Raw genomic sequence first — 72,089 nt, forward strand, 5'->3', positions numbered from 1 at the left:
CGGTACTCCGTGGAGTCTCACAATTTCTTTGATGTAGATTCTTGTCAGGCGCTCCATCTTGTATGATTCTTTTATTGGCAGGAAATGGGCGGATTTCGTTAGTCTATCAACTATTACCCAAATTGTGTCCAAACGGTCCAGCGACTTGGGTAGTTTGGTCACGAAATCCATGGTAATCCATTCGTATTTCCACTTGGGAATTACTCGCTGCTGTAGTAAACCAGAGGGCTTCTGATATTCAACCTTTACGTTAGCACAAGTGAGGCACTTGCTCATGTAAGTGGCAATCTCTGCCTTCATATTTGGCCACCAATAATGTTGCTTAACATCCAAGTACATCTTGTCTGAACCCGGATGGATGGAGTATCGCGTCTTGTGAGCCTCGCTCATGACTACCTCTCTGAATCCCCCAAGTTTAGGGACCCATATGCGGTTCATGAAGTAGTATGCTCCATCTTCCTTCACCTCCAAGTTCTTCTCCGTTCCACGCAGCGCTTCACTTGTTTTGTTTTCCGCCTTCATGGCATCTGACTGAGCCGTTCTGATTTGTGAGGTCAGGTGGGATTGGATGTCACAACCGGAAATTTTGTGTCATGTAATCTATACATTCAAGCTAATGAACATGATTGACACCTACTATTATAACATCAAAAACTTCAATCAAATACATCATACAAGTACTACAAATAGTCATCAAACAATTGGAGACCCTAGAAGTCCTTGTTTAAGTCCATTTTGGACTAGGACTCCCTTATTGGATCCAAATGGACCAATAAGCTTCCAATTAGACTATCATGGGCTTAGAACCCTAATTGGGCTCTAATTGGACCCACACTAATTTATTTCAACATTTTGGGCCATGTTGGGCCTAGAATGAAATAAATTAATAACTATGAACCATAATTAACATAATTTGGCCCTAACAAGTCATAAAAAAATCACCTTTATATTTATTTGGACCAAAAATCACTCAACTTAACCATGAAAATTGGGCTTAAGCATTTAAGGCCCAAACATTTCCTTTTCCCCCACCATTCTCGGCCCAAGCTCAAATAAAAAGGAGGAGTTGACTTTTTGCATGACACATCATCTTTGTATGGAGGATATCTAAGCATTACCCTTCAAACGTCCATGCATTCTCATTCTTCCATGCAAACATCACCTCAAGGTCTTTTCTTCTCTCTCTCCCTCCCCCTTCTTGTTTTGGCCGAGAGTAACCCACACACACACACCTCACAAACTCTCTCTAAATTACTCAAGAAATCATCCCCTCTCTCCACTCAAAAGTCTTGAAAATTTGGCTTGAAGTCTAAGAATCATCCTAAAGAAATTCACCATCTAAGGTAAGTTAATGTTTAACTTATGATCTAACTCCCTCTACTTCCTTAAAATCTCTTCTAAATTCATTCACTCTTGTGATCTTGCATCCTAGAGGTCGAAATCTTCATCAAAGGGTGCTAAGGCCAAAAATCACTTCATTTTTCTTCCATCTTCTCTCCAAAACCAAAACCACACCCAAGGTGAGCTTCATACCCCCTATTTTCTGTTTTTATGAGTTTTGTGGGGGGGGGGGAATACAAGTGAAAGTGTAGATCTATATGTGTTTTGTATGCTTTGTATGATTTCCATGCTTATATATGTGCTTTTGTGTGTTATAATGTTGGATTTAGCCATAAAACCCCTCAAAACTGAGATATACCTTATGTTAAATGACTTTAGCATCTAATATATTTCTACATACAAAGTGGTTCTAGAAAAATAGCTAAGTGGTTTAGTAACAATTTCTTTGGGCTAAAAACACAATTTTTGGACCTAAAATGTGAAAAATACAAAATTAAGGGCCCAAATTGACATATCACGAATTCTGATGGATGAGGTGTGTCAAAACAGTTTCAATAAAACAATTTCTGGAAATATACTCATTTAGAGGATTAAAAACATAAATTTCAAGCTTAATGGGCTAAAAATGACATTTTCAGCCCAATGAGGCCCATTATGCGAAATTTTCTGTTTTGGAGGGCCAAAACTGTGTTTTTCCGTAGAACAGTGGACTATAAGTGTTCCAAGTCCTTTTCAAAGGTTTAAAATGCTTTTTAAATTTAAAAAGGACCAAAGTTGCAAAAATTTTACAATTTGGGCCAAAATTGTCAAAATTGCGAAAAAGAAGGGTTATAACCGAGAAAACTGAAATTTCAGGGACTTAAACTGTTTTCTATGAAAAATATGCTGAAAAATATTAATTTCAATAATTTTTGGTGTTAAAATGTCAAGAAAATTGATTTAAGGACCAAACCGGAAAGTATTTAAATAAAGGGTTGAAAAAGTAAATTTTACAAACAATGAGGGGCTGAAAACAGAAAACTTTCAAGGCTAATTCAATACATGCAATTTGATCAAATGATGGCACCGCAACTATCGACGAAATACAATACATTACAATACCAAAAGTCGTTGTTAAACGAATTGGTTCGGTCTCGAACCAATAAAAATCCGAAACTACTAACACGACGACACTACGACACTACGATTCATACTAATAACGTTTGGGAATTCAATATACATGCGAGTGTGCACAGACGTCTACGCACCATCTTTGGGCCCCAAAAGTGTAAAATCTTGTTTGTTGAGCCTAGCTAGCCCAATGACCTGATCTTAAGGCCCGAAGACCTCTATCTTACGAAGTGTTGGGTTTTACCGATCTGACACAACGTAAATGGACTTTCAATGGCTTGTATACTATTGGTCCCCAAGGGTCCTTTGGTATTGCTAGTAGAGTCTACCTTTTTATGCGAGGCGGGTCTGGGACCCCTCGTACCTTTTTATCCCCAACCGGTTAATGGAGTCATCGAGGTCTTCGTGTCCTCTTTCTCTTCGGATGTGGGACTACACGTAGTCAGGGCGGTTGGATAACGTGATTAGTACGGACGACGCCTACGGGATCGTTAGTATAGCTATAGACTAGTCGTTTGTGTAACGCGTGTTTGTGGCAAATAATCATGCTCAAAAATAATCCAACGTCGCCTGGTATTGATAACTTCACGCGTTGCAATGGTTTCAATGTAAATTTATGGAATTCAAAGAATTAGGAAAACATCGGGTTTTCCTAGGGTTTTTTTTTTCAATACATACAGATTCGAAATACATACAACTTTAATGAACAATTTTTACAAGTATAGAAACAAACAAGCATACCTATGGATCTTCACACCTTTTTGACTATGCTATTTTCAGAAAATATCGGATTTTCTGGTGGTTTTCAAACAATACAAAACATTGGATTTCAAACACTACTTATGAACTCACCAACATTTCATATGTTGACGTTTTTCAAAATACTTGTATTCTCAGGGAACCAGTGAATCAAAGGAATCATATTCAGTGATGGCTTGCAGTTTATTTATGTACGAATCGAACAATTTATTTTGGGAATGTAACGTGTAAACAATGTATTTCATGTAAACTTTACTGGTTGTACTATATTAATGCATGGTGACGAATGTTGTTGCGTTTCATATATATATACAATGTTATGGTATTCAATTGAGTCACGACAGCCCCCGAACGTTTCCGCCGCCTGGTTTGGGGGTGTGACAGGTTGGTATCAGAGCTTTGTTTATAGTGAACTAGCATGTCGAGCCACACATTGAATCCACTGGGGAGAGGTTGGTATCAGAGCTTTGTTTATAGTGAACTAGCATGTCGAGCCACACATTGATATGAAACTATAAACCAAAAAGAGGGACTAACGTAACTCTGAACAAAACAAGTAAATAAAACACACTTGTTTGCATTAGGAATAAGGACCTGACGCCGAATCAAACACAATAACGCTGGTATCTCGGTTAATTCGGGACTGTTCTTAGTGATACCAAGGAGTGAATGTAGCCTGATCAACTACATTCCCTCCAAAGTAAAACTAACACACGTCTTGATGAGATCGGGATAGCTAGGGAACCTAAAACTATACCCTTTGTCACCAAAAAGAGAACGTTTGCTTAGTCTGTACAATAGTCATAGCACCTAGGAATAATGTTAGCATATTTACGTACTCGCGCAGACAGCATGGCTGGTTTTCATCACCCTGGAGACCCCTATTTCCCTAATCAGGGAAACAACGGGTGGCTAGAGGAGGAGGAGCCTGAGGAAGAGCAGCAGGGTATCCAGTTTCATCAGGTCTTAGTAGCTCACGGGATACTTGGGGATGAGCCGGGAGAGGATCCAGGGGAAGCACACGACGTCGGACCCGACGAATATGTAGACACTGACTACGAATTTAGAGAGATCGACGACGACGACGAGGAAGGTCAGGTCGGGGATCAGGACCCCGTCCCGCCATGCGAGAACGAGGCACAGCCAGATCACCCCGCTCCACCAGTGAACCCCCCAGGAGAGAACCGTTCCCTCGAAGCTGAGATCGCCGCACTGCGGCAACAGCTGTATGCTATGGAAGCTCGGGCAGTGCGAGCAGAGCATGAGAGGGACGAGGTTATTGGAGACATGGCAGAGATGGCGCAACTACTGGCGCAACATTTCGGCATATGACCTCGGCACCACCCCCAGACGCCGCTCATCGCGATTAGGGATAGATTTATCATAGTAGGTCATTAGGAACTATGTTATGTACTTCGGCTCTATGTTTAAGTGACTACACTACTCATGGAGCCGTTATGCTGTCGGATTAGTGTCACTTATGTATGCTCTTACGAGCAATTTTTCTTGTATTAAATGCAGATAATATTAATAAACTTTTATGTGTTTTGCTATGATATTACAAGTTGTTATGTGTTGAGAAGTTATGATTGTATGCCTGATGGTAGTAATGTTTAGGTTCGTACCATACATCTAGTTAGTAGGATCACAACCTCACAGAAACCACATACACTCAACATCTTTCCGTTTCATGACAGAAAGATGCCTCGCCGTGCTACTCGCGGAAATCCCGAACCAACTTCGCCCGAAGTCGACACCACTGCTTTCCAGGCAGCCGTGTCTGCTGCGGTCACAGCAGCTATGGCACAACTTCACCGAGGGAACAACGGAGGAGGCAACGAGCAAGGATCCGGAAGTTCGAACAATGGGACGAACCAAGGACCCACTAAAACATGCACCTACAAGGACTTCGCAAACGCTAAACCCCGGACTTTCAACGACACTGGAGGGGTGATCACTCTGAAGCGACGGATCGAGAAGGTAGAGTCGGTGTTCGAGATATGCGATTGCCCCGAGCAGATGAAGGTGAAGTTCGCGGCCTGCACTTTTGTGGACCAAGCACTCACTTGGTGGAACGGCCACGTGGAAGCTATGACGCTCCCTGTCGCCAACTCTATCCCATGGGCAGAAATGAAAGAAATGTTAATGGCTGAGTACTGCCCCCGAGGCGAAATACAAAAGATGGAGCAGGAACTATGGAACCTCACTGTGCAGAATGCGAACATCGATGCCTACATATCGAGATTTAGCGAATTATCTCTGTTGTGCCCGGGTATGATCACATTAGAAGGAAAGAAGGTTGAACGATTCATCTGGGGACTGACATCCCCCATTTAAGGGAATGTGATAGCTGCGAACCCTGAAACGTTTGACAGTGCGAAGAGATTGGCAAAGAGGTTATATGATCATAACAACGAAAAGGGCGAGAAGCCAGTAGAGACTGAGAAGAAAAAGGAGGGTGATGGCAGGAGAGGGAAGAACCACAAGAGGAAGGGGCGTCAGGGTCCCGAGACCTCTAAAAAGCAGCAAACAGTGGCAGTTAACGCTGTCACCGCATCGGTTCCAGCCACACCACATGCTCCAGCCTCAGCTGCTACAAATGCTTCAAGACCCTACTCCGGTAATCTTCCCAAATGCAATAAATGCGGCCTCCATCATCACGGCGAATGCAGGGAACTCCATTGCACCAGTTGCAACCGAAGGGGACACACTGCAAGGTTCTGCAGGACATACCCTCCTCAGAACCAGAGTCAGGGAAACAATCAGAACAACAACAACAACAACTACCGCAATAACAACAACACCAATGCCGGCGGCAATAATGCAGGGCCTAGCCACACCTGCTTTGGGTGTGGAAGGACGGGGCATTTCCGCCGAGATTGCCCTAACAACAACTCAGGAAACAGAGGAGCAGGAAGAATACTGACTATGGGTCAGAGTGATGCAGTTCAGGACCCCGCAGTTGTGACCGGTACGTTCCTCCTAAACCACACTTATGCATGCATCTTATTTGATACCGGAGCGGAGCGAAGTTTCGTAAGTGAGAAGTTTAAACATTTACTAAAACAACAACCCCAGAAGCTAAATGAAACCTATACGGTGGAAATGGCCAATGGGAAAACCGAATCCACTGGGGAGATCTACATCGGATGTACCCTAACCCTCAACCAACACGTTTTTCGAATAGACCTAATGCCAGTATCAATTAGGAGTTTCGATGTGATTATCGGCATGGATTGGTTAAGCCCCCACCATGCTGAGATTATGTGCCACGAGAAGGCCGTTCGCCTTCGTCTCCCGAATCACGAAACCCTAGTAATTTACGGAGACAAACCCAGTACGAATCTTCGTCTCATCTCGTGCATCAAAGCACAAAAACATCTGCGAAAGAACAATTTGGCGTTCTTGGCTCACATAGTGGACAAGACCAAAGAAGAAACTAACATCCAAGACATTCCGTTAGCGTGTGAATTTCCGGACGTGTTTGCTGAAGATCTTCCAGGAGTACCCCCAGAGAGACAGGTTGAGTTCCGAATCGACCTCGTTCCAGGAGCAAATCCTCTCGCTAAATCACCATATCGGTTGGCTCCTGCTAAAATGCAGGAATTGTCCAGCCAACTCAGTGAGCTTCTGGACAAGGGATTTGTCCGACCTAGCTACTCGCCATGGGGAGCTCCGGTGCTCTTTGTCAAAAGAAGGACGGATCTTTCAGAATGTGCATTGATTACAGAGAGTTAAATAAACTCACTGTTAAAAACCGCTACCCACTCCCACGAATCGATGATCTATTCGACCAGCTCCAAGGAGCTAGTTATTTTTCTAAAATAGATCTACGGTCCGGATACCACCAACTCAAAGTCCGAGAAGAGGATATTCCTAAAACCGCTTTCCGAACCCGCTACGGACATTATGAATTCGTCGTAATGCCCTTCGGTCTAACAAATGCACCTGCCGCATTTATGGACCTAATGAATCGAATCTGTCGACCGTTCCTTGACAACTTCGTCATTGTGTTTATCGATGACATCCTCGTCTATTCCCGAAACAAAGAGGAGCATGGCCAACATCTCCGACAAATTCTAGACACTCTGCGATCGGAAAAGCTTTACGCCAAACTCTACAAGTGCGAGTTCTGGCTCCGGAGTGTGAATTTCCTAGGCCACGTGGTTAGCCAAGACGGAATTCATGTGGATCCCTCTAAAGTCAAAGCTGTGGAAGGATGGGCAAGTCCGACTACGCCCACAGAAATTCGTCAGTTCTTAGGCCTAGCAGGCTACTATAGGAGATTCATCCAAAACTTCTCTAAGATCGCCAAGCCGCTTACCTTGCTTACGCAAAAGGGCGTACCATTCAAGTGGACAGACCGACAAGAGATTGCGTTTCAAACCTTGAAGCAAGCCCTCTGTAGCGCTCCTGTACTATCTCTACCTGAAGGAACGGAAGATTTTGTAGTCTACTGTGACGCGTCGAATCAGGGCTTAGGTTGCGTCCTCATGCAACGTAGAAGAGTGATAGCATATGCGTCCCGCCAACTAAAGATGCACGAAGTAAATTACACGACCCATGATCTAGAACTGGGAGCTGTGGTCTTCGCTCTAAAAATTTGGAGGCACTACCTGTACGGTACAAAGTGCACCATCTTCACGGACCAAAAGAGCCTCCAGCACATCTTGAATTAGAAGGAGCTGAACATGAGACAACGGAGATGGGTGGAATTGCTAAACGACTACGAATGCGAGATCAAGTACCACCCAGGCAAGGCCAACGTGGTAGGTGATGCATTAAGTCGGAAGGAGTACTCAAATCGCCGTACAAAAACACACTCGATAACCATTCAATCTCATCTGGCCACTCAAATTGCATCAGTCCAGTCGGAGGCTATGAAAGCGGAAAATAGAACTAGCGAGGCATTGCGTGGGATGGAAAAGAACCTAGAAACAAGAGAGAATGGGGTATACTACTTCATGAACCGTATTTGGGTCCCAAAAATCGGAGGATTTAGGGAGGCCGTTATGAAGGAAGCCCACAAGACACGATACTCCATTCATCCCGGTTCGGACAGGATGTATTTGGACATTAAACAACACTATTGGTGGCCTAACAAGAAGGCGGAAATCACGACCTATGTTAGTAAGTGCCTTACGTGCGCCAAAGTAAAAGTGGAATACCAGAAACCTTCAGGATTGTTACAGCAACCGGCAATCCCTGAGTGGAAATGGGAGGGGATTTCTATGGATTTCGTGACCAAGCTGCCCAAGACGTCGGACGGACTGGACACCATATGGGTAATAATCGACCGACTGACAAAATCTGCCCATTTCCTGCCAATCAAAGAATCCTACAAGATGGAGAGACTGACACGTTTGTACCTACGAGAAATCGTAAGACTCCATGGAGTGCCAAAATCCATCATCTCGGATAGGGACAGTAGGTTCACATCGCGCTTTTGGCAATCACTCCACAAGGCAATGGGAACTCATCTCGATATGAGCACCGCATATCACCCACAAACGGACGGTCAAAGTGAACGAACCATTCAAATGCTTGAAGAGATGCTTCGTGCATGTGTGATAGACTTTGGAAAGTCTTGGGATACCCACCTACCGTTGATCGAGTTTTCATATAACAATAGTTACCATTCGAGCATCAAGGTGGCTCCTTTCGAAGCACTGTACGGGCGTAAATGTAGATCACCGTTATGTTGGGCTGAAGTAGGTGACACCCAGCTAGCAAAAACGCATACGTCGGACAGGGCACTAACGGTACCGGAGATCATTCGCGAAACCACATAAAAGATCGTCCAGATCAGAGCTCGATTACAAGCATCGCGTGACCGACAAAAGAGCTACGCCGATAAACGGCGAAAGCCCTTAGAATTCCAGGTCGGTGATCGAGTACTGTTGAAAGTCTCACCCTGGAAAGGGGTTATACGTTTCGGAAAACGGGGAAAGCTGAACCCGCGATACATTGGACCTTTCGAAATCGTCGACCGAATAGGTCCGGTAGCCTACAGACTACAACTACCCGCGGAGCTAAACGGTGTACATCCCGTGTTTCATGTCTCTAATATGAAGAAGTGCCTATCAGATGAAACCCTTGTCATTCCTCTTGACGAAATCAAAATCAATGAGAATCTCCTGTTCGTCGAAGAACCAATCGAAATCATGGACAGGGAGGTGAAGTGTACTAAGCAGAGTCGCATCCCGATCGTGAAGGTACGGTGGAACGCAAAGCGTGGGCCAGAATTCACTTGGGAACGCGAAGATCAAATGAAGCAGTAGTACCCTCACCTACTCTAGCATTCTCAAATCTAGCTTTCAAACAGAATTTCGGGACGAAATTCCCTCTAACGGGGGGATGATGTCACAACCGGAAATTTTGTGTCATGTAATCTATACATTCAAGCTAATGAACATGATTGACACCTACTATTATAACATCAAAACATCAATCAAATACATCATACAAGTACTACAAATAGTCATCAAACAATTGGAGACCCTAGAAGTCCTTGTTTAAGTCCATTTTGGACTAGGACTCCCTTATTGGATCCAAATGGACCAATAAGCTTCCAATTAGACTATCATGGGCTTAGAACCCTAATTGGGCTCTAATTGGACCCACACTAATTTATTTCAACATTTTGGGCCATGTTGGGCCTAGAATGAAATAAATTAATAACTATGAACCATAATTAACCTAATTTGGCCCTAACAAGTCATAAAAAAATCACCTTTATATTTATTTGGACCAAAAATCACTCAACTTAACCATGAAAATTGGGCTTAAGCATTTAAGGCCCAAACATTTCCTTTTCCCCCACCATTCTCGGCCCAAGCTCAAATAAAAAGGAGGAGTTGACTTTTTGCATGACACATCATCTTTGTATGGAGGATATCTAAGCATTACCCTTCAAACATCCATGCATTCTCATTCTTCCATGCAAACATCACCTCAAGGTCTTTTCTTCTCTCTCTCCCTCCCCCTTCTTGTTTTGGCCGAGAGTAACCCACACACACACACCTCACAAACTCTCTCTAAATTACTCAAGAAATCATCCCCTCTCTCCACTCAAAAGTCTTGAAAATTTGGCTTGAAGTCTAAGAATCATCCAAAAGAAATTCACCATCTAAGGTAAGTTAATGTTTAACTTATGATCTAACTCCCTCTACTTCATTAAAATCTCTTCTAAATTCATTCACTCTTGTGATCTTGCATCCTAGAGGTCGAAATCTTCATCAAAGGGTGCTAAGGCCAAAAATCACTTCATTTTTCTTCCATCTTCTCTCCAAAACCGAAACCACACCCAAGGTGAGCTTCATACCCCCTATTTTCTGTTTTTATGAGTTTTGTGGGGGGCGGGGGGGAATACAAGTGAAAGTGTAGATCTATATGTGTTTTGTATGCTTTGTATGATTTCCATGCTTATATGTGTGCTTTTGTGTGTTATAATGTTGGATTTAGCCATAAAACCCCTCAAAACCGAGATATACCTTATGTTAAATGACTTTAGCATCTAATATATTTCTACATACAAAGTGGTTCTAGAAAAATAGCTAAGTGGTTTAGTAACAATTTCTTTGGGCTAAAAACACAATTTTTGGACCTAAAATGTGAAAAATACAAAATTAAGGGCCCAAATTGACATATCACGAATTCTGATGGATGAGGTGTGTCAAAACAGTTTCAATAAAACAATTTCTGGAAATATACTCATTTAGAGGATTAAAAACATAAATTTCAAGCTTAATGGGCTAAAAATGACATTTTCGGCCCAATGAGGCCCATTATGCGAAATTTTCTGTTTTGGAGGGCCAAAACTGTGTTTTTCTGTAAAACAGTGGACTATAAGTGTTCCAAGTCCTTTTCAAAGGTTTAAAATGCTTTTTAAATTTAAAAAGGACCAAAGTTGCAAAATTTTTACAATTTGGGCCAAAATTGTCAAAATTGCGAAAAAGAAGGGTTATAACCGAGAAAACTGAAATTTCAGGGACTTAAACTGTTTTCTATGAAAAATATGCTGAAAAATATTAATTTCAATAATTCTTGGTGTTAAAATGTCAAGAAAATTGATTTAAGGACCAAACCGGAAAGTATTTAAATAAAGGGTTGAAAAAGTAAATTTTACAAACAATGAGGGGCTGAAAATAGAAAACTTTCAAGGCTAATTCAATACATGCAATTTGATCAAATGATGGCACCGTGACTATCGACGAAATACAATACATTACAATACCAAAAGTCGTTAAACGAATTGGTTCGGTCTCGAACCAATAAAAATCCGAAACTACTAACACGACGACACTACGACACTATGACACTACGACACTACGATTCATACTAATAACGTTTGGGAATTCAATATACATGCGAGTGTGCACAGACGTCTACGCACCATCTTTGGGCCCCAAAAGTGTAAAATCTTGTTTGTTGAGCCTAGCTAGCCCAATGACCTGATCTTAAGGCCCGAAGACCTCTATCTTACGAAGTATTGGGTTTTACCGATCTGACACAACGTAAATGGACTTTCAATGGCTTGTATACTACTGGTCCCTAAGGGTCCTTTGGTATTGCTAGTAGAGTCTACCTTTTTATGCGAGGCGGGTCTGGGACCCCTCGTACCTTTTTATCCCCAACCGGTTAATGGAGTCATCGAGGTCTTCGTGTCTTCTTTCTCTTCGGATGTGGGACTACACGTAGTCAGGGCGGTTGGATAACGTGATTAGTACGGACGACGCCTACGGGATCGTTAGTATAGCTATAGACTAGTCGTTTGTGTAACGCGTGTTTGTGGCAAATAATCATGCTCAAAAATAATCCAACGTCGCCTGGTATTGATAACTTCACGCGTTGCAATGGTTTCAATGTAAATTTATGGAATTCAAAGAATTAGGAAAACATCGGGTTTTCCTAGGGTTTTTTTTTTCAATACATACAGATTCGAAATACATACAACTTTAATGAACAATTTTTACAAGTATAGAAACAAACAAGCATACCTATGGATCTTCACACCTTTTTGACTATGCTATTTTCAGAAAATATCGGATTTTCTGGTGGTTTTCAAACAATACAAAACATTGGATTTCAAACACTACTTATGAACTCACCAACATTTCATATGTTGACGTTTTTCAAAATACTTGTATTCTCAGGGAACCAGTGAATCAAAGGAATCATATTCAGTGATGGCTTGCAGTTTATTTATGTACGAATCGAACAATTTATTTTGGGAATGTAACGTGTAAACAATGTATTTCATGTAAACTTTACTGGTTGTACTATATTAATGCATGGTGACGAATGTTGTTACGTTTCATATATATACAATGTTATGGTATTCAATTGAGTCACGACAGCCCCCGAACGTTTCCGCCGCCTGGTTTGGGGGTGTGACATTGGATGGTTATCGAGAGAGTTTTCACACGAGGATTTGAGTATTCTTTCCGACTCAAGGCATCGGCTACTACATTAGCCTTGCCTGGATGATACTTGATTTCGCACTCGTAGTCGTCTAGCAATTCGACCCATCTTTGTTGCCTCATGTTTAGCTCCTTTTGATTCAAGATGTGCTGAAGACTCTTGTGGTGAGTGAAGGTAATGCACTTGGTACCGTACAAGTAGTGTCTCCAAATCTTCAGGGCGAAGACCACTGCTCCCAGTTCCATATCGTGGGTCGTATAATCCATTTCGGGTGTCTTTAGCTGTCGGGACACGTAAGCTATCACCTTTCCACGCTGCATGAGTACACAGCCTAAACCCTGATTTGACGCATCGCAGTAGACTATAAAGTCTTCTGTTCCTTCGGGTAGTGATAGCACCGGCGCACTGCAGAGTGCTTGCTTCAGAGATCGAAACGCGGCTTCCTGCTTGTCCGTCCATACGAAGGGTACACCTTTTTGTGTAAGCGAGGTAAGTGGCTTGGCGGTCTTAGAGAAGTTCTGGATGAATCTTCTATAATAGCCTGCGAGACCCAGAAATTGGCGAATTTCTATGGGTGTTGTTGGGATTGCCCATCCTTCGATGGCTTTGACCTTAGAAGGATCCTCATGTATTCCTTCCTGACTAACAACATGACCCAAAAAGTTCACGCTTCGGAGCCAAAAACTCGCACTTGGAGAGTTTTGCGTACAACTTTTCGGTTCGCACAGTTTCTAGGATTTGTCGAAGATGTTGGCCGTGTTCTTCTTCGCTTCGGGAATATACTAGGATATCATCGATGAAAACGATTACGAAATTATCAAGAAAAGGTCGGCAGATTCGATTCATTAGGTTCATGAATGCGGCAGGAGCATTCGTTAGACCGAAGGGCATTACGACGAATTCATAATGTCCTTAACGAGTTCGGAAGGCGGTTTTTGGAATATCCTCCTCTCGGACCTTGAGTTCGTGCGATCTATCTTTGAAAAGTAACTAGCTCCTTAAATCTGGTCGAATAGGTCGTCGATTCGTGGAAGTGGATATCGGTTTTTGACAGTAAGTTTGTTAAGTTCTCTATAGTCGATACACATCCTGAATGTACCGTCTTTCTTCTTGACAAAGAGAACTGGAGCTCCCCAAGGTGAGAAACTGGGTCGGATGAATCCTTTATCCATAAGCTCACTGAGTTGACTGGACAACTCTTGCATCTCCGCAGGAGCCAATCTGTAGGGCGATTTGGCGATAGGGTAGCTCCTGGTACAAGGTCGATTCGAAACTCGACTTGTCTTTCTGGGGGTATCCCCGGAAGATCATCAGGAAAGACGTTTGGGAATTCACGAGCTACTGGAATGTCTTGAATTTTGACCTCTTTCTTGGATTTGTCTACTATGTGATCTAGGAACGTCAAGTCCTTCTTTCGTAGGTGCTTCTGCGCCTTAATGCACGAGATAAGACGAAGGTTCGTACTGGGTTTGTCTCTGTAAATAACTAGGGTTTCGGGGTTTGGGAGATGAAGGCGAACGGCCTTCTCGTGACACATAATTTCAGCATGGTGGGGGCTTAACGAATTCATGCCAATAATCACATCAAAACTCCTAATGGAAACAAGCATTAAGTTAATTTGAAAGAAGTGGTGATTTAAGGTTAGGGTACATCCTATATAGATTTCCCCAGTGGATTCTGTCTTCCCATTAGCCATTTCCACCGTAAAGGTTTCATTAAGCTTCTGGGGTTGTTGATTTAACAGGTGTTTGAATTTATTGCTCACAAAACTCCTTTCTGCCCCTTGTCCATTGACTCCTCCATTGTTCCCTTGGTGAATCTGCGCCATAGCTGCGGTGAGCGCAGCAGACACAGCTGAGTCAACCTCTGGAGGGGTTGGTCTAGGGTTACCGCGAGTTGGTCATCGAGGCATCTTTCTGTCATGGAACGGAAAGATGTTGAGTGCCTATGGTTTCGTGAGATGGTGATCCTATAGTCTAGGTGTGTGGCACGAACTTAAGCAATTTCACAGTTTAGCATATAATCATGGATACATATAACACATAGCAGATTACAACATCACAGTGGAACACATAAAACCTTTTATTAATATTATCCGCATTTTTTCGATACATGAAAATTTTGTTCGAAAGAGCAATACATTGTTGGATTAGCGTCTAAGTCCATAACTATTTTGGTATGTACTTGACCCGATGGTGCATGGTCCTTTTGGGTTGCCTTCACCAAAGCAACTTGATAGGATGAATTATGGAGAGAGAAGATTAATTATGATTTATTAATATATTATGAGAATAATATATTAAAGGAGAAATCATATTGTTTAATTAATATTAGTCAAGAATTAATTGATAATTAATTTTGTGGCTAAAAGATATTAATTAAACTTAAGGGACTGGAACTGTAATTATAAGATAATTGCATTTGGGCTATGGATTACCTTGGGATAATAGGTTGGACGAATTCTATGGGGAAACCCATTAGAAATCGTCCAAGGGATATTCTAAAAGAGTCCATGGGCTGCTTAGGGCTTAAGCAGTCAAATTAGGGTTTCCTAATTGAAAACCCTAATAGCCTACATGTATATATATAGTACCCTTAAGCCCCAAAAACGTGGCTAAGCGTTCCACTAGGGTTTTTGGACGTTTTGGGCAGCCTCCTTTCTCCTTATTCTTCATCCTCTTGCTCTTGGTGTTTGTGAGCCATTAGAGGAGTGACAATTGTGACTCTAAGCTTTCTAAAGTCATTACAAGGAGGATTTGGGATTGTTATTACTACATAACAATCAAAGGTAATTCTCTAAACCCTAATTTCAATTTATAATATGTTAGATCTAAGATTGTAAGTCTTGGATACATTGCATGTACAATAGAGAAACCTAGATCCAAGCATTAGGGTTTGCATGAGCACATAGGATGTTCTTATGGCCAAAATCCATCAGTGGTATCAGAGCCTTGATTGGTTTTTGTTGTATGTGATGCTATGTTGAATTATTAACTGAAAATCGAATTCTGGCCTTCTGTTCGAACTGACTCGGTGAGTCACTACATGGACTTGGCAAGTCTGCCCTACTCGGCGAGTTCCAATGTGTGACTCGGCGAGTCGGAGCGTCAGACAGAGGGAATTTCGGATTTTATTGCTGTTTTGCTTAAGGATAATTACCATATTCGTTTTAAACTTATAAAATATGATTTTTAATATTTCTAAAAGATTATCCTTTCCAAAACACAAGATAATTACCAATTGATTAGATAATAACTTCCTTATATGATTAAAGATTGATTATTTGTATTAATTGGGTAACTTATCTTGCAAGAAATTAAAATTAGATCAAATATAGATAATGACAAAATTAATTATTTAATTCTATTATTTGTTATTTGATCCTTGTGTTGTGAAAAAGTTTCAATTGTGCCCATGTAAGTTTTATGGTTTAAATTTGGACTTAAAGGTTTTGTTTTGAAATTTAAATAGTTAAAACCCTAATGTTTTGAAATGTTTCAAAACTTGCCCTCAAGTTTTTGAATTTAAAAGTTGATTAAAAGTTTAATTTAGAAATGTTAAATTCTAAAACCCTAGTATTGTTTTGAAAAGTTCAAATCACACCCTTATGGTTTTATTAGTTAATTAAAGTGTATAATTAAGAGAGATTTAATAAATCCATAAAGTTTTGGTTTACAATTTAATTAAATTAAAAGTATAATTATTAAATTTGACCAACTAGTATTTTAAAAGTGTAAAATACACCCTATACTATATATAACATTAAACGTCTAATATATATGTATGAGTAAAGGTCAGTCTTACCGTTAGTAGGCCTCATTCACGAAGCTGGTCTATAAGGGGTGTTTAAGGAAATTGCCTATAAAATGACGATTGAATGGGTATCCACTCTTACCCACCGCGTGGAGGGTCGTTAGCCGAATGGGTAGGATAGGACAGAAACCTTCCATTATAAGTATAATGAAGTACAAAAGTAACTAAATGCTTTTACAAATTCCCAATCTTAGTTACTTTAGGCAAAAGTGAATTGATGCAATTCCATGAAATTACACTTTGTGCCCTTGCGAAGACGTTAGTGGAGCGTGTGTGGTTAACCGGCACACTAAATGGTTCTAAGCAAAGGTAGCAAAGGGTGACTCAATATTTGTCATAGTTCGGTGGAGTGTGTGTGGTTAACCGGCACATCGAATAGGTGACTGTAACATGTGGGGGCACCATGTAAGTTTGCATGGTTATTTACACCTGCTTTGTGATCCTCGGTATCCCAGTCACAAACTAGAGGGGCATATCGAGATTTAAGCATGCCATTGAAATGTTCAATGAATCTCAAAAGATCTATGAATTTTCAATAGATTTAAAACTTAATCTGTTTTTCGTTTTTCATGGTGGAAATTAGTGAATCGTCATTCACTTACCTTCAAATATTCTGCAACTAGATTACGACATCCATTTTCTAGGTTGTAGAGTATTGTGTTGGGTCCTAGCCTTAATATCTCATTTGGGTGATTTATTAAGGACTCAATCAATCAACTAACTTGAATTTAATTTTTCTCCCGTTTTGTAGATGTCAAAGTATGACAACTATGGTCTTCCCAAATCCCGTGGAACAAGCTTTTCACATGAAGATGATATTTCATGATTCGATCGAGGAACACGAGATCATGCTTCACTTCCTCCACCTCCTCCTATTGTTCTCCCTAACCCACGAGTTCATAAGATTGAAAAATTCAAACTCACTCAATCCCTTTTGGCAAGAAAAACATGTAGAAGGAAAGTCAGTGTGTGCACACGTCCTAGAGATGAAGTCACACATTGATATGTTAAGAATGTTGGGATCTGTTGTCTGTGAGGAGCTGGCTGTTGACTGGGTTCTTCAGTCACTTCCTGACTCATATAGTGAGTTTGTAAGAGAGTACTATATGATGAACCATGACGTAACCCTCATCGATCTCACCTATATGCTTATTGCTGCTGAATCAACAATGATTTGGCGCACTGGAAAAGCAAAGTTGATTGGTGGATCTGCCTTCCAGACCTCTATGGATATAAGCAATGGCAACGAAAGGCATGCCATGATCGAAATGTTTGATCATAAGAGAAAGGCAAAGTCAGAAGTAGTTCCGTGTGCTGTTCCAAAAGAGTCAATTTGCTTTTATTGCCAAGAGAAGGGGCATTGGAGACGAAGCTGCCCTATTTACCTAAGAGATCTAAGAGATTGGAGAGTCAAAACGTATGGCTCTACTTTAGGTAAAATCCATTGAATAACTCTTTTAAGTTCTTATTCTAGATTCTTAATACATGATGTGATAAGATTACAATTGATGTTTTGTAGGATCGAAGAAAGGAAAGGAAGCTTAAGGGAAAAAGTGAGCAGAATCTAATTATGAAGAAATGGATTTCGATCGCATTGCTTGAAGATTGGATTCTTGAGCTACTACTTAGAGTTAGAATAGATTGCTAAGAAATATTTATTAACACAATTTTTCAATGAATTACATTGTAAGGACAAAATTTTTCCACAATAAAATAAAATTTGATTTTATATTATTTATTTATCCTTGCAATGGCATGTATGAAAAATTGATGTTTGAATGTTTCTATTATTAGCAATAATGGATTTGATTCTTAATTATGATATTTGTTGAAATGTTGAGAATTTACCAAATAGGGAGAGTTTCTCAGCACCCAAGTATCAAGTGAATAGAAACTTGGAAGTACTTGACCCGATGGTGCATGGTCCTTTTGTGTTGTCTTCACCAAAGCAACTTGATAGGATGAATTATGGAGAGAGAAGATTAATTATGATTTATTAATATATTATGAGAATAATATATTAAAGGAGAAATCATATTGTTTAATTAACATTAGTCAAGAATTAATTGATAATTAATTTTGTGGCTAAAAGAGATTAATTAAACTTAAGGGACTGGAACTGTAATTATAAGATAATTGCATTTGGGCTATGGATTACATTGGGATAATAGGTTGGACGAATTCTATGGGCAAACCCATTAGAAATCGTCCAAAGGATATTCTAAAAGAGTCCATGGGCTGCTTAGGGCTTAAGCAGTCAAATTAGGGTTTCCTAGTTGAAAACCCTAATAGCCTACATGTATATATAGTACCCTTAAGCCCCAAAAACGTGGCTAAGAGTTCCACTAGGGTTTCTAGACGTTTTGGGTAGCCTCCTCTCTCCTTATTCTTCATACTCTTGCTCTTGGTATTTGTGAGCCATTAGAGGAGTGACAATTGTGACTCTAAGCTTTCTAAAGTCATTACAAGGAGGATTTGGGATTGTTATTACTACATAACAATCAAAGGTAATTCTCTAAACCCTAATTTCAGTTTATACTATGTTAGATCTAAGATTGTAAGTCTTGGATACATTGTATGTACAATAGAGAAACCTAGATCAAAGCATTAGGGTTTGCATGCGCACATAGGATGTTCTTAAGGCCAAAACCCATCATACATAAGTAGTGCAAGTTCGGCAGCATAACGACTCTATGAGTAGTGTAATCACTTAAACATAGATTCGAGGGTACATAGCATAGATCCTAGTGACATAGTACTAAAGACGGGTATGACTAGTCCTAGTCGTGGTGGGATGTGCCAGGGGGTGGTGCTGAGGAAGTGGATGCTCCCTGAAGACGAGCCACCTGTCGTTTAGCATCTCGGAGTCGAGCCTCCCACCTCACCTGTCTAATGTTGAGCTCTCGGATAAGTTCTCGCGTTTCCTGCTCTACGCGCTCGACCTTAGCCCGCATCTGATGCATCTGATCGGCGGTGCTCTGAGCTAGGTCGCCAGTGTTCCGCAATCGTCTCACCATGACTGGGAGAGCACGATCGGCCGGTCCTCTATCCCTTAGATCAAAGAATTCGCGTGACATGCCGAACGGGGGTCGCTGCCCCTGCTGCCTGCTCAACCTCCAAAGGTCAATACCCCAGGGGGTGTAGGACCAGTGGGGCCTACCTGATAAGTGGGCACCCTAATCAGATAAGGCGGGTTGATGACTTCGGACTCTGCGTCTAAATCACCATCTTCGTCTTTGTTGGGTTCTTCCTCGAGATCTCCCTCGGCTTCCTCCTCCTCGTGGTCCACCACTGGCTCGGCAAGTTCGCCTTCGGCTTCCGCCTCAGGTTCCCCCTCGGATTCCTCCTCGGGGTCTTCCTCGGGTTCCTCTTCAGGCTCCTCCTCGGGGTCCTCTTCAGGTTCCTCCTCTGATTCTTCCAGCCATCCGTTATTCCCCTGACTAGGGAAATAAGGATCTCCAGGGTGATGGAAACCAGCCATGTTGTCTGTGAGGGTGTATAAACATGCTAATATCATTCCTAAGATGCTTCTATTACTGTATAGATTAAGTGGCTGTTCTCTTTTTGGTGCTAAAGGGGTATGCTTTTAGGTTCCCTAGTTATCACGATTTCCTCAGGACATGTGATAGTTGTACCTTGGAGGAATGTAGTTGATCAGGCTACATCCACTCCTTAATACGACAATGAATAGTCCTGGTTTAACCGAGATGCTATTATTATCTTGTTTGGTTCGGTTTTATGTTCTGTTTCCTAATTCACACAAGCAAAGATGTTTTATAGTTGTGTTTTTATTTGTTTTGTTTTGTTCAGAGTTGAGTTAGTCCCTTTTTGGTTTATAGTTGCATATCAATGTGTGGCTAGATATGCTAGTTCACTATAAACAATGCTCTGATACCAACCTGTCACACCCCCGAACCAGACTGCAAAAACGTCCGAGGGCTTGCATGACTTTAATTGAATACCATCACAATGAATATACATGAATCATAGCATAAACGTCACCATGCATCAATATATTACAACTGAATTTGTTCACATCAAGTACATTGTTGTAATATTACACATCCATAACCTAAATAGTTTGAGTGCATTTAACAACATGATATCTAACACTACTTCTTATAAATCTTCCGCTTACCTGTTACCTGAGAATACAAGTTATTTTGGAAAAACGTCAACATATGAAATGTTGGTGAGTTCATAAGAAATGTTGTGATAAAATGGTTTGCGCAGTTTTGTAAAAACCCAGAAAATCCGATATATTCTAAAAAGACTTTTGTTTATCAAAGCGTGAGATCCATAAGCTGATGCATGAATGATTTTAAAAACATATATATATATATATATATATATATATATATATATATATATATATATATATATATATATATATATAGGGTTAGGATTAAATGTGAAAGCTATATATAGTGTGAATGTATAACTAAGTATAGACCATTGGATTAGAAAAATCTAATGGCTAAGAATGGTTGTGGAATTAATTAGTGTTTAAGAATTTATTTAATTAATTTACTCATAAAATCATTAAAAGGAAACTGTGTCATTATGTAGCAATTTAAATTAGGATGGATCATTAATGCGGAAATATTTAATGCTTTAATAATTGTCCAGATAAATGCATTTGTTATAGATAACCGTATAAGTTTTTTTTCTGTTAGAAAGTAGGATACATAGTACTATATGCTTTAAGAATGTGCTAATTATAATACACTATCTATTCTTCAAGAATTTGTTAATTAATTATTCAAACACTCATTTGCGTAACACAAAATAAATATTTTCAAAAGCTAATAGATAATAACAAATTCTTTAAGAATGTAATAACAAATAATCTTTATAAACATATTCTACAAGAATATGATTGCATTTACAAAATCACGTATTAATCTTTTAAAACCTATATACTCCATTCTTGTACATATTCTAGAAGAATATGATATTCTAGAAGAATATGATTGCATATACAGATTCACGTATTCTTCTTTTAAAATTATCAACATACTACATATTCTTGAAGAATGTGACAGGTCTTCCTTAAAAACGAAAACGCAACAATATGATATCAAATATCAAAAAAATCACCTCTTCCTTAAAATTGATTTATAAATTAGGGAAGATCAACGTTAATGTTTCTCGAAATCGATTTACATATTGGAGAAAATAGATGATGATGAAAGATAAGACCATAAATAGGTAACGTGTTCATAGCTAAATTTAAGGAATAAATAAATCTAATTAATTGATGTTTACATTATTTTACTATAATCTCTCTATCAAACGATTGGTCTAGAATCTGTCATACGTTCACACAATATATAAGGTTTATATATGAACCTAACTATATATATATATATATATATATATATATATATATATATATATATATATATATATATATATATTATATATATATATATATATACATATAGATATATACAAAGGGTATTTGTAATATTGGTATAAAGTTTCGAACGAGTAATATTAAATTCCCCGGAAAACCCGATGTTTTCTGATGTTGACATGTATTCGTAATTACTGATTTTGTTATAGTCTTAACGAATGAGTATTGATTAATCCATATTGTATATCGTCCTAATTATTGTCTACTTTGATTTCCCGCAAGCCTTGACAAATGAAGAGAAAAGGGAGTATTATGTCCCACTATTATCGTAAGAACCTTAGGCTCTCGTGGATGCGAAAGACAATATGGTCCAACTCGCACTTCATTACTGTGACCTTAGTAGCTTTTCTAACGGGACACTTTGGCCCACTAGCACATAAAACTATTGAAAGTCCTTTTATAAAATATTGGGTCATTGAAGGCCCAATAACATATAAGCGTTATCCCTTTGGGCCCAAAGATCATGTCGGTGGGCTTGCAAGGCCCAACAAGCATAATTTGAAACTCATAAGCCCAATGTTTGTAGATTTACTCATTATAGTCATCACGTATCTATTGAAGTGTTTTGATTTAACGTTTGTTGTTTTGTATTGATTCGAGACCGAATCAATTCGTTTATAACGATATTTGGTATTGAAGGTGTATTTGTTTTTCGTTTTGTTGCTAGCCGGATATCTTGTATTTTGTCTTAATGAATGAATTAATTTGTTTTAGGAGTATGACTTTGACCCTTTTCACTACCTTTCTTTTATAAAAATAACACTTTTGGTCCTTTATATAAAAGAATTTTATTTTTAGTCCTTAAAAACATTTTCTTGACACTTTTGTATCATAAAATTGTTGAAAAGACATTTTTAACCCAAATTATATTTAGTAAACAACTTTAGCCCTTCCAGAATGGTATTTCACGGTTAGAAACCCAAATTTTGCAACTTTTACAGTTTTGGCCCAAAATACAAAAAGTTTACATTTTGATCCTTTTTGGAGTTTGAAAGCATTTTTGACCATAGAAATAGTTTTATTTCACTTCATGTCCCCTGTTTTACAGAATATTACATTTCATCCCCTTAAAAACTTCAATTTTCGCAATTTTGGGCTTGTTGGGCCGAAAAGCCCATATTTAGCCCAATAACTCAAATTTTTGCATTTTATGTCCTTTGAAAATTTTAATATTCAGAAAAGGGATTATAAAAACTGTTTTTACTCATTTGACCCTCAAGAAACCGTGACTTGGCAGTTTTTACCCCAAGTTTTGTATTTTTAACATTTTAAGCCCTAAATTGAGTTTTATGTTAAAGTATGTTCCTTATAACCTTATAAGCTATTTTTCTTGACTTGATTAGTGTAAAATAACTTAGATTATGTTTGTTTCCTTTCTCATGTCATAGATCTCGAATTATCACTCTTTTGGTTACATATTTATCTCAAAAACACATAACATCACACACATACATGCATAAAATCATACATAGCATACACATACACATAGATCTACACATTTTCTTGTATTCTTCCCCATAAAACATATGGAAACTGAAAATAGAGGGGTATGAAACTCACCTTGAGTTGTAGTTTTGGTTTTGAAGAAGACTAGAAGAAGTTTGATGCTAATTTTAGATCCTATCAAGTCTTCCTGGTAGATCTTGAGTTTTGTGACGTCTAAGGTGCAAGATCACAAAATAAAGTGGATTTAGAATAGATTTTTGGATGAAATGATGTATCTAGATCATGGATTTAACATCAACTTACCTTAGATGATGTGTTTGTGGAAAAATCTCCTTGAAAGTCTCTTAGATCTCGAAAATATGGAGAGGAGTGGAGAGTGTTTTCTTGAGAGAATTTTGAGTGAAGTGTGTGTGTGTGTGTGTGTGTTTGGGTTCGGCCGAGAGCAAGAAAGAGAGGAGAGAAGAGAGAGTGAATGATGGGATTATTGCATGGAGGCATGAGAAAAATGCATGGTTATCCCATGAACAATTGTGAGGTGGTATCAAAAGTCAACTCCTCTTCTTGGGTTAGGCTTGGGCTGAGAATGGAGAGGGAAGAAAAGAAAATTTGGGACTTGAATGCTTAAATCTATTTTATGGTTAAGTTAGGTGATTTTTGGCCCTATAAATATCAAAGAATGATTTTTATGACCTATTAGGGCTAATATAAATTTGTTTTGGTCTAATAAGGCCCATTAAAGTTAATCTAGTTTATTTTGGGCTCTTAAGGCCCAAAAATGTTAAGATTTGTGTATATGGGTCCAATTAGGGCCCATTAAAGAATCCTAGTCCACAATGAACTCAAATTGGAATTTCAAGGGTTCCCAATTCTTTGTGGACCATTTGTAGGGCTAGAATGAAGTATTTGGTGAAGTTTTGTTGTTATAGAATAAGCATCATGCACGCTTTCATGTTATTGATTCATAGTTGTTATAAGTGTTGTGATTACAAGGCACCAAAATTTTTAGTTGTGACATCATCCCCCCGTTAGAGGGAATTTCGTCTCGAAATTCTTTTGAAAGCTAGATTTGAGAATGTGAGAATAGATGAGGGTGCTTCTGCATCATTTGTTCATCACGTTCCCATGTGAATTCTGGTCCGCACCTTGCATTCCATCGAACTTTGACGATCGGAATGCGACTCTGCATGGTACGCTTTACCTCTCGGTCCATGATTTCAACCGGCTCTTCGATGATGTTGCACCTGGTTCCCGGTACGTACTTCTTTTAATTTTAAATTCTTAATTCTTGCATTTTGCCTTGGACTTGGCGAGTTGAAGGACCAACTCGCCGACTAGGAGCGAGATGGGACACGGGGTCTGAGCCATGGACTCGGCGAGTCGGTCTCCTGACTCGGCGAGTAGGCCCTGTTTGGGCAAAAACCCAAACCCGAGCATTATCACCCTATTTAAGCACATTAAATCGGCCCCATGTCCATAACACTTCCAGAGAGCTGTAGTGAGAGTCCATAGTCCCCCATTTTGTGCTTGTGAGTGAGTCCTTGCTTGGTGAAGGGAATTGGTGCTTAGAAAGAGAAGAGTTTGAGGAGTGCAAGAGAGGGAGTAGATCCGAAATCTACTTTGGGAGAAGCTTTCACTCAGGTAGTATAGTCTCTACCTTGATCTATAATAGTTCTTTAGAGCCCATTTTGTCCCAATTTAGTAGTAAAGTCGCTACCTTGATCTATAATAGTTCTTTAGAGCCCATTTTCGGCTGCATAACGGGTCTATCAGTAGTGTAATCACTTAAACATAGAGTCGAGGGTACATAACATAGATCCTAGAGGCATAGTACTAAAGGCGGGTATGACTAGTCCTAGTCGTGGTGGGATGTGCCAGGGGATGGTGCTGAGGAAGTGGATGCACCCTGAAGACGAGCCACCTGTCGTTCCGCATCTTGGAGTCGACCCTCCCACCTCACCTGTCTCATGTGGAGCTCTCGGATAACCTCTCGTGTTTCCTGCTCTGCACGCTCGACCCTAGCCCGCATCTGATGCATCTGATCGACGGTGCTCTGAGCTAGGTCGCCAGTGTTCCGCAATCATCTCACCATGACTGGATAGTACGATCGGCCGGTCCTCCATCCCTTAGATCAAAGAATTCGCATGACATGCCGAATGGGGGTCGCTGCCCCTGCTTCCTGCTCCACCTCCAAAGGTCGATACCCCAGGGGGGGTGTAGGACTAGTGGGGCCTACCCGCTAAGCGGGTACCCTAATCGGATAAGGGGGGTTTATGACTTCGGACTCTGCGTCTAAATCACCATCTTTGTCTTTGTTGGGTTCTTCCTCGAGATCTCCCTCGGCTTCCTCCTCCTCGTGGTCCACCACTGGCTCGGCAAGTTCGCCTTCGGCTTCCGCCTTAGGTTCCCCCTCAGATTCCTCCTCGGGGTCTTCCTCGGGTTCCTCTTCAGGCTCCTCCTCGGGGTCCTCTTCAGGTTCCTCCTCTAATTCTTCCAGCCATCCGTTATTCCCCTGACTAGGGAAATAAGGATCTCCGGGGTGATGGAAACGAGCCATAGTGTCTGCGAGGGTGTATAAACATGCTAATATCATTCTTAAGATGCTTCTATTACTGTATAAATTAAGTGGCTGTTCTCTTTTTGGTGCTAAAGGGGTATGCTTTTAGGTTCCCTATTCATTACGATTTCCTTAGGACATGTGATAGTTGTACCTTGGAGGAATGTAGTTGATCAGGCTAAATCAACTCCTTGATATGACTATGCACAACCCTGGCTTAACCGAGATGCTAGCATTATCTTGTTTGGTTCGCTTTTATGTTCTGTTTCCTAATTCACACAAGCAAAGATGTTTTATAGTTGTGTTTTTATTTGTTTTGTTTTGTTCAGAGTTGAGTTAGTCCCTTTTTGGTTTATAGTTGCATATCAATGTGTGGCTAGATATGCTAGTTCACTATAAACAATGCTCTGATACCAACCTGTCACACCCCCGAACCAGACTGCAAAAACGTCCGAGGGCTTGCATGACTTTAATTGAATACCATCACAATGAATATACATGAATCATAGCATAAACGTCACCATGCATCAATATATTACAACTGAATTTGTTCACATCAAGTACATTGTTTTAATATTACACATCCATAACCTAAATAGTTTGAGTGCATTTAACAACATGACATCTAACATTACTTCTTATAAATCTTCCGCTTACTTGTTACCTGAGAATACATGTTATTTTGGAAAAACGTCAACATATGAAATGTTGGTGAGTTCATAAGAAATGTTTTGATAAAATGGTTTGTGTAGTTTTGTAAAAACCTAGAAAATCCGATATTTTCTAAAAAGACTTTTGTTTATCAAAGCGTGAGATCCATAAGTTGATGCATGAATGACTTTAAAAACATATATATATATATATATATATATATATATATATATATATATATATATATATATATATATATATATATATATATATATATATATATATATATACACGAAGGGTATTTTGTAATATTGTTATAAAGTTTCGAACGAGTAGTATTAAATTCCCCGGAAAACCCGATGTTTTCCGATGTTGACATGTATTCGTAATTACTGATTTTTGTATTGTCTTAACGAATGAGTATTGATTAATCCATATTGTATATCATCCTAATTATTGTCTACTTTGATTTCCCGTAAGCCTTGACAAATGAAGAGAAGGGGAGTATCACTACTAGAAAAACAGCCTTTTACGACGCTCATTGCGCGTCGTAAAAGGCTCAGACGACGCGCAAATGCACGTCAAGGAAGGCCCTGTCATAAAGAGAGACGACACTCATTTATGACGCTCATTTACGACGCACAATTACGACGTGCGTTTACGACATGCAATGCCTATCAAAGAAGGCCCTGTCATAAAGAAAGACGACACGCATTCGTGTGTCGTAATCTTACGACGCACGTGTTAATGACACGCAATGCGCATCAAGAAAGCCCCTGCCAAGAAAGGCCATGTCATAAATAAAGATGACACACATTTTTGCGTATCATAATTTTAAATGTTTAAAAAAAATATTATTTATAGATTTACTAATTTTTCATATTAAATAATACATTAAAAATCTCATAATACAAACTAAAATACCATAAATAACAAAGATAATTCATTTCATTAATACGTCGAATACAAATAATTATTCCAATAGTGAGTAAATGTTATAAAAAAATTGAACTCATTTATATACAATTGCATTATCTAGCTTACTATGTGCCAACAACTTCTATCTTTTTCCTTCTCTACATAAACTTCATCAGCAACATCCTAAAAAACTTCTTTCTTTTTCATCAGCAGCATCCTCAAAAACTTCTATCTTTTTCCTTCTCTGCATAAACTTCTATCTCACACTCAGTGTAGTTTTAAACATCAGGTTTAAAAAATCAAGTGTGTCAATCTCTTTTGCAGCACATCAGATGTGCTTTTTCCTTGAAATTATGCTGCTACTTGAGATACTATAGAAAGGAAATGTGATTTGGATAAGAGAGAGAGAGAGAGAGAGAGAGAGAGAGATAGATAGAGAGAGAAACAAGATATGAATAAAAAAGTTACTTACACAGAAATGTTAACCAACATTATAATTTATACGAATGCAATTCTCTTGAAACAGGGGTCTGCATCCAAACTCACAACAATAGCACGTCGAACCCTAGCCTGTGACATTATAGAAATATGATAAATTTCAGTAAAATGAGCAAATTATAACAAGTTATACGAGGGCATATACCTAGAAACTTGTCGACGTTGAACTCCTTGGTCAATCCAGAAAGAACCCCCGAAAGATCCCTTTATCACTTGAGGCATTTAATAATAGAAGTTGTAATTGTATACATTGAAAGATGAAGGACATGTTTGTAATTACTGAGACTTAATTAGTTTGAATCTCTTTCCTCTTATATATAAAATATCTATAACGAGTCTAATTGCACCTGATGAAAAGCCAAGGGAAAAAGAGTCTTTAAAGCAAAGAATTCATGAGAGGTCCTAAGTAGTAGGGGAAAAAGGTTCTTTAATCCAATTACTTCATGCCATCTTTATGGAACCCACTCATGCAGCTTCGAATTCAGATGAGGTGCTAACTAAACTATGTTCAGTAACCCACTCATGCACATCAACCTGAAAATAGTATTGAAAAAAATATATTAAGCTAAAAATAACAGGGAATTTATGAATAATAGCAACACAGTTTTCCTTTTTTACCAATGTGAGTATGCAGACTTTAGTTTTTACCAATATGGTTAGAATCAATATGCATTAGCCATATTGGTAAAGAGGAAAAGTATGTTGCTATTTCCCACAATTTGCAAAAGAGAATGCAGTGGAAAACCATTAGAATTACCTCTGAAGCTCCAGATGAAGATCCAGTTGTGTGAAAAGAAACGAGCTAGTTTCCCACCAAAACCAAAAGACACTCCAGCTTTGCATTGGTACCATTTTGGAGCTTTTAAAGGTGCTGCATTAACAATCCAAAATATAAAGAATTCTCTAAAAATTACTTATTAAATAAAATTACTCATCCACACCCACAGATATGTAAACAATTAACTTTTTTTTGTCATTTTCAATCGAACTCAACGGTTTTCATAAATAAGGCCAAAGTTTGTTTTAGGGATAGGAATTTACCCGAGATTTCCTTATATTGGAATGGCGAGTATCTTTTTTGTTTAGCTCAATAATCAATATTCTTTTCAACCTCCCCCATGTAGCTGGAGATTCTATTCAAAAGTAACATTCTACAAAAGTCACAATATATCAACATTCAAGCACAAAACGTACTTTGAGACCAACAAAGTTACAACAAAACTTATTAATCACTATAAAATGTATACTTTGAGACCAACAAACACCACATAAGTTCAGGCCTCCAAAACAAATCAAACAAGTAGTCGTGTATACTCTCACTCTAATGCAAGATTTGGTTTAAGAGGTTTAATAATAATAATAATGCAAGGTAAATAATAATAATGAGAGATAATAGAACAACCCTAAAAGAAAATTTGGGTCCACCTCCACCACATTCATGAAGAAATCTAGCTAAAGTCAGGCTTCTCAGGGTAGGTGCAGCCTGATCTTTGAATGATCACATTTAAGGCATAACATCCAGCTCTCACACATTCCTCAATCGACTTTTCTTTAACCAATTGCAATCTCCTCCACATTATCAGTCTGTAAAACATAATAACCAATTTTTATATAAAAAAGTTTGTCAATGTCATACTCATATCATCTTTTAACCAATCATTTTTTTCTTACCTCCCACCCAATAACCTTTGAGAATGTTCTTGTTTCAGTTTCGTTTCCAAAAACATAATCCACATAAGGTAATGCTTTCTCTTGAGCATCCTTCGAGAATTCACAGATGAATGGTGTTGACAGGTTTATTGTGAAAACCTACACAGGGGGTAATAATGTCAGAAAGATAAGAAAATTTCAGTTCATACGAATCGGTGTATTACTCATTCATTATTACCTTGTTGGTTGCAGTTGCATGCTCAACTACAAGCTGGATTGCTTCAGGAGACACTGTAAGGAAAAAGCCAGCAATATAGATGTACTTGGGCTTTTCAACTGTCCATGATGATGATAATTAATATTAGTAATTTAGTATAATATATTAAAAAAAAGACTGAAATTGTTAAAAGATTTACCCAACGCCCAATTCTCTGGTTTCTTTAAGTGGTCTGCCTTGTAGCAGTTGGCAGCTCATAGGTTGGCACCCTCATCCACATAATAGTGCACCTGATAAACATCATCATCATCATCATCATCATCATCATCATTAGAATATATATATATATATATATATATATATATATATATATATATATATATATATATATATAATCAGTAATTGAAGCGCTCTCAAACTGAGGAAGCACACATGCAACACAAACCGCTAGATATCTCCCACAAGCTGAAAAATGAGCATCCATTTCGCTGCAACAGCATACAATACAAACATCAACCCCCACCAAGCTCCTTATTTTTTATTTATTTAAAAAAAATGTTACCTGCAAAGGACAACATGCGGTATTGTTAAGCGAGTACTTATCACTTAATTAGCCTGAAAACCCGGATTTTATCTTTTGAATGGTAGCAACGTCGGTCTTGAATGACATGGCCAATATCTGATCATTGATGGTTGAATTGAAAACTGAATTTGGAACAGATACAGTCCCTACGCTTGCAGTACCAGATGCAGAGAGTGCTAAAGCTGGATTCTTAGTAGTGTCGACAAACCCAACTTCTAAAGAACCCATGAGAACAAACAATGGCTCCAAAGCTTGTGGATGGGTGTGTGGTGTGTTAACTGTGCCATTAGGGAATTAGAGTACAGCATAAGAAACGCTTTGACCATCAAGAGCTGGAAATTCAGCCATGGTTGCTTTCAGAACCTTAAAAGCTGTTAGAAATGGTGCACCCACTAGTGCTCTCATCATTCAGGCTTCAGAGTGGCACATTGATTGTTTGAATCATGAGACAACAAATACTAATTTAGACCACAAATATGATTGGTTGAAATCTATATAAAAAAGTAATACAATAATATAATGTAACTTCACAAATCATCCTAATCAATGAATCATTAAACCTTATACTCAATTAGGATGGACCAGAGCAACAATTAGAAAGCCTTTGGTACTATTAAACCTAAGGATTCAAATAATGCCTAGATAGAAAAATGAATCTGATCAAGTAAAGTAACTAACGGACTATTGTAATCATACCAACTAATAGATAGCTTTGGGAAAAAGCCGGTGGTGATGTCCACAAGAATTTGTCGGAGCAACCCTACTCTCGAAGTGAAAATCAGAAAGAGCTTTCTGATCAGGAAGTGGCCTGAAAAGCAACTGCTCAGTGAATTCTTCTCCATCGATTTGTTCTACTACTTCTCTCGTGGATTCAGAGGCAACGTGGAGTACAAACACTAACAGCACGAAGATGGAAAGTAAAGGAGCCATGAGAATCTTATAGAAGAACGAAAACATTAAGAAGTTAGAATCAAGAAAAACATACCTTAAGAAGACATAGGGCTTGTAAATTTGAGCAATAGAAGTAGTGACCCTAAGGTCACTGGACCTAATGTTGCTGGCAAGGGCAGGCGAGGTGAGATTGCCGAAGATGAGGGGCTCCATCGGCTGGGTGACGCTGGAAAGCGTTGGACGGTGGGGCGGGGCTAGACGGAGGTCAGAGGTGGGAGGCGCCAACACCAAGAGAGACGTCGGAGGTGGGAGAAGCTGTCGACACCGAGAACTGAGAAGAAGAGAAAGGGTTTGTCGAAGTGAGAAGGAGAGAAAGGGAAGTTGAAGAGAGAACGAGCAGTACAGGAGGGCAATCGGGGCAAGTTCTTGAAAAAAAAGCCCTAGCTACTAGGGAAATTAAAGTGGAGGGAGAAAAAAAAAGGAAGGCGGGGATTTTAAGTTTTTGGGATTTCATTTTCCCCAGATGGAACGCGCGCGTTCTATTAAAATTTATAAAGCGACGGTCGTAGACGACACGCAGGTGCCCTCCGTGTTTTTTTTTTTGGACACTAATTTTAGGGCACGCAAAAATGCGCGTCTGAAATCCTTTAAATTTTGGAAGAGATGAAATTATTTTTTACACACCCACCTTTGCGTATCATAACTCACTACGTGTCATGGTTCGCGCGTCGTAAAAGGCTATTTTTCTAGTAGTGTATTATGTCCCACTACTATCATAAGAACCTTAGGCTGTCGTGGATGCGAAAGACACAATGGTCCAACTCGCACTTGATTACTGTGACCTTACTAGCTTTTCTAATGGGACACTTTGGCCCACTAGCACATAAAACTATTGAAAGTGCTTTTATAAAATATTATGTCATTGAAGGCCCAATAACATATAAGCGTTATCCCTTTGGGCCCAAAGATCATGTTGGTGGGCTTGCAAGGCCCAACAAGCATAATTTGAAACTCATAAGCCCAATGTTTGTAGATTTACTCATTGTATTCATCACGTATATATTGAAGTGTTTTGATTTAACGTTTGTTGTTTTGTATTGATTCGAGACCGAATCAATTCGTTTATAACGATATTTGGTATTGAAGGTGTATTTGTTTTTCGTTTTGTTGCTAGCCGGATATCTTGTATTTGTCTTAATGAATGAATTAGTTTGTTTTAAGAGTATGACTTTGACCCATTTCACTACCTTTCTTTTATAAAACTAACACTTTTAGTCCTTTATATAAAAGAATTTCATTTTTAGTCCTTAAAAACATTTTCTTGACACTTTTGTATCATAAACTTGTTGAAAAGACATTTTTAACCCAAATTATATTTAGTAAACAGTTTTAGCCCTTCCAGAATGGTATTTCTCGGTTAGAACCCCAAATTTTGCAACTTTTATAGTTTTGGCACAAAATACAAAAAGTTTACATTTTGATCCTTTTTGGAGTGTGAAAGCATTTTTGACCTTAGAAATAGTTTTATTTCACTTCATGTTCCCTGTTTTACATAATATTACATTTCAGCCCCTTAAAAACTTCAATTTTCGCAATTTTGGGCTTGTTGGGCCGAAAAGCCCATATTTAGCCCAATAACTCAAATTTTTGCAGTTTAAGTCCTTTGAAAATTTTAATATTCAGAAAAGGGATTATAAAAACTGTTTTGACTCATTTGACCTTCAAGAAACCGTGACTTGGCAATTTTTACCCCAAGTTTTGTATTTTTAAGATTTTAAGCCCTAAATTGAGTTATATGTTGAAGTTTGTTCCTTATAACCTTATAATCTATTTTTCTTGACTTGATTAGTGTAAAATAACTTAGATTATGTTTGTTTCCTTTCTCATGTCATAGATCTCGAATTATCACTCTTTTGGTTACATATTTATCTGAAAAACACATAACATCACACACATACGTGCATAAAATCACACATAGCATACGCATACACATAGATCTACACATTTTCTTGTATTCTCCCCCATAAAACATATGAAAACCGAAAATAGAGGGGTATGAAACTCACCTTGAGTTGTAGTTTTGGTTTTGAAGAAGACTACAAGAAGTTTGATGCTAATTTTCGATCCTATCAAGTCTTCTTGGTAGATCTCAAGTTTTGTGACTTCTAAGGTGCAAGATCATAAGATTGAGTGGATTTAGAAGAGATTTTTGGATGAAATGAAGTATCTAGATAATGGATTTAACATCAACTTACCTTAGATGATGTGTTTGTGGAAAAATCTCCTTGAAAGTCTCTTAGATCTCGAAAATATGGAGAGGAGTGGAGAGTGTTTTCTTGAGAGAATTGTAACACCGTAAATTTCAAGACAAAATTTTCATTTAAAATAATCATTTTAATCTTAGAACACTTGTTTGAAATCTCATTCATAATTGAATTACAAAATATAGCTTCATTTTCACTTGCATAGAAAACCAGGATCCTCCAAAATATGACTCTTTCTCTGGTGTGTACAATCAAGCCGGTGCCGTCCCGTGATACTGAAAGAAACCTGAAAACAACATAACACAAAACACTGTAAGCACGAAGCTTAGTGAGTTCCCCAAAATACCACATCAAACATATTAGCCACTCGAGGCTACAACTCTGTGGGTCCGTGCACCCATACTCTGTGAACCCTCAGGTTCTAACTCTGTAAACAAGCATAGCATAAATCACATAGAAGAATTCAGTGCAACACATAACATACATAGCATACAAATACTCTATCATATAACTCTGGTTACCTACTCAAGGTAAAGTATAGTGAGAAGACTCACCTCGTGTGTCTCGATATCTCACAACCCTGGGAATCCCTCGTGCCCAATTCTCCGAGCTCTAATCCTCCTATAACATTATATGTCCCTAGTTAACACTTTATATCTCTAATGTTGACTATCCCTAAGAAGTCAGGTCCACTCTAGTCAACGGTCAACGGTCAACGGTCAACTTTGACCGGACTCGGCGAGCGCTAGGGCGACTCGGCGAGTCTAGACGTTCTCACCAATTCTCTAAGATTCCCTTTTCTACACGTCGAGTATCCCCCCTGACTCGACGAGTTCCTCCTGGAAGAATCGCGGGGCCACCCCGACTCAACTCGCCGAGTCTGAAGAACAACTCGGCGAGTCCCAGTTCGACTCAGACCACCTGTTAACCCTCTCTAACTCGCCCTGACTCACCGATCCAACCCATAACCCGGACAGGACCATTCTAAGGCAATCTTCAAGCTACTCGCCGAGTCGGTTCATCAGACTCGGCGAGTCCATGCCATGCAACCGCTCAAACTGCTTTCTAAGGTCAGATCTGCTCCGGCAATTCATAGGTCTGGCCTTCCTAGACTGGTTCATCACGTAAAGTCCTTATTTCGGTGCTCATAATACACCCCATGACTCATAATTGATGTTTTGACCTAAGGCATAAGGATTCCAATCCAAAACCTCCATTGATTCCCGAAAAACTCAGGCATGGGACACTCTGGACTTCCAAGGGTCCCAATATAGGGTTACAATCGCTTGGGGGACTAAGGAAACACTCAATCTAGCCACAAAAGGGTTCCATAAACCCTAAATCCATATACACATCAACATAGAAGGGAACAACTCGAAAATATTACTTGAATAACGTTGCTCTGTGTCCCCAACCCTCAGAATATGGCTTCTCCTGTTGTTCCCTTAACCAAGCCTCCTCCTCCTTGCAAAGTAATACTTCCAAGATCAATAATGGTCTTCTACCTTGCTCCAGATGCTCACAATCGAATTAGGGTTTCACTCAAAGGACTAGGGTGAACAATGAGCCATAAGGCCCCTTATATATGTCCCAAACCTGGGAAGTTAGGGTTTCGCTAAACAGCGCGGACTCGCCGAGTCCAGTCGCGAACCCGCGACCAGATCCGCGATCCTACTCGGCGAGTCTGAGCTCCAACTCGCCGAGTCCCCTCTTAAAATACCCAAAGTCATAAATATACCAATACCTGGAATTCCGGGCTGTTACAATAATTTTGAGTGAAGTGTGTGTGTGTGTGTGTGTGTTTGGGTTCGGCCGAGAGCAAGAAAGAAAGGAGAGAAGAGAGAGTGAATGATGGGATTGTTGCATGGAGGCATGAGAAAAATGCATGGTTATCCCATGAACAATTGTAAGGTGGCATCAAAAGTCAACTCCTCTTCTTGGGTTGGGCTTGGGCCGAGAATGGAGAGGAAAGAAAAGAAAATTTGGGCCTTGTAGGGCTAGAATGAAGTATTTGGTGAAGTCAATCTAGTAAGGTGATTTTTGGCCCAATAAAAATCAAAGAATGATCTTTATGACCTATTAGGGCTAATATAAATTTGTTTTGGTCTAATAAGGCCCATTAAAGTTAATCTAGTTTATTTTGGGTTCATAAGGCCCAAAAATGTTAAGCTTCGTGTATATGGGTCCAATTAGGGCCCATTAAAGAATCCTAGTCCACAATGAACTCAAATTGGAATTTCAAGGGTTTCTAATTCTTTGTTGACCATTTGTAGGGCTAGAATGAAGTATTTGGTGAAGTTTTGTTGTTATAGAATAAGCATCATGCATGCTTTCATGTTATTGATTCATAGTTGTTATAAGTGTTGTGATTACAAGGCACAAAAATTTCTAGTTGTGACATCATCCCCCCGCTAGAGGGAATTTCGTCCCGAAATTCTTTTGAAAGCTAGATTTAGAATGTGAGAATAGATGAGGGTGCTTCTGCTTCATTTGATCTTCGCGTTCCCATGTGAATTCTGGTCCGCGCCTTGCATTCCATCGAACTTTCACGATCGGAATGTGACTCTGCTTGGTACGCTTTACCTCTCGGTCCATGATTTCAACTGGCTCTTCAAGGAACACAAGGTTCTCATTGATTTCGATTTCCTCTAATGGAATGATGAGAGTCTCGTCGGATAAGCACTTCTTCAAGTTGGAGACGTGAAACACAGGGTGAAACACAAAGAATTACAGAGTCATCAAGCATACACAGGCATAACCGATAGTTTTCATGAAGTCACCCATCATACTACAACATAAACTAGTGGGCCGACATTGGTGCCTTCAACCCACAAATACAATGAAGGAAACTCACCTCAGACTGAACGTATCAAATTGCACTTAATGGATGACTCGCAAAATCCCTTCCCTAAGGCACAAGTATAAAACCCTAATTAGAATTCATATCAATATTTTGACCCGAAAGTCCAATCCTAATTCTCGACTTAAGGAAAAAAGGGGTTCTTCACTCTTTCCTTATTGGGCCTCCTTCTTACCAAGGCATAAATTCATACAAGTCCAAAAAGGCATCCAAGTGCAAGTATAAGGCCATTAAGGCCGAATATGGACCAAGAGCACCCAACATGGCCTAAAGCCCAAAAATGTCTTGCTACAACAGGTGGGCCAAAGGCATAATCCTAAACAAGTCAAAAGATCAAGAATACTCGAGCTGAAAATTTCCCTAAGTCCACAGACTGTGTACGCGCGACGTACATGGCTCGTACGCCCAAGAGTACGCTGATGATCCAGAATCAGGGCACTGGCCCAGTACGCACATCGTACTTTAGAGTACACCCGACGTACTGGTTAGTCATCCCAAACTTGCACCCATGTCTTAATCTATTAAGCTCTAACGTCGAAAACTTAGATCCAAGCTCATAATAGTGTCTTAAGCCATAAAGTTGCAAACTGTATGCTCTTGCATGCCTTGTTGGGACTCAAACCATGAATTAAGCCCTCTAACTCCCTTAGTAGGTCACCAACACATGCATGGTTGATTCTTAATCTTCAAGATTCGATTTTTATGACTTCATGCGCTCCCAAGAGTCCAAAAGGACAACTCAAACGACATGGAGTAGCCCTAACTCCAAAAGATCAAGTTATGGGACCAAAAGATTCTAAAATATTCCTTAAACCTAGATCTAAGATTAGAATGAACAATTGCTTCAGAATTTATACCTTTAATAGGCTAGAAATGATGCACAAACTCTAGATATACAAGCTCCTTCTTCTTCTTTTTTTCTTCTCCTCAAGCTTCCTTCTTCTTCAAGACCACAAAAGAACACCCAAACACTCTATGTAAGCTCAAAAATGCACTCAAGATGGCTAGGGTTTTGAGATTAGAACTAAAAGGAAATGAAGGCTGAAAATGTGATGCACTTGAAGTACTTAATGATCTTAAATAGGGTGAAAAACCCTAAAAATTAGGTTTTACCCCTGGCTTAAGTACGCCCAGCGTACACATGGGTACGCCTAGCGTATGTCGGGATCACTTCGATGCCACGCATGAAAGGAGTACATTGTGCGCACCTAATGTACGCCCAACGTACTCACGAACCATTCACCACCTTTAAATTGAATTAAACAGAATAATAGATTAATTACATAACTGGCGACTCGGGCGCTACAATTCCCCCCCCCCCCCCCCCCCCCCACTTGAATCAAACCTCGTCCTCGAAGTCCGCTGTTGGAAATAACTCTAGGTAATACCCCTTGTATTCGAGGTTCCTTCATCGAGGTTTGTATTATTTTCTCTTAAATCCCACATAACATTGTCAATAACATCAATCATCTTGTTACTTGGCGACACGACATCTACAACTGTAGGGATTAAAGGCTTACCATGATATATCCACGTTATTTATGACTGACTAAAACTATATATACGAACATGACGTCTCATTGCTTTCAAATCCATGAAGTAACGATTATCATATTTCTCACACGAACATCTGGTTTTAGCTTTACAATCTAGGTGTAACATGGATATCTTGACAAAAGAGTTGAGTCTTAACTGGAACTCGGGAGATTGATGATGTGGATTAGTAGCCCAGCTTTTATTAATAGACATGATGCAATTAAAACATAATTTAGTGTTTAAGGTTTACTCTACGGGAAACAAAAATCAAGTAGCGTATTCATAAAGTCGATGATTCAAAAAGTATCCCAACAGGGGAACACATGAACAAATAATCAGAAATGGGTAGAATAATCAAAAAGCATATATATATATATATATATATATATATATATATATATATATATATATATATATATATATATATATATATAGACACACACACACACACACACACCCGAGGAGCAAAGAGAAAGTGACAATATTAAGTCACTAAAAGTATTTTGCTATTAATAACCTAATTAAGCTAAAGTTGTAATGACCATCATTAAGTCACTAAAAGTATCTTGCTAATAATTTAGTTTTATAATTAATTTAATTAACTTAATTTTATTTTATAACTACTTTAATATTTTCTTTTTTGTTTTTAGTTTTTTTTAACATTAATTTAATTTGATGCTATAATTAATTTTATTTTATTTTAATATGAATATTAATTTGATTTTATAATTAATTTAATTTGATTCTAAAGGTAACTTAATTTGATTTTCTAATTAATTTAATATTTCCTTTTTTTATTAGTTTAATTTTTTTATAATAATTTTATTTTATTTTAATATTAATATTAACTTGATTTTAATATTAATTGAATTTGATTTTACAATTAATTTATTATTTTTTAGTGATTAATTTAAAATTAATTTAATTTTATTCTATTATTAAATCAATATTAATAGAAGTACGTTGCTATTAATAATATAGTTAAGCTAAAGTTGTAATTAAACACTTTGATTTTAAAATTAACTTAATTTTATTTTATAATTAATTTAATATTTTCTTTTTTGTTATTAGTTTTTTATAACATTAGTTTAAGTTTATTTTTTAAATAATTTTATTTTATTTTAATATTATTATTAATTTGATTTTATAATTAATTTAATTTAATTTTATATTAAATTTAATTTGATTCCATAGGTAACTTAATTTGATTTTCTAATTAAATTAATATTTTCTTTTTTGTTATTAGTTTAATTTTTTAAACTAATTTTATTTTATTTTAATATTATTTTTAACTAGATTTTAAAACTAATTGAGTTTTTTTTACATTTAATTAATTATTTCTTTTATTGATTTTTATAAAATTATTTTAATTTTATTGTGTTATTAAATTAAAATTACTAGTAGTACATTTTTATTAATAATCTAATTAAGCTAAAGTTGTAATAAACAATATTAAGTTACTAACAAAATTAAGCACTTTGATTTTAAAATTAACTTAATTTTATTTTATAATTAATTTAATATTTTCGTTTTTGTTATTATTTTTTAAATAACACTAATTTAATTTGATTTTATAATTAATTTTATTTGATGTTAATATTAATATTAATTTGAATTTATAATTAATTTAATTTGATTTTATAATAATATTACTTTGATTCTAAAGATAACTTAATTTGATTTTCTAATTAATTTAATATTTTGTGTTTTGTTATTAGTTTAATTTTATAAACTAATTTTATTTTATTTTAATATTAATATCAACTTGATTTTCAAACTAATTGAATTTCATTTTGCAATTAAATTATTATTTTTTATTGAGTTTTTAATATTAATCATAACCACTTCCCACAAATCTGAAAAAACATATACAATCCAACAAAATACACAAACACTTCATATCTCAAAATACAAAGACAGTCATTCAACAAAATTGAAAAATACTAACAATTTTTCATCAAAATTAGCACCAAAACAGAAAAATAATAGAAAATAGGAGGACTTCGACCTTCAATGTGTGCAATTTCGGTATTGAGCTGAAGGGTCGCCGGTTTGGAGGTTTTAGGGGAAGGTGTGGCGGTCTTGTGGTGGCAGGAGGGGCTAGCACCAGTTTCTTCCTTCGTCCTCCTCCTAGTCTTCTCGTCCAAGTGGTCAAAGTGATAAGGAAAAACATAAACGAGAAACAAGGAAACAAGAGAGAACAGCAAGAATGTCACAGAAAAGGAAGCTGAAAGGGGTTATCTGTAATGGGCATTAGCGGCGACGGGCAATAGCGGCGACACCTTGGAGGGAAAAGTCAGTGCGTTTTCGCTTTTCTCTACAACCCTTCGATTAAAAACAAATCGGACGGATGAGGCGCATTTGACGCGGATCGCTGTTAGTTAACATTAGCAGCGACGCCTTTAGTTGCGACGCAGGGCAATAGCGATGATATATAACACATCAATTACATGTCGCCGCTAATGCCAACATTTCTTGTAGTGTGAATATATGAACATGGTTTGCAATGGTCATGATTAATGTGTGTCAAACACTACTATAAAAAAACTCATTCCTGGTGGTACTTTCCAACACAAAATCCTCACTAAATCAACGTATTTACACTAAATCCGCATGTCACTACAACATTCGGACCCTGTGCAGACGACGATTTTAGACCCTATGCCGACGACAAGTCGTCGGGATAGGGTATGGCGACGACAAGTCGTCGGCAAAAAGTCATCGGCACAGGTGTGTCGGCATAGGTCTGTTAAGTCGTCGGCATAGATGTCGTCGGTATAGCCAACTCTATGGCGACGACATGTCGTCGGCACAGATTTTGTCAACGACATTTTCGACGAAAAAAAATAATGTTTTATTAAAATCCTATGGCGACGACCTATCGTCGGGATAGCTATGGCGACGACAAGTCGTCGGGACAAGTTGAGGCTATTACGACGACGTGTTGTCGTTAAAGGGTTTTATCGGTTAATGGTTATGGACCTATAGCGACGACTAGTCGTCGGGATAGCTACTGTTTGTTTTTTTAGCTTTATAGGTTTTGTACATTACCGTTCCTGCATTTTTAACAAATCCAAAAAACATTGCAGCATATATCAATTGAAATACATTAACTAGGTACCATTGTTCAAATTCAAAACATCAAATTCAAGTTTAATATTACAATAAGTAGTTAACTAACATTGTTCATGATACTAAAAAAACATCAATCATCATTATCATAATCGTCTTCTCCTTCTTCTTCTTCTCCTTCTTCTTCTCCTTCTTTTTCTCCTTCTCCTTCTTCTTCCATCCTTTCGGCAAATTGTTGAGAGCTACTTGCTTGTGTGTTATAGTTGCATAGAAAGTTAGGAAATGGTGGTGGTTGGAAGTTCGGAATACAAGCCGCCAATGATGCATTATATTGTTGCAAATATTCTTGCATTTGTTGTGCATCGAATTGGGATTGAGATTGGGGTTGAGATTGAGACGATTTGGAAGTGGAAGGCCGTTCATTTGGAATTAAACCAAAGTTGGCGGTTGGTCTCCTACCCACCCCGCGAGCATGTCCACATCTCGTCCCAAGGGCATGTTCTAAACATTCTTCCTCGTTTACTTCTCCTCCTTCTCCAACCTCGTTTTGCATTTTCTCATATTCATTTTGAATTTTCTCCTAAAATAAAGAAAACAATTGACATACGTTAATTAAAACAAACAACTAAACTTAAACATTCAAAAAATAATAATATTCCTTAAACAGGAAACTATAATTAATAATAATATATTTAAACAACATATTCATTTCGTTTATCACTTACCCAGTCTTCTTCTGCTCGACTTGTACACCAACCCGATGTTCTGCTTTTTTTGCTAGTCAAAGAAGTAAGGTGGTGGCTGGTGGTGATTTCCGACGACAACACTAGGTGGTGGAAGGTGAGGCAGTCAATAGATAGGTGGAGCTTCACCACCGGTTGCTACACACAAAAAAACCCCAAATTAGGGGTAAAAATCAATATCAAACAACAAAAACAAACAAATTAAGGGTAGAAATGACCTTGGATTCGACAAATCGCTGGAAATTGAAGCTGGGAACTCGATTTCGTCGCTTGGGAGGAGAAAGTGCAGAAAACAATCGCTGTGTGCAAATGAAAGAAAGTTGCGTATCTGTTTTAGGGTATACCCCTATGCCGACGACATGTCGTCGGCATAGGGTTGACATAAACGACGACGTATTACTTAATCCTGGAATATAAATATAAATGTAAATTAAAAAACCTGTCCCGACGACTTGTCGTCGGCATAGGATGTCCAAAAACTACGTCGTTTTCCTTTTTCTGGCACTTGGAATAAAAATAAATAAAAAGTCATTTTTTTGCTACCTATACCGACGACACGTCGTCGGTATATATTTTCATATTACCGCCAATATTTTCGTCGTTCCCGCCGGACCTATGGCGACGACTTGTCGTCTGCACAGATATTGCGGTCAAAGAAAGTTGGTCAAACATTCCAAAAGCTATGGCGACAACTTGTCGTCGGCATAGGTAGACCTGTAGCGACGACTATCGGCGTCGGGATAGGTGTCGTCGCCGTAGCTTGGTATTCTTGTAGTGTGTATCAGAATTTGATATGAATCGTGATGGATTTTCCGATGGAGTATTCTTCAAACAGAAGGAATGTGTATTTGTTACACAGTCTCTTGCTCTGATACCAATTGTTAGAATTAAAATTCTAGTAGGATTGATATGTTCTAAATAGTGAATAAAGCATTAAGAACAAGACACAGGAATAGCTCAAACAACGCTGAATGATTAAACTTCAACACCCCAGAAGAGCTCGATGAAGAACTTCGACTATAGAGGTGTTTTAGGGTTACAGAACAATAATCAAAGTAATAGTCTCAAGAACGTATCTAGTGCATACATGCATGCATAACCCTAACAAAACATAGATGGACAGGCCCAATCCGGTAAATACAAACAAAGCCCATGACGCAACATATTTATCCTATAAGGTGTGAATAATCATGCAAATTAACTAGGTACCCTTAATTTTATCACCTAATCGATGTGTCGGTTACCTACACGCGCTCCATCGATCTATGATAAACATTAAGTCACCCTTTACCACTCTTACTAGTCCATGTTAGTGTGTTGGTTACCCACACACGTTCCACCAACAACTTGGTAAGGCACAAAGTATAATTTCATGGGTTAGCACCAAATTCACATTTTCCTAAAGTAATTAAGATTGGGAATTTATAAAAGGTTTGGTTACTTTATATTTATCATTATACTTTTAATGAGAATTATAGTCCTTGTCCTACCTGTTTGGCTAACGACCCTCCACTAGTCAAGGAAGCGGTGGGTGAGAGTGGACACCCATTAAGCTTCCATTTTAAAGGAAACAACCTTATTCCCCCCTTCTAGACTAGCTTCGTGATTCAGACCTACTAACGGTAAAACTGACTTGCTCTTATACACACACACACACACACACACACACACACACACATATATATATATATATATATATATATAACTTATAATACTATAAAGTATAAGGGTTGAATTTTAACATTTAAACTCTAGGGTTTGGAATTAAAGTGTGTGTGAAACTTTACAAATTCCAAAACTTGAGGACAAGTTTTGAACAATTCAAAAATTTTTGGAATACATAACATATGAATTTAATGTGGCTTTTAATGGCAAGACTCTTGAAAATTTATAGCTTGAGGACAGGTTATGGAGGTCATAAAACAATTTATGGGAAAAGACTCTTCAAGTTCATAACCTAAGACTCTTTAATAATTCTTTTAAAGAAAAACTTTTGGTTTTCTATAACTTGAGGGCAAGTTATGGAATCCATTAAAGGCCATTTAGATAATCTAATAAGCATACAAACATGTCAAGGAAAACTATGATCTAGATTAAACTCATATGAACAAGACAATTCAAATCAAACAATTTTCATGTAACTAGCCTAACCATTAAACTAATACAGAACATGAATCTATTGACAATTCTTTTTTTAATTGGATTAGAATAACCATTACCACATCAAAAACAATTTTATAAGTTCAAAAAGCATTTTAGTGTAATGCTTCTAATCCAATTCCAACTTAAAAACTCAAAAAAATGCACTCTGGGCCTCCTATTTGTCGAGTGCACGAACCTACTCGACTAGTAGGATGAAGATACACTTGGAATCGTCGAGTCCCCCATTACACTCGGCAAGTCCACTGAACAGTGAAAAAATTTCTACTTTTTCAAGCATTTTGCATCAAGCATATAGAAAACAAGCCTAGGCTCTGATACCACTGATGGGTTTTGAGCATTCTAACACTCCTATGGTGTACATGCAACCCTATAAACCTTGGATCTATGTTTTCTCTATTATACATGCAAATATTCAATATTCCAAGGTTTTATCCTAACTAGCATAATATGAAGTATATATAATACAAGAACCTAGTATAATGACATACCTTTTGATGGAGCTTGAAGTCTTGAACCTTTAAGAGCTTAGTGCCCCAAGTGTTGCACCTCAAACGGTTCACACAACAACACCAACAATTGGAATAACTTGAGAAGAAGCTTACTTAGGTTTATCTTATGAAAATCAGTCTTGCCCTCCTTTGTGTATACACACTACTGCCATTTCATGAACCATAGACCTCTTTATATAGTGTGAAGGATTAGGGTTACATTCATGTAAACCCTAATACCCTTGACCTTTGATTTTCATAGGATCCATGGGTTAAAAACTCCATGGACTATCCATGCAAGCTTAGCCCAACCTAAATGAACTTGGCGCATCCTATATATATATATATATATATATATATATATATATATATATATATATATATATATATATATATAAGAGTCCATATTTAATTAGTTCCTTTTGATCACTAAATTAATTCTAAATTAATTATTGATCAATACTAATTAAATAATGTGATTTCATATTAATATATTAGAACTTATAATATAATATAAATCATAAGTATCCTTTTTCTCATTTTGTCTATCTAATTGTTCTGATGCCATGCAACCCAAATGGACCATGCTACTCTCGGGTCGAGTACATACCAATAATAGTTATAGCATTAGACATCTAATCCAACAATCTATTAGATCGGTATCCTGATAGATAGGATGGTATTATGTGTTATGTGGTATGAGTTGTTTGATCAGTTCGTTGTCTACAGACTGTTATGTGTTTATCTATTATATGTTTACATGTTTGTTTGGCGGTTGAGGCTTATCTACTTTGTGAGAAAGACAATTGACCTGGGCATTCCAACCTGTTGGGTTTGGGCTTGGGGTATTCCATCCCAAGGATGACTGGACCCTAGTATGTTGGCATTCCAACCGATTGGTTGAGGGTTTGGGGGTACTCCAACCCGATGGTTGATCGGACCCATAGTATGTTGTTTATTATTATATGTGTATTGTCGTAGGTATAGGTATCTTGGGGGTAGCTCACTAAGCTTTCGGGCTTACTGTTCAAGTTTGTTGTTTCAGGTACTTCTGGTGACCACAGGAATTCGAAGGCATTATCGTACCGCTCCTCCTGCTGTTATGTCTTTATGATTTGATACTGGGATACTCTGATATTTATTATTTGCAATACTAACTATGTGATGTTAAATGGTTTTAAGTGTTTTGAAAAAGTTTAAATTTGGCAGGATTTTTATGGGTGTTACAAGTTGGTATCAGAGCCTTGGTTTGAGTGAATTGGTGGAACATTCGTGTGAATCCAGTCTCAAATCGAGGACGGATTTTCAAAATGGTTTTAAATGGTTATCAAAATAAGTAAAGTAGGATGCAGGGTATACGATCATCCTAAGCCAATAAGTAGACCCCAAAACACCATAAAATTATTTGATTATATGATATGTCAGAACAACATGCTAGAACTAGGCTAGGGATCTTCAAGAAATTGCATGATAAAATTGCCTGATTACATGAGATTAGGGTTTTCCTTATATGAGATTGACATCATACTGTAGTTTCTTGTGTATGTATCACGACTGTACATAATCAAGATCTTATAGCCCGAGAATGTTTGATTTGGCCTTATGTTTTGTTCTTATTGATTAGGCCTTAGGCTAGGGTCCTATATTTGAAATTCTATAAGGTCCAGTGTTATGTATGGATAGCATACACTAGTGTTGCAGGAGTTGGTGGAAGTCTCATGGATGAGTGAGGATGAGCGACCACCATATGCATGTATATTTTTACGGTGTTGTGGTGATACTTGAGACAAATATGGGTAGGTGTGGAAGGTAGTATGGGCCCGTACTACTGAAAGCACAGGACACATACACGTAGCAAGGAAGTCACAACCCCTAGCGTTTAGTCGGGAGTTGGTTCCTAGTCATTTATGTGGATTGTCTGATATCTTCCTGTTATATTTTTATTATGGTGGTTACGAGGCGATTTCTGATTGGATCCGGATCATGATTAGGGTACGGTGATCAGGAGGCCCCAACAGTGTTGGAGGTTATAAGCTAGTAGGGGCCAGTGTTGGCAGAGAATCGAGTCATGGAGATCATCCACGAGGTGGTGGTCGAGATTGTCTTGAGTCAGATTCTGGAGTTTTTTGGGTCTATCAAACCGCTATGATGGAGTACTTTGATGACAGACACACATCCCTTGCAGAGATGGCTGCCGCTGCAGCTGCAACAGTTGTAACAACGGCAGGAGGAGGAGTACGAGCTAGTCGGGGCTTCCAGTATAGGGACTTTGATAACACGAAGCCCCCTACTTTTGATGGGACTCAGGACCCCATCAAGGCTATATGGTGGGTTTCTAATGTGGAGGGGTGTTTCTTTACTTGCTCGTTTCCCACTGACTAGAAGGCCAGGTGTGCTCTAAACCTACTAAGGTTCGGGGCCAAGGACTAGTGGAGATTGACCACAGGGTTGTACACTGATGATCAGAGAGCTAGTGTTACTTGGGAGCAGTTCACGGATATGTTCCGCGCCCGATACATTCCATGGGTTGAGCGGGAACGATTGGCCCAGGAGTTTTTGAGTTTGAGACAGGACGGGGAGTCAGTGACGAAGATCACCCGTATGTTCAAACAGAGGGCGATGTTCTGCCAAGAGATTGCTTCCGAGTAGGCTCAGATGACTCGTTATCTGAGCGTGCTCAAGACTGACATTTAACAGTTTGTGTCTACCCAACGATGTGATACTTTTCTAGATTTACAGGGGGTTACGAGGCGGCGTGAGTTGGAGATCGAGTTGCAGTCGAGGGAGCAGCAGCAGGCCCCGACACAATCGCATCTGACACCGAAGTGGTCTAAGACTACTAATACCAGGATTGGGGTACAGCCAGGCCACACTTGTGGGAAGTGTGGAAAGGCTCATTCAGGGACGTACCGATCAGGGAGTGGGTGCCACCGATGTGGCAAGTAGGGCCATCTGGCCAGGGATTACAGGCAGCAGACTCTGGCTTCCAGAGTCATACTTGGTTATCATTGTGAGCAAGTGGTCCATATGAAGGCCCAATGTCCTCTTCTAGCTGCCATGCCGACACAGGCTCCAGCGCCGGCTACATTGAGGATTGCAGATGGGAGGGAGTTAAGGCAGAGCCTCTAATGGCTCAGCAATGTGCCTTCTAGCTTACGGTGGAGGAGGCCAGGGCAGCGCCTGATGTGGTTGCTGGTATATTTCTACCCTCAATTTCATTTATTATATCTGCTTTATGCTTATCTGTTGTACCTATGGTTAGGTACATTTTTAGTAAACTCCTTGCATGTATTGGTTTTATTTGACTTACGGGCGAGTCAGTCGTTTGTATCTCATACTTTCATTAGGAAGTTCAATATGACAGTAGGCGAGCTATAGTGTTTGTTATGAGTCTCTATTGCCAATGAACACGATGTTTCTGCTTCTTCGGTCTACTGAGGATGCGAGTTGGAGATCTTCGGAATGTCCTTTCCGATAGACTTCATTCTGATTCCCATAGGGGAGCTGTGCGTGATTGTGGGCATGGACTGGCTCAGTCGATTCAGTTCCATGATCGATGGTGAGGGTCAACGGGTGGTAGTTCAAACCCCAAGTGGGGGAGAACTAATTGTATATGGCGAGGGCACCAGAGCAGGAGCATGGTTCTGTTGAGCTGCCAGGACTCTGCAGTATATTCATCATAGGTGTGCGGGTTATCTGGCGTATGTGATGGATACACGAGCCAGGGATCAGATTCCAGTTTCAGAGGTTCCAGTAGTCAGGGTGTTTGCTGATGTCTTTTTAGAGGAGTTACCAGGGATACCTCCGGAGAGGCAGGCCGAGTTTCAAATCGACCTGGTGTCCGGTGCGGCCCCTATCGCCAAAGCATCATACTGGTTGGCACCACCCGAGATGCAGGAGTTGTCATCACAGCTGTAGGAAATACTGGGCAAGCAGTTTATTCGACCTAGTAGTTCTCCGTAGCGAGCACCGATCCTCTTCTTCGGGAAGGACGGTTCGCACCGGGTGTGCATTGATTACAGGGAGTTGAACAAGTTAACGGTGAAGAACCGTTATCCACTCCCGAGGATATATGATCTCTTTGATCAGTTACAGGGTGCATATTGGTTCTCCAAGATAGATTTTAGGTCAGTGTATCATCAGGTACAGGTCAGAGAGGAGGACGTGGAGAAGATCTTGTTTCAGACTCGTTATGGTCAGTATGAGTTCGTGGTGATGCCGTTTGGGCTCACTAACACTCCAGCAATATTCATAGACCTGATGAATCGTTACTGCAGACCGATGCTTGATCGCTCGGTCATAGTGTTTATTGATGATATCTTGGTATATTCCAAGATTTGAGAGCAGCACGAGGAACACCTCAGGGAGTTATCGGGAGTTCTGAGACGAGAACAGTTGTATGCTAAGTTCTTGAAGTGTGAGTTTTGGTTACGATAGGTCTAGTTCCTCGGGCATCTCATTAACCAGGATGGGATTTTGGTCGACCCGACAAATTTGCTTTTCTAGTGCGCCAGATCGTTGTTTGAGAAGTAGATCTTCCAATCAAATTTGCTTTTCTAGTGCGCCAAATCATTCTTGATTCAGCAAGAACACGCAAATATGTAAGATCAATAAGGGTTTTGTCGTGGTCTGTCACATAGTAGTACTTAATGAAATCACTATACGAATAGGGAAGTGATTGAAGAACACAGTGAACAACCAACTTCCTTGAGACAATGACACCCAATACTCTTAGTCTATCAATATGTGACTTCATCTTCAAGACATGAGTACACACAAACATTCCATTTTGGTGTTTCATCGCAAGTAGGGCTTGAGCGACCTTGAACTTTCCAAGTCCTTAAGCTTGTGGGTTAGGGAGAATTATTGGAGGAGGTGGAGGAAGTGAAGTATGATTTCCGCTTCCACAATCCAACCATGGAACATCATCTTCAAGAGGAAAGCTTATTCCAAAATATTTGGGAAGACCATAGTCTTTTGAACTAGACATCTACAAGGGAGAAATTCAAGTTAGTTGCTTTAAGTCCTTAATATAACACCCTGATGAAATATTAAGGCTAGGACCCAACCCAATATTTTACAATTAAGAAGATGGATGTCGTAATCCAACTGAAAAATATTTGAAGTTAGGTAAATTGCGATTTACCAATTTCCACCAAGAAAACCGAAATTGATTATTATGTTTTTAATTTGTTTGAAATTCCTAGATCCTTTGAGATTCATTGAACTTTAACGATTTTTGACATTACATCTCACTACTAATTCGAACACATCAATTTAATTAGGGCTTAGTGAAGCATTTTACATGTTAGCACTAAATCATCGAGGGACCCATACATATCATTTCTCATTTATGATAAGTAACAAATAAACTTTGATTACATAATGTTGGTCTACTTGTCTAAGTATGTATGAATTACCCTTTATGACTATCAGTTACGGATAACATTGAAGCAAACCAATGCACAACTGATTATGCAAACAAAACCCCATATGGATCTCAGTTTGACGAACAAAAGATATTATCATCTTAGAATTATTCGTTACTAGATCCATGACGTAATCTCTGAGTGTGGTTTTTACTAAAACTTAAAATATCTATTTTCAAGTACTTATGAATATTAGTGCAATGTTTATGCAATGCCCAAAACACCTTGGTCAATCAACCAATACTCATGACTATTATGGTTACCTTACTATTCTTGATCTTGAGCTCATATTAACATCTCGAGAAAGCCCAAGATCTCGGATTTAATCAATATCTTGTATAACCATTATTTTCTTGTAATATCTTATGCATGAGCCAAAAACTTGGCTAAAATGAACAATCAATGTCAAAAGCACGTGGTTAAACCCTCATGAACATTAGAATCTATCAAAGAAACCATGACAAAAATGGATCAAGGAAGATCACTAGAGTGTTGAAATAGTTGTTATTATCACTATGTATAAATGCCTAGTTGATCACCATTCACACACACACACACACTCCGACCTCTACTCTTACTCTCATTCTCTCAACACTTGAGCATTTTACATTCTAATCAAGATTACCTAGCACATGCAATTTTGTTTTGATCAATATAAGTTATAAGGTAGTTGATTTTATAACCTTTCATGGTTTTATGTCGGAGATCCAAAAGGATTAAGGGCTTTCCTGATAAACCATTGGGTTATTGCATTTACTTTCATCTATAATTACTATTGTTTGATTGATTACAACATTTTCTCTTATTCATTTGATTGTTAATCTATTTTCAATCCTAAAAATACTAAGATATTCTTTGATATCTTGGTAAATTTTTGAGTATCTTGATATTTATTAGACGAATTCGCTTGTCAACTTACATTAACACGATTTTGACCCTGAATCCTTCAAACACTCTTATTTACAATGAAATATAATATTATTTTTACAAACATTTTTCTAGATAGCATTATTTTCTTCCCTTGATCTTAGGCACGCACAAGATCTTTAGCAGATGTTAAGATCTTAAGCACTTTAGTTTTACACATCAAATTTTAAACATCAGCCACACTTACTAATTTGGTTACGAAATTTGTTTGTTAATTTTATGAGAAAATTTGTTGAATAAAAATCGAGAAAATGAATCTTAACAATATAAATAACATCTGATTATATATATATATATATATATATATATATATATATATATATATATATATATATATATATATATATATATATATATATATTGTGTGGGTCGGGACCCTAGACTTACATTCAAGATCCTCGTACCTTAGGATCCTTAAGCATACTTCAGGATCCTGATTATTATCATTTATTTTCCGAACATATATAGCAGTTATATGCTTCTTTATTTTTCTCACTTGTGCAAAAATAGTCAACTAAATACTTATTCTCAACGACTAATCCTATTGACCATGCAAAAGACCCAGAATATTAAGTCAAATAACGTATATATGCTAATCTTGAAGGATCCCAGAAGTTGTTTCTCACTTACACACACAACCCGGAAAATTAGCTCATCCACGATACTTGTACTTGTTTTTCAGACATCCATTTCTATAATCGACATTTTTAAGCAACAAAATTATCAAGGCAAGTGATGATTATCACCTCCCAAAGTTTTGTGTCGGAGATCCTAGCAAGGACCAAGGTCTTTCCTTGTAAACCACTTGTGTCAGTTTGATCATCAAATTATACTTTTTTTATTTAGAACATCATAGCCTCTCATATAATTTGGTTTATTCTATCTTGTTAATTTTTTAATAAAAAATTTTCCGCCCATCGTGGTGCTGGGGTGTTTAAAATCCTCTAAAAAATCATGTCTACACAATCGAGTCTATCCTCTTCCTCAGTTTCGCTCGTTACCTCCAAAAACCTTCCGCCACATCCAGTTGGAGGTCCAAAAAAGTCTACTGATATGCCGATGAAAAACACTCCTCCAGTCACTAATCTGGGATCTTAAGATCCTCTGATAGCCGTCTCCAACAACGAGATCTTTGCGATAATGAGGCGGCTGGAACAACCGTTGACCCAACAGTAAGAGGATAACAGGACATTGCTCAATGAAGTGGAAAGAATGAGTGAAGCGATCAACAGATCCCAGGAAGTCGCATTATCGATCCTTCAACCCAGGATCCTAAACTTCGATAGCGTGGAATCCATCAGAAATCATCAGCACCAACATCGGCTACTATCCAGGACGCGACTCTTGACAAACAGGCTCACGTGATCTAGGATCCCAATAAAACCTTCCTTATTCCTAATACTAAGGATCCTGATAACCTTATAAATGATAATGCCTTTAACATTGGCTTTATAGACTTTGATGCAGATTTTAGCCCAATCATGGTTATGGAACTTCAACAATTAAGGTGAATGATCTCGAGTGTGCTAGGAGTGGTCCAACCCATACCAGAAGTATCCCCCACAAGCCACAGGATCTCAAGATTCGTTCCAGCATCAGCTGATACCGAAGTCCCAAAGGACTTCTAAACCCCGACATGAAACCTTATGATGGGACTACGGATCATAAGCAACACATGACACAATATTGGGAAAGGATGGAGATCATCTTCATTCCCACAAACTTATTTGAATCCTACTTGTGTAAGGGTTTCGATTCGACACTTACAGGATGGATTTAAAATGGATTCTTAAGCTTCATCCTTACACTATTACTTCGTTTACTCACTTAGTCAATTTATTTAATAATTTTTCTTGTAGCAGAACATTCAAAAGGATCACTATTGATCTTTATCGAGTGGCTCAATATTTTAAGGAATCCCTAAGGACTTTTTTGAACAAGTTTGGCAGGGAAGCTTTAAGTATACCCAACATCGACATGGTGATTGACTTTTAAGCCTTTCAATAGGCTTAAACAAGGATTCCCCATTCTATGAAGACCTCATGATGAATCCATATAAGAGAATGGCCGAAGTCAGAAATAAAGCGCTAACGTTCATAAATATCAAAGAAGACAAGGAGATCCAAAAGAGGAGAAACCCACCAACCTCTTACGATCACCAAAATAGGAAGGACAACTCCTTGGCCCGTAGATCCTGTAAGTCAAAACCATATTCCAAACCTGGCCATCATAGGGTTAATGCCCTTGAAGATGAGGGAAAGGAAGAAGATTTTCCTAAAATTACTAACTATTGTTTTTTTCCAGGATATTTCAGGTGAAATATTTTCTATGAAAGATCTTGGAGAGAAGGCAATTTGGTCAAGTAAAGGGGAAAAATCCACTTCTTGGAAAGACAAGTCAAAATGGTGTGCATACCATGAAGACTTTGGTCATATCACATATGATTACATAGCTCTTAGGAAGGAGATTAGTCACCTCTTAGGAAAAGGATACTTCAAAGCAATCTTTGGAAGAAGAAAGGAGATATCCAAAGAGAAAGATCAGGATCCTCAGATGATCCTCGATAGACCAGGATCCCCAATGCTGACACCAAGGTAATTAATGTGATATCTGGAGGATCTGACATTTTTGGTACCTCTTATTCTATAGCAAAGAGGCAAGCTAAGGTATCGAAAACAGAGAAAGAAAAAACACCATCGAAGAACACATCAATCACAAACAAGAATGTGTTAATCTTCGACAGAGTAGATAGACAAGACATCCACGATCCTCACCATAACGAATATGTGATCACTCTCTATATCGCCAACCATTTTGTCTCAATGGAGGATCCTCAATCAACATTATACTCCTAGACGTATTAAAAACAATGAACATCCCAGATTTTGAAATAGTTAAAAGATCCTGAGTGTTGATCAGACTTATCGATGAAAACACACACACTGTCGGCGAAATAAAGCTACTTATCTGTATAGAGTGGTAAACTATATGCAATGTTTTTTGTGTAATTGATACATTATCCTCTTATAATGTTATATTAAGTAGACCATGGATCCACAAAATGAAGGTCGTTCCATCGACATATCATCAACGCATGAAGACACCTACCCCATGGGGTCAATGAAGATCATAAGATACTGACAAAAATACAAAGAATGCTACAAGACTTCAATGAAAGCCTCAGCGACACCAAGAAAAGCATAGCAATTAAAGTAGGCACACATTGTTAGGGCCAGAATCCTTACAATATTCAGGATCCTCAAATTTCCAGGATCCTCAGCTAGTTCAAGATCCCGGCTAATTACAATTATTATTTTTATTAATATTATAAAGGTCATATTCTGTCTATAACTTACACGTGTGCAGAAGTACTCAAGGGAAGACCAATTCTAAATGAAGAATCACCTTAACAATGCTAACGACTGGGAATACTTGGTCAAATAATGTTTGTCAAGCTAGTCATAGAGGATCCTAGAAATATCGGACATCTTGTTGGCTAATTTAGACTATAAATTGGCACATGTATTCTACACACAACACACTGTTTTTTTCACTAGAAGCTTACTCTACGAAATTATTCACTCATTCTTACACACAATTCACTGTAATCAACATTTTATATAAACATAAGCATCAAGGTAGGTAAGCATTATCACCTTCGAAGGTTTTATGCCGAAGATTGTTGCAAGGATTAAGGATTTTCCTTGTAAACCATCATGTCACTTTCTTTTATCATTTGCAATTACATATTCTGAACATCACAGCCTCTCATTCAATTTGGTTTATTAGCACTTAGGCATTTTTTAACAAAACAATTTGGCGCCCACCGTGGAGCCGTGGTGTTCCAAAACCTCGAGAAAAACATGTCTACACAACCGATCCTTTCTTCATCCTCTACTCCTTCCACTCTAACTAAAAACCTACCTCCTCCAACGAGTGGGCCCCCTTCTCAAAGAAAAATGTCTAACACCTCCAAGAAAAACACCCCTCCGGTAACTAACCAAGGAAGTCTGGGATCCGCAGGGCTCTAGGATCCAACTGCCTCAGTCACTAATGCAGAACTCCTTACTATGATGAGGAAAATGACACAACAGGTGACCCAACAGCAGGAGGAAAATAGAGCTCTGCTCAAAGAAGTGGAAAGGATGAATGCAGAATTCCAGAAGTCCCACAGAACAACGCCCACAATTGTACAACCAAGGATCCTGAACTTTGGCTACGCAAGACCCTCAGAGAATCACCAGAACAACACAGTTCCTGCCACTGTTGCATCGCCCTGGGGAACAACCATAGACAACCAAGAATCTATGATCAATTATCTCGATAAGCCTTTCAATACTCCTAGAAACCTTGATTCTAGCAACTTCTTAAATAGTAATACTACTAATACTAACTACACTAACATTGATGAAGGAATAAATCCAAACTTGGCCAGGGAACTTCAACAACTAAGGCAGATGGTCTCAAGTGCACAAGGAGTAGTCCAACCCTTACCGGAAGTATCTCCTATAGGTCACCAGATCTCGATATTTTCTCCAGCGATAGTCGGTACCAATGTTACTAAGCGCTTCCAAACCCCCAACATGAAGCTATACGATGGAACTACAAATCCTGAAGAGCATATAGCCCAATACAAAGAAAGGATGGAGATCATTCCCATCCCGGAACACTTGAAGGAAGCTTGCCTATGCAAAGGCTTTGGTTCGACCCTTACAGGATCAGCTCTCAAATGGTTGCTAACTGTTTTCCCATACTCTATTACTTCATTTGCACACTTAGTCAGTATCTTTAATAACCAGTTTTCTTCCATCAGAACCTTTGAAAAGATCACTAGCGATCTCTACCGAGTGATTCAGGATCCTAATGAGAAACTTATAGAGTTTGTTAACAGGTTTGGCAGGGTAGCTTTGAGTATCCCCAATGTTGACATGGCCACCATTGTAAAAGCATTTGATATAGGACTTAGGAAGGATTCACCCTTCTATGAAGACCTTGTGATGACCCCATGCAAAAGATTGGATGAGTTTGGGTGTCGGGCATTGAGGTTCATAAGGCTCGAAGAGGATAGAGAAATCCAGAAGTGAAGTAACACTTCGAGTCAATATAAGAATCCCAACAGAAAAGTTGAATCCCTGACTCCAAGATCCTTCAAAATGAGGCATTATTCCAAACCGAATCACCATAGGGTCAATACCCTCGAGGATAAGGGAAAAGAAGAAGAACTTCCTAAGATTATTGACTATTGTTTTTCTGTGGAGATTTCAGGTGTAATGCATGCTAGGAAGGATGTTGGACACAAAGCGAGATGGTCGAAGAGAGATAACAAGCCCACCACCTCAAAGGACAAGTCCAAATGGTGTGCTTACCATCAAGACTTTGGCCATATCACAAATGATTGTATAGCCCTAAGGAAAGAGATCAGCTACCTCCTCAGCAAGGGACACCGCAAAGAAATATTTGGGAGAAAAAGACAAAAATCCAAGGACAACGCCTGGGATGATCACAAGATCCCGGAAAAACCAGGATCTCCACCCCTAAATGCCAAGATAATAAATGTCATCTCATGTGGATCTTGATTGGTTTTGAGCATAACAACAATCCTATAGTGTACATGCAAACCCTAAAGCTTTGGATCTAGTTTTTCTAATTATACATGCAATAATAATCCAAAGCTTGTAAACCCTATTCTAGCATACTTTGAATCGAAAATCATAATTAAAACAAATTTAAGATGTTACCTTTCAATTGTTGCTTGATCTTTAACCTTTGAGAACTTAGTATCATAGCTGTAATACCTCTACTTGATCACAAACACCAAGAAGAAAGTTGGAGAATATGACATAGAGGAGGAGGCTCAAAATCTGCTCTAAGATCCTTTTTGTGTTTCTGGTAGCCAATTTGATGTGCCCAATGGGTTTTTTTAAATAGTTGAAGAATTAGGGTTTCAGTCAAAGACCTAATCTGGTTGCTTATGCTCTAAGCAGCCCATAAGATCCTTCCAGAACCTTACCCTTGGACGAAATCCTTATGAGCTTCCATAAGATTTCGTCCATCTCTTATCTAAGAGATCCTTAGCCCATTTTGCAACTATCTTATAATTACAATATCAGTCCCTTAAATTCAATTAATCTCTTTTGACCACAAAATTAATTTTTGACCAATATTAATTAAATAATATGATTACTCTTTTAATATATTATTCCTATAATATATTAATAAGTTATAATCAACCTCTTTCACCATAATTCATCCAGTCTAGTTGCTTTGGTGAAGGCAACCAAAAAAGACAATGCTAATATCGGGTCAAGTACATACCAAATATAGTTATGAGATTGGACACCTAATCTAACAGTCTCCCACTTAGATAAGTCTAATAACTATAAATGTAAGTATGACTTCAAAATCTGATTAGCAATCATAGTTTTCAAAATCCTTTGTTAAACTCTGACACGTCCTTTAGATATAGGATCGTGTATTCCTCCATTCTCAAGATATAATGCGGACAAATGCATGAAACATAGTCATACTTATTGTCCAACAGTTTGTTTCCCGATTTCAGATTTGTATGACATAGAAATTAATTGAACACATCAATTTAGTCCTGATCGGGCCCGACACAAAAGTCAAACCAAATCATCGAGGGGCCCAAGATATCACTTTTTACCTCTTAGGATAAAAGGAACAGATAAACTTCGACTTATATATGTGTACTATTTACTCATCAAATCGTACTCAACAATACCTTTTATAACCTCAAGTTATTGATGCGTTTACGCATTATCAATGCACAACCAACTCGTAAACAACAACTCATATATCTAGGTTTAAAGACTATATGATATTATCGTCTCAGAATCAGTCGTGATTAAATTCCTTGAGGTGATTCACGTGAGCGTGGGTTTTATCCAATACTCAAATCTTATTCCAAGAGCACTCATGAACATTCCAGGAGGACTCATGTGAGCGTAGGTTTTATCCTCTGATGATACCCACTTTACTATGAGGAGTCCCTCTTCTACCCGATGTCTAATAAAGTGGTATTTTCTCCCGATGTGCCTAGATCTACCATGATCCTTCGGATCCTTGGTTAAGGCGACTACACCCTCATTGTCACAGAAAATTTGAATAGGATCCTTTATGGCCGGTAAAACTCCAAGGTCTCCGATGAAGTTCTTAAGCCATATCGCCTCCTTTGATGCTTCGCTTGCTGCTATGTATTCTGATTCGCATGTTGAATCAGCTACGGTCTCCTGCATGGAACTTTTCCAAGTCACTGCTCCTCCATTCAGGGTAAAGACCCAACCTGAATGAGAGCGGAATTTATCTCTGTCAAACTGAAAATTGGCGTCACTATACCCTCGCACTCTCAAGTAATCACTCCCATCGAGGATAAGAACCTAGTCCTTAGTCCTCCGCAAGTAATTCAGAATGTTCTTTACCGCAGTCCAATGGGCTCTACTAGGATTCCTTTGATAACTAATGACCAAGCTCAAAGCAAAGGCCACATCAGGGAGAGTACACATCATAGCATACATGATCGAGCCAACAACAAAAGCATAAGGTACTCGACTTATTTCTGCTATCTAATCTTTGGTACTCGAGCTTTGAATCTTACTTGACTTGGTATTGCTTTGGATTGATAACTCCCCTTTGTTGGAATTCTTCATGCTGAAATATTTCAACACTTTATCTAAGTAAGTACTTTGACTAAGTCCTATTAGTCTCTTACTCCTATTTCTAAATATCCTTATCCCTAGAATATAAGCAGCTTCTCCGAGGTCCTTCATAGCGAAGCACTTCCTAAGACAGGACTTAACCTCATGTAAGGTTGGGAAGTTGTCTCCTATAAGCAGTATGTCATCTACATACAAAACGAGAAAGCTAACTATACTCCCACTGGCTTTGACATATATACAGGACTCATCCTCGCTTCTGGAAAAACCAAACTCTTTGACTTTCTCAACGAAACAAAGATTCCATCTGCGAGACACTTGCTTTAATCAATAGATGGATTTCTCAAGCTTACACACTCTATTAGGACACTTTGCATCGACAAAACCCTCTGGCTGACTCACGTAAACATCTTCAGCCAACTTCCCATTAAGGAAATCGGTTTTGATATACATCTGCCATATTTCATAATTATGAAACAAAACTATGGCTAGCATAACGCTTATAGATTTAATCTTCGCTACTGGTGAAAAGGTCTCATCATATTCAACTCCGGGAGTTTGATTAAAGCCCATCGCAGCCAATCGTGCCTTATATGTGTGTACTTTCCCATCCATGTCGGTCTTCTTCTTGAAGATCCACTTGCACCCGACCGTCTTATGACCTGGTACATTTTCAACCAAGTTCCAAACTTTATTGTCATACATGGACTAAATCTCGCTGTCGATAGCCTCTTTCCATTTTGCAAACTTTGGGCTTGCCATGGCTTCCTTGTAGTTGTTAGGTTCATCCAAATTTATTAGTGTAGTATCACGAATAAACGTATCACCCTCAGTAGTTATGTGAAACCCATATAATTCGGGTGGAACACTAACTCTACTAGAACGTATAAGAGGCAAGGCCTCGTCAATCGGTTCAACAGGAGTTTCCTCTTCGGGGTTGAGTGTCGGTGTTAGAGGCTCCTTCATCGTTTGATTCTTGAAGCCCTTCAAGATCAATTTGCCTCCCACTGTCCTCTTGGCATATTAATTCTCACTCTCGGAAAACCCCTCTGCTCGCAATGAAGACAACATTGTCACTCGGTCTATAGAAGAGATATCCAAAGGACTTCAGTGGATAGCCGATGAAAATACACCGCTCACTACGAGGTTCGAGCTTTTCATGAGTCTCTCGCCATACGAAAGCCTCGTAACCCCAAACCTTGATATATGCCAACGAGGGAACCTTACCTGTCCACATCTCGTGAGGTGTTTTGGCAACCTTCATAGTTGGGACTAGATTAAGGATATAGGCAACAGTCTCAAAGTCATACCCCCAAAATGAGATAGGTAACGAAGCTCGACTTGTCATGGAGCGAACCATGTGCAACAAGGTTCGATTGTGCCTCTCAGCCACACCATTCAACTATGGTATCCTAGGTGGCGTCAATTTTCAAACAATTCCACATTCCTTGAGATAGTCATTGAACTCAATACTAAGATACTCACTGCCTCGATCGGACTAGAGCATCTTTATCTTCCTTCCGAGCTGAATCTCCACTTCATGCTTAAACTCCTTGAACTTTTCAAAGGTTTTTGACTTGTCCTTGATAAAGTAGATATACCCATATCTGCGATGATCATCGGTAAAAGTCACATAGAAGCGGTTCGCATCCCTTGTGGTGGATCAAAAGGTCCCACATACATCCGTATGTATGAGATCCAAGAAACCCTAACCCCTTTCAAAAGTTCCAATGAAGGTGGACTTGGTCATCTTTCCAAGCAGAAAAGAATCGCATGTGTCATTGTCCCTAAGGCCAAATGACTCCAACAGTCCATCCTTTTGGAGTTGGGCTATGCGCTTCTTGATGACATGTCCAAGATGACAATGCGACAAGCATGTTTTGTCCAAACCATTTGAAGAATCAATTTACAACACATTATTTCCTAAGTTGTCTATAGCCATCACAGTTTCATATATTCCATTACAAGGCAATGCTTCAATATAGAAAGTGCCATTTAATATAAAGTATTAATAGAACCAATTTCATTATTAAACGAAAATCTAAAAGCCTGTGTTATATAAACCATGAAAAGAAATAATGTTTCGTTTCATTTCTAACAAATTGCAACAATTATTCAACTCTATTCCTAACCCACTACTAAGCACTAAATAGTGAACTCTGTTATTTGTGACAGGTGATGCTTTCTTATTCCCCATGATCAAGTTCATCTTCCCATGATCCACGTCCCTACTTCTTCTTAGACCGTGCAAATCAGAAAAAATATGAAAACCACGTCCTGTATCAAGGACCCAAGAAATAACATGTGATGAGTTATTAGATGGAATAGTATAAATACATGCGAAGGTGGGCTTCATCTTCCCATCCTTGATGTCTTGCAGATAATTTGGGCAGCTTCGTTTCCAACACCCTTTGTCGTGGCAGTAGAAGCACTCTGCATCCTTTGGGTTGGAAGAAGGAGTAGCAGAACCACCTTTGGTTCCACTGGAAGAGATTCCATCGATGGGCTTTCCCTTGTGGCTCATAGAAGGAGCCTTCCTCTTCTTCCCTTTTCCTTGCCCAATAGCAAAGACAGGGGCAGCAGTAGGAGGAGTTGATGCAACATATTTTCCTTTTAGACTACTCTCAGAAATCCTTAGCAGGCCTTGAAGCTTGCTCAGAGTGACCTCCTCCTTGTTCATATGTTAGGTCATACGAAACTGGTCATAACAAGGAGGCAACGAGTGTAGAATGATATTTATGGCCAGCTCCTCATCGAAGTTGACATTCAACTTCCGCAAGTGGTCCAAAAATCGTTGCATTTTCTGCAAGTGGGTCGTGATGGACTCTCCTGATGGGTTTTGAGCATTCTAACACTTCCTAAGTGTACATGCAACCCTAATAACCTTGAATCTATGTTTTCTCTATATACATGGAAATTTCTATTTCAAGGTTATTTCCTAACTAGCATGGCATGGGGAATACATAATACATAAAAAAACTAGTAGAAATACATACCTTGTTGTTTCTTGGATTCCTTCAAGACTTTGTGAGCCTAGCACCCCAAATGTTGTGCCTCAAATGCTTCACAAAACACTACAACCTTGGAATAACTAGTGAGAATACTTCTACACTTCAAAATCGGCTATGCCCTCACAAGAATACTCTTAGTGCCTGATTTCCCTAGCCATGGGGTCCCTTTTATAGTGGTGTCACAATTAGGCTTTCATCATGAAGACTCATAATTGTCATGACTCTTCCATTCTCATGACCCATGGGTTTGTAACTCCCATCGACTATCCATGGAGCTCCAAATAGTTATATCCATAACCCATAAACCATGGATCATTTAATCCACTATAAAAGTTTAGGTTATTGCCATAATCAACCCCATATATTTAATTAGTTTCAACTTGATCATCAAATTAATATTTGATCAACACTAATTAATTAATACTATTATTAATATATTAGAACTTATAGTATATTAATAATCATAAGTGCCTTATTCTCTCATTTTGTCTATCCAAGTACTGCAATGTCATGCAACCCAAATGGACCATGCAGGGTCGGGTCAAGTACATACCAAATAAAGTTATGGACTTAGACACTATATCCAACACTCTCCCACTTGGATAAGTCTAATAACTATATTTTCAAATATGAATTCAAAATCCGACTAGCAATCGTAGCTCTTTCAAAGTCTCTCGGAACTGAGATGATGATGATGATACGCCATTTAAGATAAGTGATCATATAATCCTTTGTTCTCATGATATCAGCCGGACAAACACATAGAACATGGTCTTACTTATTTTCCAGCATTTGTTTCTTGATCTCTGATTTGTTTCGACAAAGAACTAAATTGAACACATCAATTAGGTTCTGACTGGGCCCGGTACATAGGTCAAAACCAAATCATTGAGGGGCCCAGATATCGCTTCTATTTCTAGAAGGAACAGATAAAATTCGACTGATATGCTTGTACTAACTACTTGTTGAATCATACACAAAGGCACGTTTTATAACATCGAGTTACCAATACGTTTTCGTACAATCAATGAATAACCAACTCATAGTCAACAACTCATATCTCTAGGTTTGAAGATTTATATGATATTACCGTCTCACGATCACTCGAGATAAATTCCATGAAGTGATGCAAGTGAGCGTGGGTTGAATCCAATACTCAGCCCTTATGAGTACTCATGAGTGTTGTAGCAACCATTTCATTGTCTAAAGCACTTTAGACAAATCATACAAGCCAAACTCATGACAGTCTTGATTCATATCTACTTCCAGCATATGACTAACTATGGAATGTTTGAATAATATGATATATACCATAACACAATTTAACTGGAAGTCAAACCATGCAAAGTGAAACACAAGAATAATACTAATCTTATATGGCCCCAACACTTTGAGTGTAAATAAAAAAAACCTTTTATTTAAGCACCATATTAATTACTCATTATTTATGTTTCGATTAATCAACTTTATGCTTGAATTAAAACATTAGTTGTCTCATGCTCCAAGCATGAACACTATGTTTTTCCAAACAACAATTATGCTATACTCCAAGTATGCATACTATGTTTACATATGGTCCTCTCTTTGTGAAATAGATCAATTGACAATATTCCAATGATGCTCATTTCACAATTCCAATCCTTGTTGTAAATGCAAGAATACCAAACTCTTGTCATTTACTGTAATTTGTTAGATTCTAAACTTATATGCAATGATCCCCTTGTAATGACTATGCACAGAAGTCACAAAGACTTGGCAATAGACATTACAAAGTATTCCAATGGAAAACTATTCCATGGAAATGAAGTCTCAAATTCAAAGTACATTCCTTTGAACATCCTTCTTAGCATTAAGTTCTTTAATCTTACACAGATTCAAAGAATAACTTCCACCTATGGAGACAATTCCATATTACCATTTTGACCATTACTTCTGAACAAGAGTTGTCTCTTTTCAAAATATGTTAATATGGTCCTTACTCTATACTTCTAATTGTCCATGAGCAACCAATCTTTGGTAAACCTCAGATTGTTCTCAACAATTTTGCATAATCATTTTAGTCATTTCCAGTTCTATTCCTTTTTCCATATTAATGCCCTAGGCATTTGGAAAATTTAGAATGGATGAATATTATAGCACATGTAATCAAACGTACCCAAAGCATATGGGACATGATTGATGCAATAAATTTTTTTATTTGCCATGTTTTCATAATTCGAACTATGAAGAGGGATGCCGTAATTATAATCAAATTTTGAGAACGCAACATATATAGAGTTTCCTTATGTTGAACCATTCCAGCATAACATTCATATATATTCTTGACTAAAGTAGATTAAATTCTCAATCTAATCTTGTAGAATTGGAGTGAATTATAAAATCCTCTCCCTTAATTATAGCAAAACAACTTTTTCAAGGCGAATTGAAACTTTTGTTTTCTATAATTAATATTGCTGACTTGCAACACTTAACATAATAATCATGCTCCCACTAGTATAATGATTATTATCTTACTAGAATAACACTTATGCTCCCACTAGCTTTGACATGTATCCAGAAATAAGCGAGAGTTTTTAGAAACCAACACTTTATTGACTTTTCTACCAAAGATCAGATTTCTGATACGCAATTTCTTTGATAAGACTTTATCAAAACCATACACCTTTCCTTAGATAGCTCACTTATGTGTCTAAACAATTATAAAGAGGGATGTCGTAATCATAATGTTTAGACCTTTTCTCATTCTCACAATTGCTATCCACTCAAAATCTACTTAGTGAAAGAGTTTCCTTATGACACTTAGATTTTTATGGTGTATGTGTTCCTATCCATGTGAATTTGTCATAACCATAATCACAAGAAAGGTTAGTGACAAATCCAAACTCATATGCACTGAACTTGTTCAATCTTAATTTCTTGCCACCTGGTAGTACAATGCCCACCATTGCTTCCGGGTTGTTATGCAAACAATTGAGAACTCATAGAACTCACATGCATAATCAACTTTTAACTGGAATAGACACAGAAATAATAATATGTCAACACGATAGGTTACAAACCTCAAGTCGTGGGCTAGCAATTAACAAAACTCTTTAGTTCTTGAAACTATTTCATAATCTTTTAGACTCCCACTGTCCTCTTGACATATAAGACTTCTCTTTGTCAAGAACCATTCCTTGACAATACAAATATTCAAGAGCTAGTGTGGATTCTTATCAAGTTAAACACTTCTCACTATTGGTCTTAACTGGTCTTTGTTTTATCCAAAACATTACAACTTACCAATCTCAAATGTACAAGAATAGGAAACATCTTACTCTACATTTGACAAGTGTTATGAACTTTCTAAAGACTATGTCACTCAAGTTACAATCTTGGAGTATAACTCCAGGATTTGTTTTTGACATGAAGTATGAATTATCTTTTGATTTAACCATTTCAACAATTCATGATTCCTCTCCTCAGCCAACAATCACACTAAGGTGTCCTTAGAGGATCAATTGTGATATGGTTCCATAATCACTAAGATAATCATAAAACAAAATACACAAGTACTCTCCCATCTCTTCAGATTGGAGAAGCTTTTATCTTTCTGCCTTTTTTGATTCTTCTTATTCATTCTGCCATACATTGAAACTTTTCCAATGTTTCAGAATTACACTTAAACTTGCAAGCATAACCATATTTACTAAACTTTAGTAAATCATAACGAATAATCTTATCTACCTTTGTGGTGGACCTAACTAGTGCACAACTTAATGTACCTGATCCTTTAGTCCTTCTCTTGACTCACATGCGAATGTAAACAAGGAATTAGTCTTAATTTACCAAAGATGAAAGTTCTCATTCATCATACAATACAACTTGCATGATTCCAAGTTTCTATCCAAATGAAACTTGGGTGATGAGAATCTTTTCTTATTTGGTAAATTATGACACTACCACTAATGAAAGAATCAAATCCATTTACCCATATTGCTTATCAATGGAAACATATAAGCAACAACCTTTTTCACAAATGCCATTGTAAGGATATTTAAAATAAATAAAATCAAAACCATTTTCTTTTATTTTAAAACTTTGCGGAAAACTTATCCTTACAATCCATATGGAAAACTTGTGTTATCTATTCCTAAACAATATATCAATACTCTTAAGTAACAACTCAAAATTCTGATCACCGAACCATGCGATCGAAATCCATCTTCACGATCAGAATCAACATATACTTCCTTTAAGTTTCTTCACTCTTCTGTGATTCTTAAAACATCAACATGTGATCCAGTCACATCATGCAATAAGAATATCAGAATAGAAACTTAATAGAGTTAGACAATGGACTTTACCTGAAGTAGAGTCAAACATTTGACTTTACTATCCTTATAGACTTCTAGGTAAATTTGGCAGCTTCGCAACCAATGCCCTTCCTTTGGCAACAGAAACATATGGACTCTTTAAAAACGGTACACGGGATTATCACAGACTTAGCCTTTCTCTTTACCATTTGGTCAACCGAGTTGACTATGGCCAATCCCTTTCAATTGGGAAGAGAAAGGTTTTCTGGACTTCCAATGTTACCATTGTCAATGTCCATGGAAGTTTGGGAAGTTGATCTTCCAATTAAATTTTGCTTTACCAATGCTCCAAATCATTTCTGATTCAGCATCATCAAGCAAATAGGTAAGATCATTAAGGGTCATGTCGTGATCTGTCATCATGGAGTGACCAAGTCAACAGCCAGCTACCTTGAGACTTTGACACCCGACTCTCCCAGCTTGTCAATATGTGACTTAATCTCCAAGACCTAAGCACATATAGACTTTGTTTGCCAATAGGGATTGAGTGACTTAGAACTTATCAGGTCTTGAAACTTGTGGGATAGGGAGATTTATTAGAGGAGGTGGAGGAAGTGAAGTATGATTTCCAGTCCCACTAATGCACAACAAAGGGATTGATCTTTTCACCTTGGTTGCCATTTGGGATATCATCTTCATTAGGAAGCTTGTTCCTAAAGATTTGGGAAGACCATAGTTGTCTATAATGGGAGAAATTCAAGTTAGTTGATTTAAAGTCCTTAATATAACACCCAATATGAAATATTAAGGCTAGGACCCAATAACCTATTTATAACTGGAAGAGGGATGCCGTAATCCAAATTATAAAATAGTTAAAGGTAGGTAAATGACGATTTACCAATTTCCACCATGAAAAACGAAATATAATTAAGTTTTTATTGGATTTGAAACTCCTAGATCTTTTTATATACATTGAACTTTCAATGGCATGTTTGAATCTCGATTGTGCCCTCTCAAGTTTGTGACTGGGATGCCGAGGATCACAAACAAGGTGTGAATAACCATACAAATTGACTTGGTACCCTCAACAATATTACCTAATCGATGTGCCGGTTAACCACACACGCTCCACCGATCTATAATAAAGTCAAGTTACCCTTTTCCACTCTTACTAGTCCATGTTAGTGTGCCGATTAACCACACACGCTCCACTAACGACTTGGTAAGGTACAAAGTGTCATTTTATGGGCTAACACCAATTTCACATTTTCCTAAAGTAACTAAGATTGGGAATTTATAATGTATAGTTACTTTATAATTCATTATACTTTTAATGAACATTTAAAGTCGAATCCTACCCGTTCGGCTAACGACCCTTCACCGATCAAGGAAGCGGTGGGTGAGAGTGGACACCCATTAAGTCACCATTTTATAGGCAACAACCTTATACCCCCCCCCCTTATAGACCGGCTTTGTGAATGAGGCCTACAAATGGTAAGAATGACATATTCTTATACATATCTATATAATAAAATTATAATAATAGTATAAGTGTGTATTTTAAACATTTAAAATACTTGGTGGTTTAATCTATTAATTAAACTATACTCTTAATGTAATTAAACTTAAACCATGTCTTTATGGAATTATTAACTCTTTTAATTAAACACTTTAATTAATTTAATGAAGTCCATAAAGTTTGAATTTTTTTAACGTTTAAAAAAAATTAATTTGGAATTAAACTGTAAGACTTTACAAATTCCAAAACTTGAGGGCAAGAATTGAAACTATTCCAAGTCTCTTCAATTTGTAACTTATGAGCTTTAATGGTTCATAAAAATGAAGACTCTTCATTTTATGAAACCTCTTTAGTTCTTTAATCATAATTTAAAGAAGTGACTTTTGGTAATCCATAACTTGAGGACAAGTTATGGACACCATCATTACCATTAAGATCATGAACTAAACATACATGGATGTTACATATAATTCCTCTGATCTTTTAAAAGCTCATAAGAACACAAATTCATGTCAAGCAATTTCAAGAAATCATATAACCATATACAATACTTGAAAATTGATAAAATTCACGCAAATATGGGTTAACATAATCATTATCATTTTGAAAAACAGATTTTACAAGTCCAAAATAGATTGGGATAATGATTTTAATCCATTTGTAGCAACAAAATACGAAAAAGCTGCCCAGCACACTCCTACTCATCGAGTGCATTATCCTACTCGACGAGTAGGATGAATTTGTTCATGGACTCGGCGAGTCCTCCCCATGAACTCGGCGAGTCCAGTCAACAGTGAGCAGAATTTTCGATTTTCAAGCAGTTTTGCATCAAGTATACAGAAAACAGTCCTAGGCTCTGATACCACTGATGCGTTTTGAGCATTCTAACACTTCCTAAGTGTACATGCAACCTTAACAACCTTGAATCTATGTTTTCTCTATATACATGCAAATTTCTATTTCAAGGTTATTTCCTAACTAGCATGGCATGGGGAATACATAATACATAAGAAACTAGTAGAAATACATACCTTGTTGTTGCTTGGATTCCTTCAAGACTTTGTGAGCCTAGCACCCCAAATGTTGTGCCTCAAATGCTTCACACAACACTACAACCTTGGAATAACTAGTGAGAATACTTCTACACTTCAAAATCGGCTATGCCCTCACAAGAATACTCTTAGTGCCCGATTTCCCTAGCCATGGGGTCCCTTTTATAGTGGTGTCACAATTAGGCTTTCATCATGAAGACTCATAATTGTCATGACTCTTCCATTCTCATGACCCATGGGTTTGTAACTCCCATGGACTATCCATGGAGCTCCAAATAGTTATATCCATAACCCAAAAACCATGGATCATTTAATCCACTATAAAAGTTTAGATGATTGTCATAATCAACCCCATATACTTAAGTAGTTTCAACTTGATCATCAAATTAATACTTAAATTAATATTTGATCAAGACTAATTAAATAATACTATTATTAATATATTAGAACTCATAGTATATTAATAATCATAAGTTCCTTATTCTCTCATTTTGTCTATCCAAGTATTGCAATGCCATGCAACCCAAATGGACCATGCCAGGTCGGGTCAAGTACATACCAAATAAAGTTATGGAAATAGACACTATATCCAACATCTCCATCCTTCATGTTGATAGTGATCATCGCATCGATGATCTCGTACCTTTCATTCCTAGTACTTTGATGGTAACATTTCATCAAATCTTGGTACATCTCGAATGGATAGTAGTCCTCGTTGGACTTTTAGAGTTTAGCAGTCATTGTTGCAAGTATGATGCAATTAACCATCATAGCATCTCTCTCATGAGTTTCATACACAACAATTTCCTCAGGAGTAGCAGTGTTGTGGTCAATCTCATTCAGCTCCTTGTCAAGAACATACTCTTTGTCCTCATAACGGGTGATCATGCAAATATTGTGAATCCAATCATTAAAGTTGGATTCATCAAATATCACCCTCCCACACAAGTTCAGGAGTGAGAATGAGCCACAAGCATTGTTGTTTGAAGTAGACATTTGAAAAGGAAAAGAGACAAAGTTTAGATAAGATAAGAATCCCCAATTTAACACCCAAATGAAAATTTAGGGCTAGGACCCAACACAATTAATTACAATTCAGAAGAGGGATGCCGTAATCTAATTGCAAATAATTTGAAGGTAGGTAAATGATGATTTACCAATTTCCACCATGAAAAACAAAAAATAATATTAAGTATTAAATGAATTGAAATTCCTAGATTCTTATGAGATTCATTGAACTTTTCGATGATATGTTTAAATCTCGATTATGCCCTTCATGTTTATGACTGGGATACCGAGGATCACAAACAAGATGTGAATAACCATGCAAATGTGCTTGGTACTCTCAATGTTGATAGCAAGGGGTTACTGATATTGCATGGTCGGGTTTGTGTTCCATATACTAGTGGGGCTTGAGAAGTGTTGATGGAGGAGGCCCACAAATCAAGATTTTCCATTTATCTGGGGGCTAAAAAGATGTATCATAACCTAATACTTGGCTATTGATGGCCGTATATGAAGAGGGTTATGTTCGTGTATGAAGAGGGTTTTATATCCTGACCTAATACTAAAAATATGTATCAATGCCCTCACAACAAGTTGAAGCCCTTGGAGGTACCACTGTGGAACTGGGAGCCAATTATGATGGATTTCATTTCGAATTTGTAGAAGACTGCGAGGGGCTTAGATGTTATTTGGGTAATAGTTAATCATTTGATGAAGAGTGCTCACTTTTTAGCCATATGTGAGAGCTCTTCTTCAGAGAAATTGGTTGATATTTATGTTCAAGAGGTAGTGGCTCGCCATGGAGTGTAGACTTCCATTAAGTCAAACCGGCATGCACGCTTCAATTCCATATTTTGGTAGACATTTCATTAGGAATTGGGTAACCGGTTGCATTTCAATACTGCCTACCATCCGCAGACAGACAGGCTGAGTGAGCGGACTATTTAGATGCTCGAAGATATGTTGAGACTCTGCATCATTGCTTTTGGTGGGAGCTGGGACTCCTACCTTCACTTGGTTGAGTTTTCTTACAACAACATCCATCATGTCAATATTTGTATACCTCTCTTTGAGCTCTTGTATGGGAGGAAGTGTCAGACTCCTATTTGTTGGGGAGTGGTCAGATAGAGTGTCATGGGGAGCAGTGAGATGTTACTCTAGATGACAGATCATATCCAACAAGTCATACAAAGGTTGTTGATGACCCAAAGCCGCCAGAAGAGTTATACAGATTAGGGACACTCTGAGTTGGAGTTTCAGGTTGGATATTTGGTGTTTCTGAATGTATCACCTTGGAAAGGTGTTATTCGATTCAGGAAGTGGAGCAAGTTGGGCCCCAGCTTTATTGGCCCTTTTAGAGTGGTAGTGTGAGTGGGAAAGATGGCATATCAGTTAGAGGAGTTGAGTCAGATTCATGATACCTTCCATGTTTCCGAGTTGAGGAAATGTGTGGCCCATGATACAATTTTGGTTCCTTTGGAGGACATTTAAGTTGTTGATCGCCTGATTTACATCGAAAGGCAATGGACTATTATGGATAAGAAGGTGAAGACCTCGAGGAACAAGGAAGTGAACTTGGCCAAAGTTCTGTGGCAAAATCGGAAAGGCTCCGAGTAGACTTCGGAGCCCGAGGCTAAGATGCGTGAGCATTTCCCAGATCTTTTCACAACGGCTGACTTTGAGGACAAGGTTTGATTCTAGTGGGGGAGAATTGTAATAAAAATTTCCATGTATTTCCATTGTTTAACCTTAAAATGTCAAATTATAGCAAAGTATTCTCTTACGTCGGGTGTGCACGAAATATACATCAGGTGTAAGTCAAAAAAAGGATTGTAACTTCAGTTGAGTATGTTAGACGTACACATTGAGTTCGTTGAGCATATTCATGTTGTTCCCAAACCATATATTTTTAGGGATATGTCCCATAATTAAGCATCTTATTCCTCCTTGGACCTTCTTATGACTAGCCTTAATTCCTCTTAGCCTTAATATCGAAACCCTAACCCTTGAGTGTGAGTTTTGAAGCCTTTGAGTGGTTTTTGAGTGTTCTTGGTGTTGAAGGAAGATCACTGAGAAAGTAGTGGTGCACTCAAGCTCTTGGACCTAGAATCTACACCTCATTATTCATCTATAGAAGGTATAAAAATCTTACATTTAGGCTTGCTTTGCTAGATCCTGTTAAAGCTTAAGTTTATGTTCATTTTGTCCCAAAAACTTGGTCCTTGTGAGTGTTGGGTCTAAATTATGGTTTATGCTTTGCTTTTCTAGGCAATTGTAACTTTTTGTAGTCTAATATGTGTTTGTGGCTGTGTTCACGGCCAGGTTGGTGTGTACGGTCGTAAACGGGTTTATGGTCGTAAACCCGTTCACGCCCGTGAACCCATTTACGGCCCATGTTCTCCATTTTCATATAAATAGATGTTAGGTGGGTGAGGAGTGATTGATGAACAGAAGAGAGTGTATGGCTAAGAGAGATAAAGGAGCTTAAGTGTGTGTAAGTGTCTGAATCTTGTGTAAGGGAATTTCATTATAATCAAATCATACAAGATTCATATTCTTCTTCTTCTTCTCTCTTATTTTGATCTGGCATCATCCGTTTGATTGGGATTCCGCACCATCAAATGAATCTGATTGACACACAAGAAAATTGTAGACTTACAAGTGGTATCAGAGCTTGGATTGTATCAATCAATTTTTTCAGATCTGGAGCTTATCTGATCTTATTTTTGTGTGATTTCTATGTTTTTGGATATATCTTGGCAAAATAAATGGGGTTTAT

General features: G+C 38.1%; 1 protein-coding gene across 1 annotated transcript; it reads right to left on the reverse strand.

Moving 5' to 3' along the window:
* Positions 1–41,034: 41,034 nt before the first annotated feature.
* On the reverse strand, positions 41,035–42,512 carry LOC111921459 (uncharacterized). The gene is made up of 3 exons (XM_042898463.2): positions 41,967–42,512; positions 41,731–41,886; positions 41,035–41,585 (listed from the first exon to the last, which is right to left on the reverse strand). Exons 1-3 carry the CDS (start codon positions 42,129–42,131, stop codon positions 41,139–41,141), a joined length of 768 nt encoding a protein of 255 aa, XP_042754397.2. The 5' UTR covers positions 42,132–42,512; the 3' UTR covers positions 41,035–41,138.
* Between the last annotated feature and the right edge of the window lie 29,577 nt (positions 42,513–72,089).

Source organism: Lactuca sativa, chromosome 1 (genome assembly GCF_002870075.4).
Source record: "Lactuca sativa cultivar Salinas chromosome 1, Lsat_Salinas_v11, whole genome shotgun sequence".
NCBI classification, from domain to species: Eukaryota; Viridiplantae; Streptophyta; class Magnoliopsida; order Asterales; family Asteraceae; genus Lactuca; species Lactuca sativa.

Coding starts and splice junctions, on each gene's coding strand:
- LOC111921459 (XM_042898463.2), bottom strand. CDS start 42,131: ATGTCAACCCTATGCCGACGACATGTCGTCGGCATAGGGGTATACCCT. Junction 41,887..41,966: donor AGCGATTTGTCGAATCCAAG/GTCATTTCTACC, acceptor TTTTGTGTGTAG/CAACCGGTGGTGAAGCTCCA. Junction 41,586..41,730: donor GTCGAGCAGAAGAAGACTGG/GTAAGTGATAAA, acceptor TCTTTATTTTAG/GAGAAAATTCAAAATGAATA.